Source organism: Musca vetustissima, unplaced genomic scaffold, assembly GCF_032173495.1.
Source record: "Musca vetustissima isolate MV318-11 ecotype Yass unplaced genomic scaffold, APGP_CSIRO_Mvet_v1 utg12221, whole genome shotgun sequence".
In the NCBI taxonomy this organism is placed as follows: Eukaryota; Metazoa; Arthropoda; class Insecta; order Diptera; family Muscidae; genus Musca; species Musca vetustissima.
Genome location: NW_026883087.1, coordinates 148,558 through 220,646, shown reverse-complemented (window position 1 = coordinate 220,646; position 72,089 = coordinate 148,558).

Sequence of the window (72,089 nt, the reverse complement as noted above, 5' to 3'; positions counted from 1 at the left end):
TTCCATGGGCTATCAGAGGCGTGGATTTTTAAAGAATAATTTTTCCAAGGCCTATCAGAGGCGTGGATTTTTAAAGAATAATTTTTCCAAGGCCTATCAGAGGCGTGGATTTTTAAAGAATAATTTTTCCAAGGCCTATCAGAGGCGTGGATTTTTAAAGAATAATTTTTCCAAGGCCTATCAGAGGCGTGGATTTTTAAAGAATAATTTTTCCAAGGCCTATCAGAGGCGTGGATTTTTAAAGAATAATTTTTCCAAGGCCTATCAGAGGCGTGGATTTTTAAAGAATATTTTTTCCAAGGCCTATCAGAGGCGTGGATTTTTAAAGAATAATTTTTCCAAGGCCTATCAGAGGCGTGGATTTTTAAAGAATAATTTTTCCAATGCCTATCAGAGGCGTGGATTTTTAAAGAATAATTTTTCCAAGGCCTATCAGAGGCGTGGATTTTTAAAGAATAATTTTTCCAAGGCCTATCAGAGGCGTGGATTTTTAAAGAATAATTTTTCCAAGGCCTATCAGAGGCGTGGATTTTTAAAGAATAATTTTTCCATGGCCTATCAGAGGCGTGGATTTTTAAAGAATATTTTTTTTCCAAGGCCCAAATAAGGCGTGGTTGTTTAAAGAATATATTTTTCCAAGGCCCAAATAAGGCGTGGTTGTTTAAAGAATATTTTTTTCCAAGGCCCAAATAAGGCGTGGATTTTTAAAGAATACTTTTCTAAGGCCTATCAGAGGCTTGGATTTTTAAGGAATAAATTTTCCAAGGCCCAAAATAGGCGTGGATTTTTAAGGAATAAATTTCCAAGACCCAAAATAGGCGTGGTTGTTTAAAGAATATTTTTTCCAAGGCCCAAAATAGGCGTGGTTGTTTAAAGAATATTTTTTCCAAGGCCCAAAATAGGCGTGGTTGTTTAAAGAATATTTTTTCCAAGGCCCAAAATAGGCGTGGTTGTTTAAAGAATATTTTTTCCAAGGCCCAAAATAGGCGTGGTTGTTTAAAGAATATTTTTTCCAAGGCCCAAAATAGGCGTGGTTGTTTAAAGAATATTTTTTCCAAGGATAAGGAACAAATTTCCAAGGCCCAAAAAATCCCTTTACAATTTTCCAAATTTCCATCATTCCCCTTCGATTTCCCCTATTGGTCTCATTTTTCATTTTAATTGAAATTGTCCAAGCTTTAATTAAAACTGTCAGCATCATCATCGGCATTATCATCAGCAACAGCACCACCAGCATCCATATTGTGTCCCCACAGTCCGGGTGAGCATTTGGGGGGCTAAGTCTTTTCGCCTATGCGATATCACGAAATTAAATAATGAAATTTAATTTCTAAACATTTTTTTATTTGAATTTTGTCGACCACTTCGTACCCTGTGTGTGTGTAGATTTTATTTAAATCAAATTTGTGTGGAGGGGGCTATTGAAACTATTCCAATTAAAAGCTTCGGCTTCTGTGTGTGATGAGTGGACAATGGACTATGAGAAGAGACTTCCATGGGTGCATAGTTTGAGAGGAAGGGAGGGTCGGAGTTTTTTTTCGAAAATAATAAAATTATAGCAGGATATCTCCACAAACCAAAAGCCCGTAAACAATTTTTAAGGTCTGTGAGGTTCTAATTAGTATTCCCCATATTTAATCTCAGGATATCCCTGGCCTTTTCGTATATTTTTGGCTAATGAAGGAACCTAAAACAATTTAAGATATTTCTTTAGCAAAAATCTTAAATAAAAGGGGATTGGGAACCCCCATCATTGCCCCTCTCTCACCATAAAAAGACAACTTCAAGCCGCATCATAAGGACAAACACCGTAAACGGTGGCCAACAAGTTTCTGTAGACATATTGTCTGGCATCTAACAGTTATGATAGGGATTACCAATGTTATCAGCAGTGGTAACAGGCAGGCACATGCATGCAAGCATACGAAATTAAATACACAGAGAGAAATTTCATAAAGAAAATTGGTAAAAAAATCTAAAAAAAAACGTTTCAAAAATTCTAATGCACACACTAATTAATTGGGCGCCACTTTCAAAAATGGTATAAAAAATGAATTTTCACTTTTCAATAAATTTTTCCCAGTGTACCCCCATGATTCGGCCCATTTCATCTGACACACATTCATGCCAATATGCATTATTTGTTCAACTTCCACAGCAACAACAACAACATCATCAGGAACTACAAACATCCCGAACATATGCACATTTGTCATGTATTCCGAAACATACGTTTTATAAAAAACCTAATGCTTTGTCGTCGTCAGTTTTTTTTCTCCAACCGAGCTAAAACCGCATGTAGTGCAAGGTGGCCAGCCATGCAGTCTGTCTGTCTATCTGACTGCCCGGCTGGCCTAAATAGCATTGCGTGACTGCACAGCTTCAGTTAGGAATGTAACATTTGCAGGCAGACAGGCAGCAATGAATTGATATTAACAGCAGGTCTTAAGTGGGTCTGATTGCATTAATGTGGCTAATATCCGGTATTTTTTTGTATTTGACTTTGTTACAAAAATATTAACACCTTGATATTAACAAAAGGGATAAATGAGACACTGCAAAAAATTTCACACTAAAAGAAGATTTTCTGAAGGACTTCTAGGCCAACAGGTGAGGATTTTGAAAGAAGATTTCCTAGAGGCGTCTTCTAGGCCAATAGATGGGAATTTTTAAAGAATATTTCTCCAAGGACTTCAAGGCCAACAGGTGTGGATTTTTAAAGAAGATTTTCTCAAGGATATCTAGGCCAAGAGGCGTGGATTTTTAAAGAAGATTTTCTCAAGGATATCTAGGCCAAGAGGCGTGGATTTTTAAAGAAGATTTTCTCAAGGATATCTAGGCCAAGAGGCGTGGATTTTTAAAGAAGATTTTCTCAAGGATATCTAGGCCAATAGGCGTGGATTTTTAAAGAAGATTTTCTCAAGGATATCTAGGCCAATAGGCGTGGATTTTTAAAGAAGATTTTCTCAAGGACCAACACAACAACAGGCGTGGATTTTTAAAGAAGATTTTCTCAAGGACCAACACAACAACAGGCGTGGATTTTTAAAGAAGATTTTCTCAAGGACCAACACAACAACAGGCGTGGATTTTTAAAGAAGATTTTCTCAAGGACCAACATAACAACAGGCGTGGATTTTTAAAGAAGATTTTCTCAAGGACCAACACAACAACAGGCGTGGATTTTTAAAGAAGATTTTCTCAAGGACCAACACAACAACAGGCGTGGATTTTTAAAGAAGATTTTCTCAAGGACCAACACAACAACAGGCGTGGATTTTTAAAGAAGATTTTCTCAAGGACCAACACAACAACAGGCGTGGATTTTTAAAGAAGATTTTCTCAAGGACCAACACAACAACAGGCGTGGATTTTTAAAGAAGATTTTCTCAAGGACCAACACAACAACAGGCGTGGATTTTTAAAGAAGATTTTCTCAAGGACCAACATAACAACAGGCGTGGATTTTTAAAGAAGATTTTCTCAAGGACCAACACAACAACAGGCGTGGATTTTTAAAGAATATTTTCTGAAGGACCAACACAACAACAGGCGTGGATTTTTAAAGAATATTTTCTGAAGGACCAACACAACAACAGGCGTGGATTTTTAAAGAATATTTTCTGAAGGACCAACACAACAACAGGCGTGGATTTTTTGAATCCTTCTGGAAATCTTCTTTAAAAATCCACGCCACTTGGCCCTAAAAGTCCTTCTTGAAATCTTCTTTAAAAATCCACGCCAGTTGGCCCTAAAAGTCCTTCTTGAAATCTTCTTTAAAAATCCACGCCAGTTGGCCCTAAAAGTCCTTCTTGAAATCTTCTTTAAAAATCCACGCCTTTTGGTCTTTGAATCTTTCTGGAAATCTTCTTTAAAAGTCCACGCCTATTGGCCTAAAAGTCCTTGTGGAAATCTTCTTTAAAAATCCACGCCTGTTGGTCCTAGAAGTCCTTGTGGAAATCTTCTTTAAAAATCCACGCCTATTGGCCTAAAAGTCCTTGTGGAAATCTTCTTTAAAAATCCACGCCTATTGGGCTAAAAGTCCTTGTGGAAATCTTCTTTAAAAGTCCACGCCTATTGGCCTAAAAGTCCTTGTGGAAATCTTCTTTAAAAATCCACGCCTATTGGCCTAAAAGTCCTTGTGGAAATCTTCTTTAAAAATCCACGGCTATTGGCCTAGAAGTCCTTGTGAAAATCTTCTTTAAAAATCCACGCCTATTGGCCTAGAAGTCCTTGTGAAAATCTTCTTTAAAAATCCACGCCTATTGGCCTAGAAGTCCTTGTGAAAATCTTCTTTAAAAATCCACGCCTATTGGCCTAGAAGTCCTTGTGAAAATCTTCTTTAAAAATCCACGCCTATTGGCCTAGAAGTCCTTGTGAAAATCTTCTTTAAAAATCCACGCCTATTGGCCTAGAAGTCCTTGTGAAAATCTTCTTTAAAAATCCACGCCTATTGGCCTAGAAGTCCTTGTGAAAATCTTCTTTAAAAATCCACGCCTATTGGCCTAGAAGTCCTTGTGAAAATCTTCTTTAAAAATCCACGCCTATTGGCCTAGAAGTCCTTGTGAAAATCTTCTTTAAAAATCCACGCCTATTGGCCTAGAAGTCCTTGTAGAAATATTTTCCTTTAGAAAATATTCTCTAATCCTTCGGGACCAGTTTTGTATTCAAATTACCCCCCTGCTACTTACCTTTATTTGTATCTCCCCTCTCAAGGAGCCTTGCTGTGATGAGTTAACGTTTGAAATGCCGCTTTCATTAGCCATGCCATTGTATCTCCTCCCGTTCTCTCTTCCTCACCCTTCTTGTGGTCACTTTAGTTGCTAATCGTGGTACCAGTCTTTGTGTGGCTGCGCTTCAACATAGTTTTGTGGACTTTAATTAATGGTGACAAGTGGCAAAGTGCACCGAAAAAAAACTGCAAAGAAAAAAGAGGAAATGGAGGAATAAAAAATTAGCCAAAAACGAGAAAAATGGAAATAGAAATGCCATTTAGGAAAATTTGAGGTTTGATACATCACTTTAAGGGGAGAGTGTGTTAGAGGGAGGTGAGATAGGAGGAAGGGGGAATGAAATGAGGCAATAAGGTGTGAATGGCAAATAAAATGTTAACACTAGATAAAATGCGGCATTGATGTAATGCCATATCATCATTTAATGCCATGACACAATTTCCCGGCAATTTTTTCTCTGCTTCTTCTCCCTTCGTGAATTTTTTTCGACTCCCCTTGTGAATTTTTTTTGTGTTGTTCCAGAACACAGAGTGTTAAGTCATAGAAACTTTTTTTCGGTAATGAGGCAAACGTGCGGCATACTTGATAGTTTTATGGGGGTCCACAAAAGGGAGAAAGAGGGACCGATGAAGGCAAAGGAGCTTTCTGACATTTGTTGATGTCCTGAACAGGACTATTTTTCTAGTTTTCCTCTCTGCTTCGCTTCGAGGTTTTTGTTTTTTTTGTACTTGCCGTTCCAGCTCCTTATCTCTACCACAATAACATCGTTGATCTGCCATTTACCATAATGTGTTGTTGTAGTGTGGTGTAGCTCTCGTTGGCCAATTGTTTTGTAGCCACGTAATTTTTGCCATCATTATCCTGCAAAGCTATTGTGATGTCTTCCATTTACTGGCTATTTTCATGGTAGGCCATGCTATGCGTAATGCGTCGATAATGGCAGTAATGCCGTTGCTTCTCTGATGGAGCAGCCATTGTTACCGGTGATAAGAGTTCCACAATTGTTGCACGTGGTATTTTTTGGTGTGCTAATGAAAGCCATTTGGCAATTGTTTGAGGACACAACAGAACAAAAAATGCAGTTTCATGAGACAATATTTAGTTTTTTGGTCATGGCAAAAATTATGGTTAATGAATAATCGTAAAAAGGATATCAAGGAGGACAATTTTGCTACATATTGAGAAGAAAGAGATTTGAAAGATTTGCACAAAAAAAAAAAAAAAAAAATAGTAAAGGGAATGGAACTCGGCAGCCAAACTGAACAGAATTCTGTCCTGAGAAGGTTCTAAACATTATTAAAAGTTTCCCATTTTTTACCTTCTGGTAACTAATTACCTACATGACCTTCTAAAAAAAATTAAAATTATTTTATATAATCGAAATTTGGTTACTTCACATATAAGGTTCTCTTTGTCATATATAAGGTTCTTTCAGATCCATAAGAAATCTACATTAGTAAAACCCTAAACAAATTATGGCTGGTTCTTCAAAAAATATTTAAAGAATCCCTATTGTTGTCGTTTGTAAAGATCCTTAAATAATTCTCATTGCCAGATCTTGAAAAAAACCCTACGAATATTCTAAAAACACTAAACGGTAATAGATGTCCAGAAGGGCATTCAAGAGGCCCTAAAGGAGTACACATCGTCAAAAATTTAAAGACCCTCTTTAAAGAGTCTGTGGTGGTCCTTTTGTTTCTTCTAAAGAATTCCCTTAATGAATTCTCAGTTGTGGCCACTCCAAAGTAAAATTTTTCTTTTCAGGGTGCTCACAAAATTATCATTGCTGTCTTTTCAAAAAAAAAAAAAAAAAAAAAAAAATTAAAACAAATCACGTTGTTGGCTCTTCTAAGGATCTTTAAAGAATCCTCATAGTTAGATATTCTAAATATCCTTACAAATATTCTAATAAAAATGTATGGCAATAAAAGGCCAGAAGGGTTTTCAGGTGGCCCTTAAAGAAGTCAAGGTAATTGTCCTTTTAAAATCCTTAAAAGAATACCCATTCAAAATTCATCGAGAATTCTTAAAAAATTACGATTTATCTTCCCTTTACTTCTAAAGATCCATTATTGGCCCTTCCAAAAATCCTAGAAAAAAACCTCCACTGTTAACGATTAAAAGGACAAAAAATTTGGGCCTCTTAGAGATTCTTAAAGGAACCACGGTTTGGTGTTTATAAAGACTATTAAAACATTTTTCTTGTCTTCTGAGAAATATTTTTTTAAAAATCTTCCTCTGTTGGCCTAGAAGTCCTTCAGAAAATATTCATTAAAAATCCACGCTTCCTGGCTAATAAGTCCTATTGGAAATCTTCTTTAAAAATCTAAGCCGTTGGGTCTAGGCGTCATTCTGGAAATAATCTTTAGAAAATAATTAAAATCATTCAGATCATTCATTAAAAATACACGACCTTTGGGAAATATTCTTTAAAACTCCACTCCTTTAGGTCTTTGAAGTCTTCTGGAAATATTCTTTAAAATTCCATGCCTTTTTGCCTAGAAATATTCATTAAAATTCCATGCCTTTTTGCCTAGAGATATTCTTTAAAATTCCACGCCTGTTTGCCTAGAAATATTCTTTAAAAATCACGTCTTTTGGCTTACAGGTCATTCTAGAAATATTCTTTAAAAATCCACGCCTGTTGGCCTAGAAGTCCTTTAGAAAATATTCTTTAAAAATCCACGCCTGTTGGCCTAGAAGTCCTTTATAAAATATTTTTTAAAAATCCGCGCCTGCTGGCCTAGAGGTCCTAGAGAAAATCTTCTTTAATAATACACGCCTAGAGAAAATCTTTAAAAATCCACGCCTAGAGAAAAACTTTAAAAATCCACGCCTAGAGAAAATCTTCTTTAAAAATCCACGCCTAGAGAAAATCTTCTTTAAAAATCCACGCCTAGAGAAAATCTTCTTTAAAAATCCACGCCTAGAAAAAATCTTCTTTAAAAATCCACGCCTGTTGGCCTAGAGGTCCTAGAGAAAATCTTCTTTAAAAATCCACGCCTAGAGAACATTGTTTTTAAAAATCCACTCCTTTTGGCCTAGAGGTCCTAGAGAAAATCTTCTTTAAAAATCCACGCCTAGAGAACATTGTTTTTAAAAATCCACGCCTTTTGGCCTAGAGGTCCTAGAGAAAATCTTCTTTAAAAATCCACGCCTAGAGAACATTGTTTTTAAAAATCCACGCCTTTTGGCCTAGAGGTCCTAGAGAAAATCTTCTTTAAAAATCCACGCCTAGAGAACATTGTTTTTAAAAATCCACGCCTTTTGGCCTAGAGGTCCTAGAGAAAATCTTCTTTAAAAATCCACGCCTAGAGAACATTGTTTTTAAAAATCCACTCCTTTTGGCCTAGAGGTCCTAGAGAAAATCTTCTTTAAAAATCCACGCCTAGAGAACATTGTTTTTAAAAATCCACGCCTATATATAGGCCATGATATTTTTTAAATCTGCGCCTATATATAGGTCATGAAAAATTGTTTTTAAAAATCCACGCCTCGGAAGGTCCTTGAAAAAATTTGTTTTTAAAAATCCACGCCTCGGAAGGTCCTTGAAAAAATTTGTTTTTAAAAATCCACGCCTAGAGAAGATTGTTTTTAAAAATCCACGCCTAGAGAACATTGTTTTTGAAAATCCACGCCTAGAGAAGATTGTTTTTAAAAATCCACGCCTTTTGGCCTAGAGGTCCTAGAGAAAATCTTTTTTAAAAATCCACGCCTTTTGGCCTAGAGGTCCTAGAGAAAATCTTTTTTAAAAATCCACGCCTTTTGGCCTAGAGGTCCTAGAGAAAATCTTTTTTAAAAATCCACGCCTTTTGGCCTAGAGGTCCTAGAGAAAATCTTTTTTTAAAAATCCACGCCTGTTGGCCTAGAGGTCCTAGAGAAAATCTTTTTTAAAAATCCACGCCTGTTGGCCTAGAGGTCCTAGAGAAAATCTTTTTTAAAAATCCACGCCTGATGGCCTAGAGGTCCTAGAGAAAATCTTTTTTAAAAATCCACGCCTGTTGGCCTAAAAGTCCTTTAGAAAATATTTTTTTAAAAATCCACGCCTGTTTGCCTTTAGACCTTCAGGAAATATTCTTTAAAAATGCACGACTTTAGTCCTTCAGGATATATTCTTTAAAAATCCACGCCAAATTGCGTAGAAGTTATAGAGGAAATCTTTATTAAGAATCCACGCCTGTCGGCGTAGAAGTCCAAAACTCTACGCGTACTATAGGCCTTGAAAAATAAAATGTTAAAAATCCTCGCCTAATATAGCCCTTGACATGTTTTTTAAATCCATGCTCCAAAAAGTATTCTCTTAAAATCCACGGCTATTTTAGGACTTCAACAAATTATTTTTTAAAAATCCATGCCTATTGTAGACCTCAAAAATGTAGTATTTAACAATCCATACCTATTATAGACCCTAAAACTATGATTTTTATACCCTACACAACTATGTTGTCAGGGTATTATAGCTTTGTGCAGCCCCAAAAGTTTTGTAACGCCGCGAAATATTGGTCCTAGACCCACCTTTAAGTATACCGATCGTCATATCTCGACAAGCTGAGTCGATCTAGACATGTGTGTCCGTCCGTCCGTCCGTCTGTCCATTATAATTTGTAAACACGATACAGGCCACAGTTATGGACCAATCTTCACGAAATTTTGCATGTATGATGGGTTGTGGCCAATGAAGACCCCTATTGTTTTTGGGAAAGATCGGTTAATATTTAGGGGATGAAATGGACCAAATACTAAATTTTTGTCCGTTTTTCTGGTCGCTCCAGAGGCCGCAATAGTGGCCCGAACATCGTGAAATTTTCCATGGATCAGACCAAAGAATAAGCATGCCTGTTTTCATAAAGATCGGCCAATATTTAGCGGGTCAAATGGACCCTGACTTTTGTGTGAAAAATGACAAAATTTGTATTCTATAGCATATATACATATTTACCCCTGAAGGACATAGACCCGAAAAGTTTATATTAGACCCGAAAAGTTTATATTATATCCAAGAGGAGTGGTTGACCTTTAAATTAATACCAATTATATTGTTGTATGTGCTCGGATGTGGGAGTTACACCTAAATATTTACAGGTATCTCCGTATTCGTATATTATTTAATAACCCATTATCACTCTACAGAGGGGTTTCAGTTATGGTCAAGGACGACGCCTATAATTTTCGTTGATGACCAGATAATAATTTTGGAATGAAGTGGACCGAAAACTTAATTTTTTGTGTTATTTTCGAGTCGATCTATAAATGGAAGCCGAACATCACAACACATTCCACGGTGAAGGGAATTTGGACAATAGCAGTACTGAATACTCGTAATATTCGAAAAATATGTCAGTGTAAGGACCAAAGCTGTACTGAACAATAGCTGGACAATATCTGTACTGAATACTAGTAATATTCGGGAAATATGTAAGAGGGTGCAAATATCACGAAATATTGCCCAGGCTCGGAATATACATCCGCAGAAAATTTGAGTTCCGTGGTAGTTGTGTAGGGTATTGTATGGTCGGCCCCGTCCGACTATACTGCTCCGCTAACTGGTTTTTAAAAATGCCTGACTTAAGATCTGCAATTGTTTAACTATGCCTATTGTAGTCTTATTTTTTTTAATCCACGCCTATTTGAGGGCTTCAAAAAACATTTCTTAAAAATCCCAGACTATTGTAGACCTCAAAAAAAGTTTTTTTTTTTTTAAATCCACGGCTATTCCGCGCCTAATGTATGCCTATAAAAAAATATTTTTTTTTTAAATCAACACCTATTGTAGCCAGGCCTACTGTAGTCCCTGAAAAAATATTCTTTAAAAATCCACGCCTATTGCATACCTCTATAAAATTATTCGGGCCTATATGTACTTGGAAAAAATAGAGGTTGACTGCAAATTCTTGAGAGTGAGATCCCAACCATTTGTGCCATGTCATGTCATGTACCTTATTCGTTCATTGTAGAATAATTGCCCTGTAATCGTTCGGTTTAATTTTTCCTCCAACGATTTTAATTGTCCCCCCCATCACAATTGACATGTGGAAAACCTATTCATAATTCCTAAACACAATAGGCAAAAAAAAAAAAAAAAAAAAAAAACATATTGCGTGCATTTAAATGCCAGTGCGAAGATCCAATTAAAAATAGAAACGAACAAAAGCTCATCAAAGCCCTGGAACTTTGTCAACAACTTACAGACACAACACAGAGAGAGACCTATTATTAAAATGCCATTCATTTGCATATTCAGGCAGGGATCCGATGCAATGCAATGCGATGCGATGCGGTGCACTCTTTTGTTAGACAATTAATTAATTTGACATAAATAGTTGCTGTAAATGGCTGACATGCCATGGCAGTTACTTCGTCCGTCCATCAGTCAGCCAGTCATTCATTCATTGGATGCAATATCATGCATCGGATATATGGTCGGCTAACAATCCGCAGCTCACCAGCCAATTGCAATTGAGCTTTTTGTAAAAATTATAAAAAAAAACTATTGTCTGCCACAATTACAAAGTAAAAACCAATTAAAAAATTATTTTCTCTCTACAATAATTATAGGCAATCTTGGAGAGGAGGAGGATAGAGGAGCAGAGGAGGCCTAGGAGAAAAAAATAATGGCGAAGCAATTTTTTCCCCATTTTAAATATTGAAACCAATTAAATGGGTAGTTACCGTAATGCCAAGTAGTTTTGTTGCCTGAACAAAAGGAAAAAAAAAATGTAACGTTTGAATGTTGACATCCAAAACCGCAGACTAAAGACCCTTAATTAAAATTTGCATGTCAACTTAAATAGAAGTTTACCGGAGCTCACCATTATCCATCTATTGTTCACAAAAAAAAAAAAAAAAAATGACAAAAACTTTGTTTTCTCAGAAACTCTGGCCATTTTGGATGGTCGTCATACCTCAGTTGCCAGCAATGCCCAACGACAGTCACTCACCCAAACAGTCATTCAGATAGTCCCTGTGACATTTTTCTTGTTATGCCATGGTTTCTTGATTATGTTGCTGAGGCTAATTTGAGGATAGAAAAGTTTTCTGAAGTGCAACACACTATGAATTAACACACAAACAACACCACTTAACGAGGCTTACAGGGAAAACTAGATAAAATGCAAAATGAACTAAGTCGATTTTTACACACACACACACGCACACACACAAAATTGAAGAATAGTTCGAATAGTCAAGGCTTAGGAGAAGTTGGTGAAGCACTTGATCCGGCACCTATATTGGCTCAACATGATCCATGCCTTTATTTGTATTCTATCTCGCTTTCTCTCACTCTTCATTACGAAAACTTCAGAACCTAATTTCCATTTTTAAATTATTTTTCCAAACTACAAAACCCACGAGCTTTCCGAGCTACGTCAGAAAAAAAAAAAACAGTTGACACAGAATTTAAATTGGTTGGAAAATGCATCACCAAAAAACAAGCTGCTGGCCATGAATGACAGTTTTAACCCAGTTTTGTTAACAACATTTAGTGGCTCTCTTTTGGGTATAGACAACAACAGCAACAATTAACATTTTAACATGGCTACATAATGAATGAAATTAGTTTTTATTTGCATAATAAAATTACAGACAAAAAAGTGTAGCATACTTCTCGGCCATAAAATTAAATAATGTACAGTGCATACTTTTGGGTAACACATCAAGAAAATGGGATATAAACTCGAATTTATAAGGAATATTTTCTGAAGAACCTTGAGGCCAATAGGCGTGGATTTTAAAAGAATATTTCCTAAAGGACTTCTAGGCTAAGAGGCGTGGATTTTTAAAGAATATTTTCAGAAGGACCTGTAGGCCACAAGGAGTGGATTTTTAAAGAATATTTTCTGAAGGCCAACAGGCGTGGAATTTTAAAGAATATTTTCTGAAGGCCAACAGGCGTGGATTTTTAAAGAATATTTTCTGAAGGACCTGTAGGCCAACAGGCGTGGATTTTTAAAGAATATTTTCTGAAGGCCAACAGGTGTGGATTTTAAAAGAATATTTCCTAAAGGACTTCTAAGCCACAAGGCGTGGATTTTTAAAGAATATTTTTTGAAGGCAAACAGGCGTGGATTTTTAAAGAATATTTTCTAAAGGACTTCAAGGCAAAAAGGCGTCGATTTTTTAAGGATATTTCCTATAGGACTTCGAGCAAAAAGGCTTAGATTTTTAAAGGATATTTCCTATAGGACTTCGAGGCAAAAAGGCGTAGATTTTTGAAGAATATTTCCAGAAGGTTTCAAAGACCAAAAGGCGTGGATTATTAAGGAATATTTTCTGAAGGGCCTGTAGGCCAAAAGGCGTGGATTTTTAAATAATATTTTCTGAAGGATTCAAAGACCAAAAGGCGTGGATTTTTAAATAATATTTTCTGAAGGATTCAAAGACCAAAAGGCGTGGATTTTTAAATAATATTTTCTGAAGGATTCAAAGACCAAAAGGCGTGGATTTTTAAATAATATTTTCTGAAGGATTCAAAGACCAAAAGGCGTGGATTTTTAAATAATATTTTCTGAAGGATTCAAAGACCAAAAGGCGTGGATTTTTAAATAATATTTTCTGAAGGATTCAAAGACCAAAAGGCGTGGATTTTTAAATAATATTTTCTGAAGGATTCAAAGACCAAAAGGCGTGGATTTTTAAATAATATTTTCACTCCAACAGGCGTGGATTTTTAAAAAATATTTTCACTCCAACAGGCTTGGATTTTTAAACAATATTTCCCCTCCAAAGACTTGTAGGGCAACAGGCGTGGATTTTTAAAGAATAATTTCTGAAGGACCTGTAGGCCAACAGGCGTGGATTTTTTAAGAATAATTTCTGAAGGACCTGTAGGCCAACAGGCGTGGATTTTTTAAGAATAATTTCTGAAGGACCTGTAGGCCAACAGGCGTGGATTTTTTAAGAATAATTTCTGAAGGACCTGTAGGCCAACAGGCGGGGATTTTTTAAGAATAATTTCTGAAGGACCTGTAGGCCAACAGGCGGGGATTTTTTAAGAATAATTTCTGAAGGACCTGTAGGCCAACAGGATTTTTAAAGAATAATTTTTTAAGAATAATATTTTAAGAATAATTTCTGAAGGACCTGTAGGCCAACAGGCGTGGATTTTTTAAGAATAATTTCTGAAGGACCTGTAGGCCAACAGGCGTGGATTTTTAAAGAATAATTTCTGAAGGACCTGTAGGCCAAAAGGCGTGGATTTTTAAAGAATATTTTCTGAAGGATGCAAAGACCAAAAGGAGTGGCTTTTTAAAAAATATATCCACGCCTATTTTAGGGCTTCTAGAAATTAGTCTTTAAAAATCCACGCCTATTTTAGGGCTTCTAAAAATTAGTCTTTAAAAATCCACGCCTATTTTAGGGCTTCCAAAATTTATTCTTAAAATTCCACGCCTATTTTTGGGCTTCCAAAATTTATTCTTAAAAATCCAAGCCTATTTTAGGTCTTCAAAGAATAATTTTTTAAGGATCCCTTTTTATAGAGGCCCTTATTGATTTTACTTAGTAGATCTCATTGTTGTGGAAACTTATATTTCCCTTCGAATATATTCCTATCGTTTACGAATTCCAATGTAATAACATGTTATCGATTTTTTTCATTGGAAATCTTATTATCGAATATATAGAAAAAACCTCAATTTTTCCCTTAGGCCCCCAAAGTTAAATGATTTTCCATATCCATAACTGCAATTAGTTTTTTTCTTTCGCTCTTCATCTGCAAAGCGTATTATCTGTTCCATTTTGGTGGTGATGGTGGTTGGGGGGGTGGCTAAGCACAAAAAGGAACAGATAATTTACCAAAAAGGCCAGGCCAGGATTAAAAATTACCCCTGAAAACAATAGCGCGATATGCCACACAATGCTATGCGAAGCTGCCCTGGCATTGCTTTGGCTTTAATTAATGTTTTGCAAAATTCACGATAGGGCAACGATACCTGGCAATCTGCAATCATGGCAAACAAATTAACCAAAAAAATAATAACAACAGCAAATGCAGCAACAACAACAACATGGATCAGCAACAACAACAATAATAACCTTCATCAAAGAGTCCAAGTGTTAGGGTATTTGAAATCAAATACTTCGATGTGGCTATGGCTGTGACTGGCTGGATGGCCGGACTACGACGTGTTGGCCGCCAACTAAAACGTCAGAGCTCTTCATCTACATATGGCCTGGGCCAAGGCAGGCTGCCTGGCTGAGTGGACTCGGCTGGTTGGCATACAGGCATAAAGCCTTCTTAATGCAAGCAGGGCCAAACAAAAAATAATAATAATTGGTTGTAGCAATATTTTCTGGTTATTACTACAACCAATTCCTCTTTTTTTGCTATTGTTGTTGTTGTTGCCTGAAAAGCCATTGTTTGGAAACTTCGTTGTTGTTGTTATTATTGTTGTCCATGTTTGTTGTTTGAAGAGAAATGTCTATAAGTCACAGCTATTTTATTGCACCCATGAAATTGTTGGCAAAGCTAAAAGAATGCAGAAGAATTCATTGTAGGTAGGCTCTCTGTGTCTTTTTTATTTTACACGATTGGTCCCCTTTTCCCCCCTCGTTCACCCACCTCTGTGCCGAACAATGCTGGCCTTTTGAGCTGGCACAGACGCTGTGGCACTCAACACACTAGCCGGGAATATAAAAAAAACTTACAACATAATCTTGATATCCTCACCAACGAAAAAAAAACAGAAATGAAAACAAAGTCAAAACGATCCGCTCCCGCACCATATAGTGGTTATCACAATGAAAATTCAGCAGAGCAGAGTTACCATATCGGATGTTGTGATTATTTGGAAATAAATTTCAATGGGAAATTCAAGAAAAATTCCAAAGTCGGACGGAATGAGGACTATTCCGACTTAATGAAAAATTGCCCAAATTCATTTTGGACTCATTTCGTGTCGATCTAACATAGAGTCTTGGTGCATCATATACATAGTTTGGGTTAGGTCGAAACGAGGAGTGGTCCGTAGCAGGATATTCACTTAAGTCAGTCAAGGCTCTGGAAAGGAAAATGTCAAAACAGACAGCTTGAGATTTGCCTCCCTCCACTTCTATTTTCAAATTCCATCCCGTTCGGATCATAAATACGACCTGTACTTGACCTGTTTACAATAATACCTGGAAGGACAGAAAGACGGACATGCTTAAATTGGCATTGAAAGTTGGATATGTCAGTTTATATTATCCGCATATTTTTCGGTATTTTGAGGATATGAACCGCATTTTCCGATTGACGTGACGTTTCAAGTTCTTGGAGGATGAATATTTAAACATATGTTCATGTTTTGACCAACGAAGTGGCCGTAATTTGTTATGCCGGATTCCTAGTGAGCATAAATAAATTGTTCTCGGCATTTTTTAAGGAGGTCCTTGTCTTGTACGTCTTGACCTTATCCCCATATAGGTTCCCGCATCCCTTGCTCTTGGCGGTTAAAAAAAAAATATTGGGGGAAAATTTCCGACTTTAGGAATTTTGAATGAGCACTCTATGGTAGAAAGTATAAGAAGGGTAGCCGAATATCTATAACGACTTTTATGAATATTTCGTTAGATATCGATAGTAAATCGATGATTTTGTTAAAAACAAATCTTGTTATCGATAACGATTTTTATAGAAAAATGTTGCATTGATAAAATAAAACTTTTGTAGCAAATCCTGACATCGATAAGTTTTTCTATACAAAAACTATTTATCGATAACAAAAATAATGGAAAAAATTGTTATCGATTTATTTTTATTAAAATATCTATTAATCGTTTCTTTTTTTGTAATATCTTGTTATCGATAACGATTTTAATAGTAAAGCTTGTTATCGATAACGATTTTTATAGAAAATGTTGTTGTCGATAACGATTTTAAAAGAAATACTTGTTATCAATAACGTTTTGTAATAGGAAATCTTGTTATCGATAACGATTTTATTGGAAACCCCGTTATCAATAACGTATTTAGTAGAAATTCTTGATATCCATAACGATTTTAATCGATAAGAATTTTAATTGAAAATCTTTTTGTCTTTTTGTTGTTATCGATAACGATTTTAAAATAAATTCTTGTTATCAATAACGTCATTAATAGAAGTTGTTGTTATCGATAACGATTTAAATGGAAAATCGTGTTGTCGATAACGATTTTTATCGAAAATCTTGTTATCAATAACGATTTTTATCGAAAATCTTGTTATCGATAACGCTTTAAATAGAAAAGCTTGTTATAGATAATGATTTTAATATAAAAGCCTGTTATCGATAACGCTTTTAATCGAAAATCTTGTTATCAATAACGTAATTAATTGCTGTTGTTTTTATCGATAACGATTTTTATCGAAAATCTTGTCATCAATAACGATTTTTATCGAAAATCTTTTTATCAATAACGATTTTTATCGAAAATCTTTTTATCAATCGATAACGATTTCAATAGAAAAGCTTGTTATAGATTATGATTTTAATATAAAAGCCTGTTATCGATAACGCTTTTAATCGAAAATCTTGTTATCAATAACGTCATTAATAGAAGTTGTTTTTATCGATAACGATTTAAATCGTGTTATCGATAACGATTTTTATCGAAAATCTTGTTATCAATAACGATTTTTATCGAAAACCTTTTTATCAATCGATAACGATTTCAATAGAAAAGCTTGTTATAGATAACGATTTTGATATAAAAGTCTGTTATCGAAAACGTTTTTAATCGAAAATCGATTTTAATACAAAAATTCATAGAAATTGTTGTTATAAGTAATTGAAGTTATAGTAGATTCAATTATCGGTGAGTTTAATATAGAAAATCTATTAATCGATAACGACGTTTTTTTAAATCTTTTTATCGATGTGAAAAAAATATTTATCCATAACTATTTTAATCGAAAATCTTGTTATCGATAACGGTTTTTTAGTAGGAAATCTTGTTATCGATAACGGCTTTTTAGTAGGAAATCTTGTTATCGATAACGATTTTAATTGAAAAGCTTGTTACAGATAACGATTTGAATAGAAAATGTTGTTATCGATAACGATTTGAATAGAGAAGCTTGCTGTCGATAACGATTTTTAATAGAAAATGTTGTTATCGATAACGATTTCAATAGATAATATTGTTATCGATAACGATTTTAAGAGGAAAGCTTGTTACGATAACGATTTTATTTGCAAATATCATAGAAATTCATGTTATCGATAATTTAAAGTAGATCTCGTTATCGATAAGGTAATTATATAAAATCCGTTAATTAATATAGATTTTTTAGAAAATCTAGTTATCTATAATTTCTGTTGTGTAAATGATATTTATCGATATTTTTGCTTACTTTTAATTAATCGATAAAGATTTTTTTACAAAATCTTGTTATCTTGTTATAGAAAATGTTATCGATAATTTTATTATATAACATAAATTTATTCATAACGATTTAATCGTTTTAAATCTCGTTATCGATAACGGTTTTAAGAGGAAATCTTGTTATCGATAACGATTTTAATTGAAAAACTTGTTACATATAACGATTTTACTAGAAAAGCTTGCTATCGATAACGATTTTAATAGAAAATGTTGTTATCGATAACGATTACAATAGAATATATTGTTATCGATAACGATTTTAATAGGAAAGCTGTTATGATAACGATTTTATTCGAAAATGCCATAGAAATTCGTGTCATCGTTAAGTTAAGTAGATCTTGTTATCGATGAGATAATTATATAAAATCCATTAATTAATATCGTTTTTTTTTTAGAAAGTCTAGTTATCGATCATTTCTTTTGTGTAAAAAATATTTATTGATATCGATTTTTATTGATATTTTTGCTTACTTTTATATAATCAATAAAGATAGGGGTTTTCTGCACAAAATCTTTAAATCGATAAAATTTGTTATAGAAAAACGCTCAAATCCATTTATCGATAAGAAATTTGTAGAGTTATCGATTAATTTTTTTTGTACAAGATCTCCTTAATTTTGATGCATAAATTTTTGTTATCGATAAAATATATATTTGTATGGTAAAGCTTTCCTATGGAAATTATTGTAATCGATTTTTTGGTCGATTCCTACCAAAATTGTTGATATTTTTCGTATTGATGTTTTTTGGTTAATGGCTAGAAGGTGGTTGACGCAAATTCTGTTGTTGTTGTTGTTGCTGTTATTATTCCCGCTGCCAAAATGCCAATGAAAGCAGACTAGATGAGCAGAATTCCGCGTTATTTCCATTAAAATAAGAGTAATGCGGAGGAGCTTGAAATAATAATAAGCAACTAGAACAATTTTCCAAACTGACTTTGCGGTTGAGGTAGACACATTTAAATGCTCCGCCACCACCAACACCACCACCATCACCATTGGCAACCGCAAAATTATTTACAATTCGCCAAGCACTCAACAGAAAAAAAATGCTGCAAATGGAAAGCCAGCCAGCGATCCAGTCGAGAACATCAGACCCAGATTACAGCAACACTTAAATATAACAACAGCAACAACTACAACAAGAAAACAAAAGAACGCTTGCAGTTGTCGTCGTTCGAAGTCTTCAGCTTCGATTTCTTCTTCTTCATCCTTCTCTTCAAACCTTGTTTCGCTTGGTGTTGGAGTGTGTGGATGGATGGCTGGCTGGCTTGCTAGCTGGATGAATGCCGAAGTCGTGGGCGGATACAATACAAAAGACTCCAAATGAAGGAGAGTGGCCGGCAAATTGCAGCTCCAGCAAAACAAACCACCGACTGGACTCTTGGCTTTTGGCTCTCCGTGTGCTGGGCCATCAGTTGGCCACAATATTTTTGTGTGTTTTCGAATCTTGGCTTTCATTAAGGGGCCAGAGCAGAGCAGGATATTTGCTGGAGGGGAGCTATGTGGCAGATTATCAGAAACAATTGTGAGGCAGGCAACGTCGTTCAGTCGAATGTTCGAAATCGCTGTCTTAAGACATGGTAATGAAGGCGAAGTGAAAAAATATGAATATTAATGATATGCATGTATAATTATCTTTTTTGGATTGTTGCTGTTGTTGCAGTTGTTGTTGTTGTTATTGTTATTATTATTCCTTTGAGTGTGGTGTGGGGGTTTTTGTTTGGATTTTTAGTGCTGGAGTCCTAGCCATCGCCAAAGAGTGATCTTTTGTTAACCGGGGTCGTAAATATGTGTTCCATAACAAAAGCTTTTGGGCTGAATGCCAGCCAGCCGGACAGACAGACAGACAAACCAACTGACAAAAAAAAACATTTTTGAACACAAATGTAGAATTACTGATGCTCAGATTGTCGTCGTCGTCGCGATGTTCGGTTCGAAGTCGATGGTTTTTTGTAATAAATGTTGTGGGTGCCAAAGACAACGAATTCAAATTTGCAATAACTCTGTTCTTGGTTCTTCAGGGTCATTAAACCGCTGTGTTCGAAGTCCACATTGTTGGCTTAATTTTCTTGTTGTTGTTGGTTTTTGGAATTTCTTTCTGACAATCTGTGGCATGTGTTGCTGATGTTGTTGCCATAACTGCCAAAACAGAAACATCACAATTTAATGTGTTGGGATAGGTTTTTATTCGGATTTTGAAAGGTGAGAGATATGGTTCAGGTAAAAAAATGGAATTTGAGAATGAAAAGGAAAGCATTTCGAAAAGGAAAGTATTTCTGGAGGACTTCTAGACCACCAGGCGTGGATTTTTAAAGAATATTTCCTGGTAGACTTCTAGGTCAGCAGGCGTGGATTTCCTGAATGGCTTCTAGGCCAACAGGCGTGGATTTTTAAAACATATTTTCTGAAGGACCTGTAGGCAAAAAGGCGTGGGTTTTTAAAAAATATTTTCTGAAGGACCTGTAGGCAAAAAGGCGTGGGTTTATAAAGAATATTTCCTCAAGGACTTCTAGGGCAATAGTCGTGGACTTTTCAAGAATATTACCTGGAGGACATCTAGGCCAATTTTTAAGGATTTTTTAAGAATTTCCTAAAGGAGTTCTAGGATTTTTAAGGAATATTTTCTCAAGGACTTCTAGGCCAATAGTCGTGGATTTTTAAAGAATATTTCCTAAAGGACTTCAAGGCCAATAGGCGTGGAATTTTAAGGAATATTGTTCATAAAAGACATCTAGGCCAATAGGCATGGATTTTTAAAGAACATTTCGAAAAGGACTTCTAGGCCAATAGGCGTGGATTTTTAAAGCAGATTTCGAAAAGGACTTCTAGGCAAATAGGCGTGGATTTTTCAAGAAGATTCCGAAAAGGACTTCTAGGCAAATAGGCGTGGATTTCTCAAGAAGATTCCGAAAAGGACTTCTAGGACAATAGGCGTGGATTTTTAAAGAAGATTTCCACAAGGACTTCTAGGCCAATAGGCGTGGTTTTTTAAAGAAGATTCCGAAAATGACTTCTAGGCCAATAGGCGTGGATTTTTAAAGAAGATTTCCACAAGGACTTCTAGGCCAATAGGCGTGGATTTTTAAAGAAGATTCCGAAAATGACTTCTAGGCCAATAGGCGTGGATTTTTAAAGACGATTTCGAAAAGGACTTCTAGGCCAATAGGCGTGGATTTTTAAAGAAGATTTCCACAAGGTCTTCTAGGCCAATAGGCGTGGCTTGGATTTTTGAAGATTATTTCCTCATGGACTTCTAGGCAAAAAGGCGTAGATTTTTAAATAATATTTCCTGAAAGAACGTCAGACAATAGGCGTGGATTTTTAAGGAATATTTCCTGGAAGAACTTCAGGACAATAGGCGTGGATTTTTAAGGAATATTTCCTAAAAGAATTTCAGGACAACAGGCGTGGTTTTTTAAAGAATATTTCCTGAAAGAACTTCAGGACAACAGGCGTGGTTTTTTAAAGAATATTTCCTGAAAGAACTTCAGGACAACAGGCGTGGATTTTTAAAGAATATTTCCTGAAGAACTAGTAAGCCAAAAAGTATAGGTCTTTAAAGAATATATCCAGCAGAACCACTAGAAGATCTCCTGCAGGACTTTTAAGCCAAGCTAGGTGAATTTTTCGATAAATTTTCCTGAACGACTTTTAGGCCAAAAGGCGTGAATGTTTAAAGAAAGTGGATTTATGAGGAATATTTCCTGAAGGATTTTTAGGCCTCGAAGTAGCTGTTATTTGGCATTCTGGGTTCTTACTGGATAAAAGAAATTTCAATATTGGTTCATGTTTTGAAATAGCTCCAATAAAAAGGCCCCGACCCATTTTTGATTCACTAAAGGCTCCTGCCGAATTTTTCTACCGCAATGGGCTATGATTTGATCCGGGTTCTTGGAGGCTGAAAACACACAATATTTACAATATAGGTCCATGTTTTCACCTTATCCCCATATTAACATCCCGCCCCCCAATTTCAGACTAGTGAAGAGTTTAGTTTTTTTTAAATCCGATATTTTTGATATTGGCTATAATTTGATACTCTGAGTTCTTGAAAGGTAAAACACATCTTTGTAAACAAATTTCCATATGGGTCTATTATTCGACATATTCTCCCTATAATGGTCTCGTTCATTTTAAAATAATTTGATGGATCTAAATTAGTTTTCAAAACAAAATAACTGTAATTTTTATTCAGGTTGGAGGGTCGCAAAGAAATATATGTACGCGTTTCGTTGTAAACTGTCCATATAAGGGTCCCCCCGATTTCGATATTTTGAAGATTCCAGCCTCCTCTAATTTCATATTCTGAGTTCTTTATCAATTTTTGTTATTGACAAGGAAATTTAGTTATCGCCAAGCCTTTGCCGAGAAATTTTTCTGAATCAACGCTTACCGATAGGTCTCTTTTGGGAATGTTCCTCTAACATCGATTTATTGATTTTATTGTCGTTTACATTATAACTTATCGGTCCATGAGGAAAATAAAACAAAATTAACCAGGTTACCGCTATGGTCTTAATTCGGAGGAATTAAAAGTTTCTTCATGAGCTATTCACTTAATTCTGACCCTCTTAGGCATACTTCACTGCGGAATATGTATGACAACTAAGTTGATGTTATTGCTGTTGTTGTTGTAGCTGTTGAGAAGAAGTGCAGCAGTCAACATTCAAAAAAACCAAGCTAAGTACCACGCCAACAAAAATGAGAATGCGTTGGCAAAGCTGAAGCAGGCCGAAAGGGGAGGTAAATTTAAACAAGCCGACAACATTCGTACTTAAGACGAAAACAGATTTACTTACAAATTAAAGTAGGTTAAGATGCAGCAACAACCACCAAGACAACAACAACTACTTGTCTTAAATGTAAGAAAGAAAGTCTGTGGTCGGATGGCCAAAAACACAAACATTAACCACGGAGAATGCCAAGAGTAATTATAAGCCGAAAAGTTTGTGTGTGTGTGAGTGCGGAGGTTTTGTGGCAAAAAAGTTACACTGAATTCATTAACATTGAAGAGAAGAAAGGGGAAGTCTCTTCCAACTGTTTTTCGGTTTGAATAAAACCTTGCAACAAAAAAGGTAAAAGTTCAGTTGTCCAAAACCGAATGCAATGTAACAAGGCAAAGAAGAGGGGAAGGTTCGGCAACGCGAATTTATGTCAAGTCTTTATTTTTACCTTTGCAGAGATGGGAAAGAGGTGACATAAAGTATGAAGAATAAATCTCGTAAGGTCAACAGGCGTGGATTTTTAAAAAGATTTACTCAAGGACTTCTAGGCCAACCTGCGTGGATTTTTAAAGAATATTTTCTGCGGGACATGTTGGCCAAATGACGTAGATTTTTAAAGAATATTTTTTGAAGGACCTGTAGGCCACAAGGCGTGGATTTTTAAAGAATATTTTCTCAAGGACTTCTAGGCTAACAGGAGTGGATTTTTAATGAATATTTTCGAAAGGACCTGTAGGCCAAAAGGCGTGGATTTTTAAAGAATATTTTCTAAAGGACCTGTAGGCCAAAATGCGTGGATTTTTAAGGAATATTTCCTAAAGGACCTGTAGGCCAAAAGGCGTGGATTTTTAAAGAATATTTTCTGAAGGACCTGCATAGCAAAAGGCGTGGATTTTTAAAGAAGATTTCTTAAAGGACCTGCATAGCAAAAGGCGTGGATTTTTAAAGAAGATTTTCTAAAGGACCTGCATAGCAAAAGGCGTGGTTTTTTAAAGAATATTTTCTGAAGGACCTGCATAGCAAAAGGCGTGGATTTTTAAAGAAGATTTCCTCAAGGACTTCTAGGCGAAAAAGCGTGGATTTTTAAAGAATATTTTCTGAAGGACATTTTGGCCAACAGGCGTGGATTTTTAAAGAATATTTTCTGAAGGACATTTTGGCCAAAAGGCGTGGATTTTTAATGAATATTTTCTGAATGACGTGTAGGCCAACAGGCGTGGATTTTTAAAGAAGATTTCCTCAAGGACTTCTAGGCAAAAAGGCGTGGATTTCTAAAGAATATTTCCTCAAGGACTTCTAGGAAAAAATGTGTGAATTTTAAACAATATTTCCTCATGGACTTCTAGGCCAAAAGGCGTGGATTTTTAAACAATATTTCCTCGAAGACTTTTAGCCCAAAGGCGTGGATTTTTAAAGAATATTTTCTAAAGGACCTGTAGTCCAAAAGGCGTGGATTTTTTAAGAATATTTTCTGAAGGACCTGCATAGCAAAAGGCGTGGATTTTTAAAGAATATTTTCTAAAGGACCTGTAGTCCAAAAGGCGTGGATTTTTTAAGAATATTTTCTGAAGGACCTGCATAGCAAAAGGCGTGGATTTTTAAAGAATATTTCCAGAAGGACCTGTAGGCCACAAGGCGTGGATTTTTAAAGAATATTTCCAGAAGGACCTGTAGGCCACAAGGCGTGGATTTTTAAAGAATATTTCCAGAAGGACCTGTAGGCCACAAGGCGTGGATTTTTAAAGAATATTTCCAGAAGGACCTGTAGGCCACAAGGCGTGGATTTTTAAAGAATATTTCCAGAAGGACCTGTAGGCCACAAGGCGTGGATTTTTAAAGAATATTTCCAGAAGGACCTGTAGGCCACAAGGCGTGGATTTTTAAAGAATATTTCCAGAAGGACCTGTAGGCCACAAGGCGTGGATTTTTAAAGAATATTTCCAGAAGGACCTGTAGGCCACAAGGCGTGGATTTTTAAAGAATATTTCCAGAAGGACCTGTAGGCCACAAGGCGTGGATTTTTAAAGAATATTTCCAGAAGGACCTGTAGGCCACAAGGCGTGGATTTTTAAAGAATATTTCCAGAAGGACCTGTAGGCCACAAGGCGTGGATTTTTAAAGAATATTTCCAGAAGGACCTGTAGGCCACAAGGCGTGGATTTTTAAAGAATATTTCCAGAAGGACCTGTAGGCCACAAGGCGTGGATTTTTAAAGAATATTTCCAGAAGGACCTGTAGGCCACAAGGCGTGGATTTTTAAAGAATATTTCCAGAAGGACCTGTAGGCCACAAGGCGTGGATTTTTAAAGAATATTTCCAGAAGGACCTGTAGGCCACAAGGCGTGGATTTTTAAAGAATATTTCCAGAAGGACCTGTAGGCCACAAGGCGTGGATTTTTAAAGAATATTTCCAGAAGGACCTGTAGGCCACAAGGCGTGGATTTTTAAAGAATATTTCCAGAAGGACCTGTAGGCCACAAGGCGTGGATTTTTAAAGAATATTTCCAGAAGGACCTGTAGGCCACAAGGCGTGGATTTTTAAAGAATATTTCCAGAAGGACCTGTAGGCCACAAGGCGTGGATTTTTAAAGAATATTTCCAGAAGGACCTGTAGGCCACAAGGCGTGGATTTTTAAAGAATATTTTCTGAAGGACCTGCATAGCAAAAGGCGTGGATTTTTAAAGAATATTTTCTGAAGGACCTGCATAGCAAAAGGCGTGGATTTTTAAAGAATATTTTCTGAAGGACCTGCATAGCAAAAGGCGTGGATTTTTAAAGAATATTTTCTGAAGGACCTGCATAGCAAAAGGCGTGGATTTTTAAAGAATATTTTCTGAAGGACCTGCATAGCAAAAGGCGTGGATTTTTAAAGAATATTTTCTGAAGGACCTGCATAGCAAAAGGCGTGGATTTTTAAGGAATATTTTCTGAAGGACCTGCATAGCAAAAGGCTTGGATTTTTAAAGAATATTTTCTAAAGGACCTGTAGACCAAAAGGCGTGGATTTTTAAAGAATGTTTTCTAAAGGACCTGTTGGCCAAAAGCCGTGGATTTTTAAAGAATATTTTCTAAAGGACATGTAGACCAAAAGGCGTGGATTTTTAAAGAATGTTTTCTAAAGGACCTGTAGACCAAAAGGCGTGGATTTTTAAAGAATGTTTTCTAAAGGACCTGTAGACCAAAAGGCGTGGATTTTTAAAGATTTCCTAAAGGTTGTGTAGGTTAAAAGGCGTGGATTTTTAAAGAATGTTTTCTAAAGGACCTGTAGACCAAAAGGCGTGGATTTTTAAAGATTTCCTAAAGGTTGTGTAGGTTAAAAGGCGTGGATTTTTAAAGAATATTTTCTGAAGGACCTGTAGGCCAAAAGGCGTGAAGTTTTAAAGAATATTTTCTGAAGGACCTGCATAGCAAAAGGCGTGGATTTTTAAAGAATATTTTCTGAAGGACCTGTAGGCCAAAAGGCGTGAAGTTTTAAAGAATATTTTCTGAAGGACCTGCATAGCAAAAGGCGTGGATTTTTAAAGAATAATTTCTGAAGGACCTGTAGACCAACAGGCGTGGATTGTTAAAGAATAATTTCTGAAGGACCTGTAGACCAACAGGCGTGGATTGTTAAAGAATATTTCCTCAATGACTTCGTGGCGTGGATTTTTAAAGAATATTTCCTCAAGGACTTCTAGGCAAAAAGGCGTGGATTTTTAAAGAATATTTCCTAAAGGACCTGTAGGCCACAGGCGTGGATTTTTAAAGAATATTTCCTAAAGGATCTGTAGACAAACAGGCGTGGATTTTTAAAGAATATTTCCTAAAGGATCTGTAGACAAACAGGCGTGGATTTTTGACGAATATTTTCTAAAGGACCTGTAGGCCAAAAGGCGTGGATTTTTAAAGAACATTTCCTCCAGGACTTCTAGGTCAATAGGCGTGGATTTTTTAAGAATATTTCCTCAAGGACTTCTAGGCAAAAAGGTGTGGATTTTTTAAGAATATTTCCTCAAGGACTTCTAGGCAAATAGGTGTGGATTTTTAAATAATATTTCCTCAAGGACTTCTAGACGTGGATGGTAATAATTTGTCCCACTGTTCGTATTCCGCAGATGATAATAATAATAACAACAATAACAGGCCGTTTTAGAAGTGAAGTGAAATAAATTCTCAAAATGTTTCAGTTTTTTTTCTGCGGCATTATTTTTATATGATCTACTTGTTATTGTTGCATTGCTGTTGTTGTTGTGTTTAAAGAGTTTTTATTGAGTTTTGAGATGTGTTATTGTTTTTCCCCCACTTTGCACAAAACTTAACTTTGTTGCCACTTTTTTGTGTGTGTGTTGGGGGAAATAAATGTTCCTGATGAAGATCAAAAACCTTAAACAAGCTGAAATTTTGTGAAACCGAAAGAAACGGTAACGGCGTTAAATCGTAACGACAATCCGCACAGCTTGCTTAAGAGCTATCTTCGACTCGTTTTTTGTTTTGTTGGGGGAGCAGAAAGTATCCTTTTTGTGTGCGAACGCATTTATTTGCGATGGTGTGTGTGTCTGTTGGCAGCGGTATCATCGATATTGCCGATATAAGTGCGCGTATAAGTGAACGTGGTTTTTGCTTCCGGCCAAAGACCAAAGAGATTTGTATCTCTTGCTGTGCTGCGATTTTGTTGGTGTTGTTGTTGTTGTGAAGAAACAAAAAGCGAACCAAAAAAGTAACTTCGTAATATCTTTTTGAGTTATAAGTATTTATGCACATTCATCCATCCATCCAACGAGGAAGACAAGATTCGGCTTTACCGTTGAACCCACCAGCCAGCCAGTCATCCATTCATATGTATTTATGCACGTAGTTTTCTACAGACGTGTTTATTTCTTCGGGTTCTCTCTTTTTCGCTCGTTTTTGTTTGCTCCTCATTTCAAATATTTTTTGTAGTAAATTTTTTTTGCGGGCGAATTGTTTGAATTGCGGCATAATTATACAACACCCTACATGATAATTGGCAGATTTTTTTTGTGCAGGAACACAAAAAAAAAATGAAAGACAATTAAAAAAATTGTGGTTAAAGGGTTAGGCGAATAAGGGGATACCCTAACCTAAGAACATTTTCTTTAAAAATCCACGCCTTTTGGTCATTGGACCCTTCTGGAAATAATTAAAAAAAAACCCTTAAGGAACTCTTTTTTAAAAATCCACGCCTTTTGCTATGCAGGTCCTTTAAGAAATCTTCTTTAACAATCCACGCCTTTTGGTCTTTGAACCCTTCAGAAACTCTTTTTTAAAAATCCACGCCTTTTGGTCTTTGAACCCTTCAGAAACTCTTTTTTAAAAATCCACGCCTTTTGGTCTTTGAACCCTTCAGAAACTCTTTTTTAAAAATCCACGCCTTTTGGTCTTTGAACCCTTCAGGAACTCTTTTTTAAAAATCCACGCCTTTTGGTCTTTGAACCCTTCAGGAACTCTTTTTTAAAAATCCACGCCTTTTTGCTATGCAGGTCCTTTAGGAAATTTTCTTTAAAAATTCTCGCCTTTTGGCCTAGGAGTCATTCAGGAAATATTCTTCAAAACGCTACGCCTTTTGGCCTAGGAGTCATTCAGGAAAAATTCTTTAAAAAATCCCGCCTTGTGGTCTACAGGTCCTTCTGGAAAAATTCTTTAAAAAATCCCGCCTTGTGGTCTACAGGTCCTTCTGGAAATATTCTTTAAAAATCCACGCCTTTTGCTATGCAGGTCCTTTAGAAAATATTCTTTAAAAATCCATGCCTTGTGGCCTACAGGTCCTTTTGGAAATATTCTTTAAAAATCCACGCCTTGTGGCCTACAGGTCCTTCTTGAAATATTCTTTAAAAATCCACGCCTTGTGGCCTACAGGTCCTTCTGGAAATCTTCTTTAAAAATCCACGCCTTGTGGCCTACAGGTCCTTCAGGAAATCTTCTTTAAAAATCCACGCCTTGTGGCCTACAGGTCCTTTAGGAAATATTCTTTAAAAATCCACGCCTTGTGGCCTACAGGTCCTTTAGGAAATATTCTTTAAAAATCCACGCCTTGTGGCCTACAGGTCCTTGAGAAAATATTCTTAAAAATTCCACGACTTTTGGCCTAGAAGTCCTTCAGGAAATATTATTTAAAAATTCAAATCCGGACCACCCTTTGCAAAATATAATTTTTTTAGTAGTGCCATTACTTACCCATTTCACGGATTATTCAATTCATTGCCAGCATCTGTAAATAAATGAAAAAAATCGTTTTTAAATCCTTTTCCAAAACTCATAATACCGACCTACCTCCTCCCAGCAGGACTGGTAAGAGAAAAGCAAATCGAAACAAAAAATGGTGATTAATACTTTGCTCTAAAGATTATGTTCGACAAAAAAAAAAAAAAAAAAAAAAAAAAAAAAAACTAATTCTCAAAATATTTGCAGCTTTTCAACACTTTTACACCAGGCCACACCTTTAGTTGGCTTTGGTGTACAAATGAAAAAAGTCAAACACTGCAGTGACGTAGCAAGCCCGCAGCAATGGGGAGCACTTAGTATTTTTTTACAGAAAAATATGCTGACGTCCTTATAAAGTACAGAATTTAGAATATTCCGAGAAAATATTTTTTTTCTTGAGGAGTTTGTCCCCTTCCTTCCATCTGATAGTGGTCTACCCACGCCCCTGTTTCCGCATCCATAGAAATCATTAATTGTTACCATTTTTAAATGTGCCGCGGAGTGCCAAAGAATAATTTCAATTTTTTTCCTTTGGTTAAGGAATTTTTTGATTGTTTTTAAAAAGACAATGGGAGGGGTGAAGGGGGGAATACTGGAGGGTGTACAAAACCAAAATGTTGCCTTTGAAATGTCAAATTCATTAATTCGTTATTGGTGTTCCATGAAAAGAAGACGAAGACAATGTAGAGGTGCGAATAAATATAATAATGTCACAGATAAGACAGTCATTAATTGGAAATCGAAGGACAAGACCACATGGGAGTGAGGAGATAATTCGAAGTAGAAAATAAGGTTGAACAAGAATTATTCATAAAAAATCCACGCCTTTTGGCCTAGAGATCCTTGAGAAAATATTCTTTAAAAAATCCACGCCTTTTGGCCTAGAGATCCTTGAGAAAATATTCTTTAAAAATCCACGCCTTTTGGCCTAGAGATCCTTGAGAAAATATTCTTTAAAAATCCACGCCTTTTGTCCTACAGATCCTTGAGAAAATATTCTTTAAAAATCCACGCCAGTTGGCCTACAGATCCTTGAGAAAATATTCTTTAAAAATCCACGCCTTTTGGCCTACGGATCCTTGAGAAAATATTCTTTAAAAATCCACGCCTTTTGGCCTACAGATCCTTGAGAAAATATTCTTTAAAAATCCACGCCTTTTGGCCTACAGATCCTTGAGAAAATATTCTTTAAAAATCCACGCCTTTTGGCCTAGAGATCCTTGAGAAAATATTTTTTAAAAATCCACGCCTTTTGGCCTAGAGATCCTTGAGAAAATATTCTTTAAAAATCCACGCCTTTTGGCCTAGAGATCCTTGAGAAAATATTCTTTAAAAATCCACGCCTTTTGGCCTACATATCCTTGAGCAAATATTCTTTAAAAATCCACGCCTTTTGGCCTACAGATCCTTGAGAAAATATTCTTTAAAAATCCACGCCTTTTTTCCTACATATCCTTGAGAAAATATTCTTTAAAAATCCACGCCTTTTGGCCTACATATCCTTGAGAAAATATTCTCTAAAAATCCACGCCTTTTGGCCTAGAGATCCTTGAGAAAATATTCTTAAAAAATCCACGCCTTTTGGCCTACAGATCCTTGAGAAAATATTCTTTAAAAATCCACGCCTTTTGGCCTACAGATCCTTGAGAAAATATTCTTTAAAAATCCACGCCTTTTGGCCTACAGATCCTTGAGAAAATATTCTTTAAAAATCCACGCCTTTTGGCCTTGAGATCCTTGCGGAAATATTCTTTAAAAATCCACGCCTTTTGGCCTAGAGATCCTTGAGAAAATATTCTTTAAAAAATCCACGCCTTTTGTCCTACAGATCCTTGAGAAAATATTCTTTAAAAATCCACGCCTTTTGTCCTACAGATCCTTGAGAAAATATTCTTTAAAAATCCACGCCTTTTGTCCTACAGATCCTTATTCGTTAAAAATCCACGCCTTTTGGCCTGTCGATCATTGAGAAAATATTCTTTAAAAATCCACGCCTTTTGGCCTACAGATCCTTGAGAAAATATTCGTTAAAAATCCACGCATTTTGGCCTAGAGATCCTTGAGAAAATATTCTTTAAAAATCCACGCCTATTGAAGACCCCCAAAATGATTCTTTAAAAATCCACGCCTATTGAAGGCCCCCAATAATGATTCTATTGAAGACCCAAAAATGATTCTTTAAAAATCCACGTCTCTTTTAGGTCCTCAAAAATTTGTTATTTAAAAATTTATTCTTTAAAAATCTATTGTGAGGATTTTTCGTGGTTACATTCCCTGTGATAAATCCATAATACCCCAGCTCCTATCTTTGTGATTATCGGAATATGTACATGTTCGAAAGAGTAGAAAAAGAATCTGAAGAGTAATAAAAAAATCCGAACTGCTTATAAATTTGATGTATTGATCCGCATTGAAATTGCATAGCAAAGCAGACAACAACAGCCAGGCAGCTACGAAAAAAATTCATTTGTAATTTCGTTTCATTTGAGGGTGCCGTACCTTAATTGGTTAGCGCGTCGGAGCATTATTAAACAACGATGATGATGAAGAAGAAGAAGGCCAGGACAGCAGTGGCTCAACCACAAGCCAGGAGGGATAGTAGGAGCTCGGCAAGACGTTGGAAAAAAATCGTCCAGCCATGGCAGGAATATCAAATCTCAACGATGAATTGAATTGCAGAAAAAAATTACACCTGAATTTGTGTGTGTGTGAGTGTATGTGTGTGTGTAATTTTTTTGTTTGTATGGCTTAGGCCAATTCGTTGCAGCGTAATTATAACGAATCGCCTGATTTTAGTTATATATAAAAATGTTTTTTTTGAGGTTATTTTGTGGTCATGTAGTTGCTAGGTTGTTGTGCCGTCAGGCTAACCCGGCCTGACCGACCACGAAGCAAAGCAATAATTGCTGTTGTTGGTGGTGGTGGTGCTGTATAGTAATTACAGCAGATGGCGCAAACAGCAACTGCAGCAGAGTTTAATAATGCCACAAAAGCAATTACAAGTGTTTGGCCACATATGGGAGCGGGACGAGAAAAAAAGGGGACAGAGGCAGAGCGAGAGTAAATGAATGCCTATCCCAATGCAAGGAGGAGCTAAGTGCTGTGGCTGTATGTCTGTTCATTTTTTTTGGGAAACTAGGGTTAGAGGAGTTCATTTATTGCCAAACCACAAATCATGCCATGCCATGCAAAGCTGCTAAGACGAAACTGACGAAATGCGAAGCCCATAGAGCCAATTAAAATTAAATTACAATGTCCACCACTCCAGGAAGACTCTGGAAAAAGAAGACGACGAATCAAATAATAAGTTTAACCACGTTAAATTAGTATAAAATACATAATGATATCTTAAACGCTGCACTGCACCGATGAACTCCAGTGGACCGCGCACCGTTGAATAGTTTAAAAATGAACTGGAGCTCATCAGAGCCGGAGAAAATCCAATTGCCATAAGTATCAGCCGAACATGCTACTAATAATAATAATAATGATGACAATAAGCCTAAGCGACAAATACAATGACAATGAGGATGAGGGGAGGATGTCAACGTCAATGATTGTGACCCAACGAACGACACATTCAAATGAATGTGAAATTTAAATGAATAGCAGCTACTCCATATTCATGGCATAGAAGCTAGGAGGTGAGCCATGGCGAAACATTGCTATGTTGAGCAGGGCCATGGGATTTAGAGGCTCCCAAGATGATGGATTTTTAAAGGCACTAAAAGAGGCGTGGATTTTTAAAGAATAATTTTTGGGGGTCTCAAATAGGCGTGGATTTTTAAAGAATAATTTTTGGGGGTCTCAAATAGGCGTAGATTTTTAAAAAATAATTTTTGGGGGTCTCAAATAGGCGTGGATTTTTAAAAAAATAATTGTTGGGGGTCTCAAATAGGCGTAGATTTTTAAAAAATAATTTTTGGGGGTTTCAAATAGGCTTGGATTTTTAAAAACTAATTGTTGGGGGTTTCAAATAGGCGTGGATTTTTAAAAACTAATTTTTTGAGGGTTTCAAATAGGCGTGGATTTTTAAAAACTAATTTTTGGGGGTCTCAAATAGGCGTGGATTTTTAAAAAATAATTTTTGGGGGTCTCAAATAGGCGTAGATTTTTAAAAAATAATTTTTGGGGGTCTCAAATAGGCGTAGATTTTTAAAAAATAATTTTTGGGGGTCTCAAATAGGCGTGGATTTTTAAAGAATAATTTTTGGGAGTCTCAAATAGGCGTGGATTTTTAAAGAATAATTTTTGGGGGTCTCAAATAGGCGTGGATTTTTAAAGAATAATTTTTGGGGGTCTCAAATAGGCGTGGGTTTTTAAAGAATAATTTTTGGGGGTCTCAAATAGGCGTGGATTTTTAAAGAATAATTTTTGGGGGTCTCAAATAGGCTTGGATTTTTAAAGGACTTCTAGGCCATCAGGCGTGGATTTTTAAAGGACTTCTAGGCCATCAGGCTTGGATTTTTAAAGGACTTCTAGGACACCAGGCGTGGATTTTTAAAGGACTTCTAGGCCATCAGGCTTGGATTTTTAAAGGACTTCTAGGACACCAGGCGTGGATTTTTAAAGGACTTCTAGGCCATCAGGCGTGGATTTTTAAAGGACTTCTAGGCCATAAGGCGTGGATTTTAAAGAATGTTTTCTGAAGGACTTGTAAGCCTACTGGCGCGGATTTTTAAAGAATGTTTTCTCAAGGACCTGAAGGCCTACAGGCGTGGATTTTTAAAGATTGTTTTCTGAAGGACCTGAAGGCCTACTGGCGTGGATTTTTAAAGAATATTTCCTTCAGGTCGTGGATTTTTAAAGATTATTTCCTGCAAGGCGTGGATTTTTAAAGAAGATTTCCTGCAGGGTGTGGATTTTTAAAGAATTTTTCCTGCTGGACCTGCATAGCGAAAGGCGTGGATTTTTAAAGAATTTTTCCTGCTGGACCTGCATAGCGAAAGGCGTGGATTTTTAAAGAATATTTCCTGCAGGACCTACATAGCAAAAGGCGTGGATTTTTAAAGAATATTTCCTGCAGGACCTACATAGCAAAAGGCGTGGATTTTTAAAGAATATTTCCTGCTGGACCTGCATAGCGAAAGGCGTAGATTTTTAAAGAATTTTTCCTGCTGGACCTAAATAGCGAAAGCGTGGATTTTTAAAGAATGTTTTCTGAGGACCTGTAGGTCTTCAGGCGTGGATTTTTAAAGAATATTTTGAGGAGGACCTGCATTGCAAAAGGCGTGGATTTTTAAAGAATATTTTGAGGAGGACCTGCATTGCAAAAGGCGTGGATTTTTAAAGAATATTTTGAGGAGGACCTGCATTGCAAAAGGCGTGGATTTTTAAAGAATATTTCCAGAAGGATCTGTAGGCCAAAAGGCGTGGATTTTTAAAAAATGTTTTCAGAAGGACCTGTAGGCCTACAGGCGTGGATTTTTAAAGAATGTTTTCTGAAGGACCTGTAGGCCTACAGGCGTGGATTTTTAAAGAATGTTTTCTCAAGAACTTCTAGGCCAATAGGCGTGGTTTTTGAAAGAATGTTTTCTGAAGGACCTGTAGGCCTACAGGCGTGGATTTTTAAAGAATGTTTTCTCAAGAACTTCTAGGCCAATAGGCGTGGATTTTTAGAGAATATTTTCAGAAGGACCTGTAGGCCAAAAGGCGTGGATTTTTAGAGAATATTTTCAGAAGGACCTGTAGGCCAAAAGGCGTGGATTTTTAGAGAATATTTTCAGAAGGACCTGTAGGCCAAAAGTCGTGGATTTTTAAAGAATATTTTGAGGAGGACCTGCATTGCAAAGGCGTGGTTTTTAAAGAATATTTCCTCAGGGACATCTAGGCCATCAGTAGTGGATTTTTAAAGAATATTCCTCAGGGATTTCTAGGCCATCAGGAGTGGATTTTTAAAGAAGTTTTTCTCAAGGACTTGTAGGCCTAGAGACCTGGATTTTTAAAGAAGATTTTCTCAAGGGCTTATAAGCCGAGAGACCTGGATTTTTAATAAATATTTCCTGCAGGAACTGCATAGGAAATGTCGTGGATTTCCAGAAGTACCAGTAGAGCAAAGGCGCGCATTTTTAAGGAATATTTCCAGAAGATCATGTAGAGCAAAAGGCGTGGATTTTTAAACAAAATAATATCGATTAAAATCCATATTCCTCCTCAGGGCCCCACCAGCCTCAATTACCCACCTCTGCCGTAGGCATTTATTTGCAAAAATAACTACGAGCATTCAGAAAAAATCCATCCATCGATCTATACATATGTATGAACATTTAAATGAGAATATTCAAAAAAAAAAAAAGAATTGTTTTCTAAAGAAAGACACAACAACAACAAAACGACAAGAACAATTACAATGGCACAAGCAAAAAAAGGTGAAGGAAGATTTCGAAAACCAAACGCAGATGGGTGCTGCGGTAGCGGCGAACAAAGACAACAGTTGAAAGAAATTGATGTATGTTTGTAGACCCTTTTCACAAAAAACAAAAAAACTGTTCAATAGAGCCGGTGATGATGATAATAAGAAGAAGAAGAATAACCTCAAAAGACAAAAAGCAATAACAACAACAAAAAATATGGAATAAAACAAATGACATTCAAAGTTAAGAAAAAATCGAACTTGTCACACATATTTCGATGTTCACACACACACACTCACACCAGAGGATAATACGCAGCACCCATTTAGAAATTGGCTAAAGCAAAAATTTCTAACCACAAAAATGTATTAAACAGGCCATATGTTGTTCGCCAGCAAGGAGGCTCAATGGTGACGATGATGATGAGGAGGACATTATCGACACAAACACAAAGGCAGAGATCACACACACAGAAGGATGAAGATGATGACAATAAAAACAAATGAAATGCTTTTTTTTTGGGTGCACAAGAGAAAAAAACTATCGGAGAAGATCTATAGGAAGCAGTCGTTCGGTCGGTCACCAACCAACAAACGGCTGCCGTATGCCAGCCAGCAACAATAATAACACCGAAACATCCGAAAAAAAAACTGTGAATTCAAAGATCGAAATGCGTAACTCACGCCAAGCCAGGCTATCAATAACAACAAAAGAACCGTAAACAAAAGCCTAAATTGTTGGTCATACCTTCGGAGTAGAGCATTGAGTTCCTGCCATGCATGCGAATCAGATGTGGTCGTGGTGGTGGTGGTGGAATGTCGGCAGGTAAATTGTTGTTAGACAATGATATTATTTTGCCACTGACTTTGATGATGCTGCAAAGGCACCCATGGTGGGGACACCAAATGGGTCCGGAATAATTATAAGAAAGACGGGACAAGAAAAGTCGGAATTTTTTTGGGGGAAGAAATTAAAACTTTCAGGACAGTAGGTAATAGAAGAATGTGTTATAATCGTATAATATAATTTTTTAATAGAAATATCAAAAAAAAAAAAATATATATATTTACGATATTGGAATATCGTAAAAAATATTTACGATATTCCAATATCGTAAATAATTTTCATATGTCACTTTACATTTCTGCATTTTTTATTTATTTTTAATTCCATATCCAATTTTGTTAACATTTCTCAGCTTATCGTAACTATTTTCTGTACCATATTGAAAGATCGTAAGTTTTTTTCACAATGTAGACACATTTCTTCATTATATTGAAGTATGGGTAACACTTACTACCCTTGAATAAGATATCGTAAATATTTATTAATGTGTTTATGCCTAATATTGTAACGATATTGGCAAAATTTCGTGAATATCGTAAATTAATTTTTTTTGTAACAGTAAGTAATTGAAGAACTTGTTTTTATTTGACGATGTTTTTGACAGAAATATTATAAAAAAAATATTTACGATATTGAAATATCGTAAAAAATATTTACGATACTAGGATATCGTATGTAATTTTTTTACAAAATTTTACTGATTTATGAATTTTTATAAATTTTCAACTCTTTATCCAAATTTTGTTACCATTTCTCAAATAATCGTAACTACTTCCTCTACCATTTTGTAAGATCGTAAATTTGTTCACAACCTATGCATAGTTTTACATTATATAAGAGTATGGAAAACAATTATTACCATTGAATGATGTATCGTAAATGTTTACTAATGTGTTTGTGGCTAATATTATAACGATATTGGCAAAATTTCGTGAATATCGTAAATTAACTTTTTTAAGAGTAGGTAATTGAAGAAAGTGCTACAATTGTACGTTTTGTTTTTTTTTTGCTAAAAAAAATGAAAAAAGCTATTTACGATATTGAAATACCGTAAAAAATATTTACGATATTAAGATATCGTATGTTTTTTTCTTGCGACAATTAACTAATTTATGAATTTTTATACATTTTAACCTCCATCTCCACCACTAATGATTAAATTTACGATATTGAAATACCGTAAAAATATTTACGATATTAAGATATCGTATGTATTTTTCTTACGACATTTAACTAATTTATGAATTTTAATACAATTTTAACTCAATCTTCAATTTGTTTTAACCTTTCCCAGCTTATCGTAATAATTTTCTTTAGCATTTTGTAAGATCGTAAATTGTTTTCACAACCTAGACATATTTTGTCATGAAATAGAAGTATGGGTAACACTTACTACCCTTGAATAAGATATCGTAAATATTTATTAACGTGTTTATGGCAAATATTATTACGATATTGACCAAAATTTCGTAAATATCGTAAATAAATAATGTATTCTGTGTATTCCAGTTAGCCAAATCTTATAGATATGGAACTACTTAAGCCAAATAAAATGAAAATCTTATAAACGAGTTATAAAATTTTAATATCGTAAATTTTTCAGTTACGACATTATGATGTCGTAAATATTTTTATTCATGTATATAACAGTTGTCACTTACATCATCATCAAATATAGTTAACAATTTCATGATAACGTAAGTACATTTGGCCTTTTACAATATCGTACATATTATTTGAGAATATCGTAATTATGTTCTAATCTACAAAGTGGAAATATCGTAAAAATTTGAATGTATTTTTTCATTGTATTTAACAATTAAAGAAATATATGAATGCCGTAAATAAGGAGTTGAGATATCGTAATTTTTGAAATATCGTAAAATTGATTTTTTTGAAAATATTTTACCTAATGCAAGGAAATTGAATTAAAATAAACAATTGAAAAAAATTTATCAGATATCGTAAATTTAATAGTAAGGAGTTGAGATATCGTAATTTTTGAAATATCGTAAAATTAATTTTTTCGAAAATGTAAATACAAAAAAAAAGTGCAAAGAAATTGACATGAAATAAACAATTGAAAAGATTTTTATCAGATATCGTAAATTTAATAACGTTAATTGGCATATCGTAAACATTTTGAAAATGTTTTTTCAATGTATTAAATAAAAATATTCAAGAAAGTCGTAAAAAATTAGTTGAGATTTCGTATTTTTTAAATATTGTAATTTTTTTCTAAATATTTTTACTAAAATAATATCGTAAATATCTTTTCCAATTGCCGTAAATAAAGTAGTTGAGATATCGTAAATAGGAAGTGGGAATATTGCAATTTTCAAAGTATCGTAAAATTGTTTAGCGTAAATATTTTAACTAATGTATATCGTAAAGTAATTGATTAACGTTGACAGAATGTTAAAAATTGAAACAAAATTAATCAGATATCGTAAATTTAATAACGTTAATATAAACACTACAGTAAATAAATACCGTAAAATTTTTTTGTCATTTTATTAAATAAAAATATTCAAGAAAATCTTAAAAAAAATATTTTAAATCTCGTATTTTTTTAAATATCGTAAATTTTTTCATGTTTTTTTTACTAAATGATATCGTAAATATACTTTCCAATTGCCGTAAATAAAGTAGTTGAGATGTCGTAAATAAGCAATTGTGATATTTTTATTTTCGAAATATCGTAATTTTTGAAATATCGTAAAATTTTATTTTACAAATATACTAACGAATGCTTACCGTAAATAAATTAAGTAATTTTAAATGATAGATAAAAATTGCAAAAATAATTTATCAGATATCGTAAATTTAAAATTTTAATATGCCATCTACAGTAAATTAATAGATATCGAAAAAATTTCATATTTTTTAAATATCGTATTTTTTGGTAATTTTTTTTTAACATAAGGATATCGTCAATAGCCTTTCTAATTGCCGTAAATAGAGTAGTTGAGATATCGTAAATACGTAGTTTAGATTATGTAATTTTTGAAATATCGTAATTTTTGGAATATCGTAAAATTGATTTTTTTCGTAAAATATATATTATTACTAATGAATATCGTTAGGAAATCGACTAATTTTTATAGATTGGAGAACAGTTTTTTTCTTTTATCAAATATCGTAAATTTTATAAGGTTAATATGAACTCAACAGTAAATTGATGTCGATGAAATATTAAAAAAAAATTGTTTTGTATTTGATAAAAATATGGAAGAAAGTTGTAAAAATAATAATTGAGATCTAAATATCGTAAAATTTTTAAAAGTTTTAATTTTTTTGAAATATCGTATATTTTTCAATATCGTTATATTTGGAAATATGGTATTTTTTAAAACATCGAATACTTTTTAATATCGTAAAATTTGCCTTGTATTTGATAAAAAATATTCGAAAATAAAAATTTGTTTTAAAATATCGTATATTTTCAATATCGTTTTTTGAAATATCGTAAAATTTTGTAATATCGTAATTTTTTGAAATATCGTAAATTTTTCTAATATCGTAAATTTTTCTAATATCGTAAAAATAATTTTTTTTAAATATTCAGATTTCATAAATCTGTCATGGAATCCACCGAAATGTGCAAAATTTATGTACGATATTGCAATATCGTAAAAAGTTACACAGGTTTTCATTATCACAACATTAAAATAAGGTTCTTTGTTTTAATCAAATATCAAAAATATTCCTCCCAATATTCCTTCCTTGGTGCCAATCACCCCTCAAGCCTGTCCCCTCTTTTGCCACGCACTGCAATTAACGTCAGAAAAAAATCCAGCCGAACAAAATTCTATGCCATTTGAAAACTATCCAACACATTCGGTCGATCGCCCCATTCGCTCGCTATCTTTCACCTCTAATCATTATTGCTCATGTTAGCAACATGTTAAATAGGGGAGACGACGACCTTTTCTTGTTGTTGTTGCTGTCTACATGGGTGTACGTGTGTCTGTGTGTGTGTCTTTTTTAAATGTTTTAAACAAATTTGCAGAAAATTGTCGAGATCGTTATAAATTTTGCTTTCAAAGGCGGCTTTTTTCTTTAGCCTGCCATGCCAAATGGCAATTCTCGTATTTAATTGTTTCCAAAGCATGGATCGTTTGTCGGTCGTCCGGTCCAGTTCTCAATCGATTGAATGTGTTTAACAAGGCGAACTGATTAAATGAGGCTTTTGTTTGTAGAACAACAAATTAACAAAAGAGTTCTTCAAAACAAAAAGAAGAAGAAGAAGAATCTCCCTGTTTCCTTTTCCTTGCAGCAATTAAAACAAATGCGGGTTAAAACAATGGTTGTTGAAGTTAGAGCTTGGGAGATCAAGTTTTAATTATCAGGCCTCCGACATCAAATGTGAATGTGATCCACCACCAACACCATTGGCAAATAAATCCCAAGGCGTATCAATTAAAAAATTCTTTGGGAGATTTTTAATTTTCGTTTGAATTTAAATCTAAGGCGGAATTGGATGTAGAGGAAGGGGAATAAAAGAGGAATCATTTTCAAAGCTTCAAAAATATGGGACCATAATGTCTATAGCCTGAGGAGTTTTAATTAATTAGAGGATTGGAAAATGATATTATTGAAATAAATATTTTGCTTCTTCGAAGTGAATCTCCACAGTCTGCTATAGGATGAAGCGGGTTTCCATAAACCAGCCGAAGTCGGTCTTTATTGGGGCAGCTGAAGTGGGTCTCTATAGAGAAGCAGAAGCGGTCTTTAATAGAACAGTTGAAATGGACCTCCATAGAGCAGTTGAATTGGTTTATATTTTCTATAGACCAGCTGAAGCCGATCTCTATAGACCAGCAGAAGCTACCGTCCGAAGGCCATCTTTATAGAAGACATGCAGACCAGAAAGTCAATGTTGGGAAGGATTAAGATTCGTAATAGACCAGCCTTTGGAGTCTATATGGACAATATGCAGATCACGGACTCCTTTTGACAGGCTGAAGTTAGGTGAATCTGTATAGGCCAAGTGAATGTAAGGGAGTCTTTATGGATCAACTGTAGTCCACGGAGTCTTTAAAGACCAGCTAAAGGTCAGGAAGTCTTAATAGACAAACTAAAAACCAAGGAGTCCCCTTATAGCCTTTAAAGATAACCAACAATTTTCATAGACCAGTTAGAGTCCAAGGAGTATGTATAGATCGAAAGAAGGCAGGTGAGCCGATATAGGCCAGCTGAAGGCCTGACTGCTTTTATAGACCTGTTAAAGTACTGGAAAGTCATTATAGACCAGCTGAGGTCTTGGAATCTTCACGACGAGCTGAAATTGAAGGAGTCTTTATCCAAAGGGTCAGAGGGTTTTAAATTTAAAACAGCTGAAGAGGTTTCCCCCAAGTACACTTCTTTGATCATCTGAAAGTCAAGAAGTGTATAGACCAGTCCAGCTGAATGTCAGGTAGTATGTCCAGGAATTTTTATAGACCAGCTACATTCCAAGGAGGGTGCCTTAATTTATTAGATTAAGTCTTTAGGCAGATGAGCGATATTGGAGCTGAAGGCCTTCTAACCTTTCTTTTAAAAATCCACGACTTTTGTTAAAGTACTGGAAAGTCATTGTAGACCAGCTGAGGTCTTTGTGCCCTTCTAAAGGTCAGAGAGTATTTATAGATAAGCTGAAAGCCAAAGAGTCCATACAGTGGTGAGCTTTTATAGGGTAATAGCTTAAGGTCAGAGTCAGGTTATAATTTTTATTGAACAAGTAAATTTAAAACTGAAACCAAGGATTCTTTATAGACAATCAAAGGCCAGGGTGTCTATATTGGACGGCTGAAACCAGATGAGCCAGTATAGACAAATTGGAGGTTTCTAGAGGTAGAGGTTTCAAACCCCAAGTACACTTCTTTGATCATCTGAAAGTCAAGAAGTGTATAGACCAGTCCAGCTGAAGGTCAGGTAGTCTGTATAGTCCAACTGAAGGCCAGGAAATCGTTATAGACCAGGTGGTGGATATTTCATACACCAGGGTGCCTTAATTTATTAGCTTAAGTCTTTACTGACCAGATGACGATCTTGGAGTTTGGGAGTCTGTATTTTTTAAAAATCCACGGCCTTCTAAAAAATTCCTTTCTACAAACCTTCTGTATTTCTTTAAAAATCCACGACTTTTGGTATTCTAACACTTCTGGAAATATCGTTTAGAAATCTACGCCTGTTGGTCTTTGAGCCCTTCTAAAGGTCAGATATATTTATAGATGAGCTGAAAGCCAAAGAGTCCATACAGATCTGGTGAGCCTTTATAGGCCACCAAGAATTTTTAGTAGACCAGCTCAGTCCAAGCAGGAGAGCCGATATAGGGCAGCTGAAGGACTGGCAGCATTTATATACTTTGCTAATGTACTGGGAATCATTATAGACCAGCCGAGCCTTAGAATCTTTATAGAAGGTCAGCGAGACTTTATTGAAGAAATGAATTGAAAGCTGAAGCAAGAATTGTTTATAGATAAGCTGAAAACCAAGGAGTCCCTACATATGAGTCTTTAGAGGTCACCAAGAATTTTTCTACAACAGCTGCAGTCCAGGAAATCTTCTTTAAAAATCCGCGCCAGTTGACCTTCAGGTTCTTTAGAAAATATTCTTTAAACTTCCACGCCTTTTAGTCTTTGAACAATCAGGACATCTTCTTTAAATATCCACGCCTTTTGGTCTTTGAACCCTCAGGAAATCTTCTTTAAAAATCCACTCCAGTTGACCTTCAGGTTCTTTAGAAAATATTCTTTAAACATCCACGCCTTTTAGTCTTTGAACAATCAGGACATCTTCTTTAAATATCCACGCCTTTTGGTCTTTGAACCCTCAGGAAATCTTCTTTAAAAATCCACTCCAGTTGACCTTCAGGTTCTTTAGAAAATATTCTTTAAACATCCACGCTTTTTAAAAATCCACGCCTGTAGGCCTAGAAGTCCTTCAGAAAATATTCTTTAAAAATCCACGCCTGTAGGCCTAGAGGTCCTTCAGAAAATATTCTTTAAAAATCCACGCCTGTAGGCCTAGAGATCCTTCAGAAAATATTCTTTAAAACTACACGCATGTAGGGCTAGAAGTCTTTCTGAAAATATTCTTTAAAAATCCACGCCTGTAGGCCCAGAAGTCCTTCAGAAAATATTCTTTAAAAATCCACGCCTGTAGGCCTAGAGGTCCTTCAGAAAATATTGTTTGAAAATCCACGCCGGTAGGCCTAGAGGTCCTTCATAAAATATTCCTTAAAAATCCACGCCTGTTGGCCTAGAGGTCCTTAATAAAATATTCTTTAAAAATCCACGCCTGTTGGCCTAGAGATCCTTCATAAAATATTCTTTAAAAATCCACGCCTGTTGGCCTGGAGGTCCTTCATAAAATATTCGTTGTAAATCCATGCCTTTTGGCCTGCCGATCGTTCAGAAAATTTTCTTTAAAAATCCCCGCCTTTTGGCCTGCCGATCGTTCAGAAAAATTTCTTTAAAAATCCATGCCTGTTGGCCTAGACGTCCTTGAGAAAATCTTCTTTAAAAATCCACGCCTGTTGGCCTAGAAGTCCTTGAGAAAATCTTCTTTAAAAATCCTCGCCTGTTGGCCTAGAAGTCCTTGAGAAAATCTTCTTTAAAAATCCACGCCTATTTGCCAAAGAAGTCCTTCAGAAAATATTCTTTAAAAATCCCCACCTATTTAAGGCCTTCGAATAAATATTCTTAAAAAATTCAAGGGCCCAATGTTGGCCCTTTTGTGATTTCATTGCAGAATCCTTGTTTGTTTTACCTGCTCTAAAAGTGTTGTTAATGGGCGTTGCCTTTAAACAACAAATCTCCTGCTACTTAGCAGGATATTTTGGTACCTCCCACTTTATTTGCGGTGCTACTCCTTTTGCTTTTCGTTTTCTTCCTCCTCATCTTCTTCTTTGTTTGTTTTTTTTTGTTTCTTAAGCCTATAATGTCATTTGGAAAACTGGCTGGTAGTTAAGCGGAAATTTGAAATTACAACAACAGCAGCTACAACAACAACCATTACCCCATTCTAAGCATATTCATTATATTCGTAACCTATTCAAGTCACTGCTGATGCTGTTGTTGTTGCTCTGTCCATAATAAGCAATGGTCTCTAGACAGTTTGGAGACTCATTGAGCCATAGAGGAGCAATAGCATCTTTTGTTTAGCTGCTGCTGCTTCTTCCTCTTCTTCTGCCAATTATTCCGAAGAGCTTAATAAGTTCGCTTCGATGTTTGTCTTAGCATTGGTCGATGGATGGTGTCTTTGTCTTTGGCCTGGTATGCAATGCGATGGATGCGTTCGGTTCGCTTCGATTCGCCAAATGAAAGTTTTCATTGAAAATGTCGACAAAGTTGAGCGTATTTTTAATGGATGGAAGAATCCGATTTTTGTTGTTGTTTTCATTTTTCTTTAGCGACAACGATTTCTTCTTCTTCGACTTCGTCGTCTTTGTCCAATTATAATCATGTACGCGCATTGATGTATGCTTTGTATGAATATGGCAGAAAAATTGGGGGGAAGGGTGGAGGATAGAGCAGACTAAGAAACATATGAATATTTCTTCCCCATATCCGAAGAAGAGGTGAGAGCCCAAGCAGGGAGGGGGTCTATTTTATGTAGTAGATGCGTTAAAATTCTCTCATTGTCTACCATTATTGTTCTTGGCTTTTGTATCTTAGTTAGGAGAAGGAGGCTTTACCTTGGAACTTATTTTTTATTTTTTTTTTGCAGAATAATCTTCTTTTACAGAAAACAATGAGACTCACACACACAGCGACACATATATCCAGACGAGACATTTACACGCCGACGCTCCTCAGTGTCATTGAAACTAAAATTCTAAATGTGGTGCTATAGAGAGGTGGCTGACTGGCTGGTTGTGCATTTGGGTCTGCAGTAGGCTTAGGATGGCTGACTGGCTGGTTGGCTGGCTAAATGGATGGTACTGAGCAGTGGTGGTGGTTGTGATTGTGTTGCTGGATGACTGTTTGGCATAAAAAATGATTCTGAATAAATTATATTAAAATCGGATACAAATACATAAATGTTGGAAGCTACAGCAACAACAACATAACTAAAATCCACATATCAGCTCAAAACAATGAAGAGCTGTTTTTTGTTGTTTTTGCAAAAACAAAAAAAAAAATGAAAAGAAATATGTGTTGTTTCTTTTGTTGTCTCACAACACAATAAACACAATAGGTGCTTAAAATGTGGCTAATTTAGCGATTTTTTCCAAGGCCTACATGAGGCGTGAATTTGTAAACAATATTTTTAAAGGATGAGAACATGGAATTTTAAGGGGACCCCCCCATTCTCGGTGTCAAAAATTTTTTTGATTTAATTCGAATCTACTCTAATTCTAGAATGTTCCTACAAAATTTCAAGTGAAAATCTCAAGAACTCTTGAAGATATAGCCGATTTATTGTGCAGCATCAAGTGACGGCTAAAGGGCTTCTCAAACTTTAAACGCGTTTTTCTCAAAACGAATGGCGGGCACGATAACTCAAAAACTAATAATCCAATCGGTTTCAAATTTTGACACGTTTCTCTGGGAGTGTGTAGCTCTCGTATGAACTAGGATAAAGCCAATCGGTGAAGATCTTCCTTATTTTTTAACTTAATTTGTGGTAAAAAATAGGCGATTTTTCATAAAAAAATTTTCAAAGTTCCGCCATTTTGTTAATTGTTGTGCGAAGTCAATAATCCTAGTTCATACGAGAGCCAGACATGTCCTCTTTCTAACACAGTTGGAATTTTCGGATTCCGATGTTCCAGTGATGAGTTATCATGCCCGCCATCGAAAATATGGACTTTTCTTTGAACCCAAAAAACAACAACAAAACAACAACAACAAATTTTGGTAAATTATTTTTCTTCCTTTTTAAATCTTCAAATATATATGTGCCAAGTTACAAACCTTAACAAGCATTGGTATTCATTTACCAGCCCATTTAAAATCTTAAAAATAAAAAATCGAGAATGGGGGGGGGGGTTTCCCTTAAAGAATTTTTGTAGAAGGATTTCTACGCCAACAGGCGTGGATTTTTAAAGAAGATTTCCTCAAGGTCCTCTAGGCCAACAGGCGTGGATTTTTAAAGAATATTTCCAAAAGGACATCTAGGCCAATAGGCGTGGATTTTTAAAGAATATTTCCAAAAGGACATCTATGCCAATAGGCGTGGATTTTTAAAGAATATTTCCAAAAGGACATCTAGGCCAATAGGCGTGGATTTTTAAAGAATATTTCCAAAAGGACATCTAGGCCAATAGGCGTGGATTTTTAAAGAATATTTCCAAAAGGACATCTATGCCAATAGGCGAGGATTTTTAAAGAATATTGAGTTGGGAGGAATATGTTTTGAAGGTCTTGCAGATCAAAGGCTGAGGATATTTAATGAATATTTTCTGACGGATTCGCAGACCAAAGGGTGTGGATTTTTAAAGAATATTGAGTTGGGAGGAATATGTTTTGAAGGTCTTGCAGATCAAAGGCTGAGGATATTTAATGAATATTTTCTGACGGATTCGCAGACCAAAGGGTGTGGATTTTTAAAGAAGATTTCCTGAGGCACTTCTAGGAAATCTGTCGTGTATTTTCAAAGAAGATTTCCTGAAGGATCGGCAGGTCAAAAGACGTGGATTTGTGAGGAAGATTTCCTGAAGGATTCGAGGACCAAAGGCGTTGATGGTTATCTCACTTGCAAGATGTTTAATGCACCTTTGCATATGTCAATGCAGACGACGGTCAGGAAGTCATGGTCTCTGCATACTACCTTGCCTCCCTAGCTATATAATATTTTAATGATTTTAGAAGTTCAGTTCTTCAGCTGGGCTATAGTGGCTCACCTAACATGATCCTGTCAATATAGACTCCCTGGCCTTCGTCTGGTCAATACAAACACCCTGGTCTTCACTCGGTCAAAAATAAACTTCCTGGCCTTTAGCTAATCTATATGGTATCTCTAAATTTCAGCTGTCCTATGAAAGCCCACCCGCCTTCAGACGGTAAATAAAAATTCCCTGTTCTTCAGCCGTCAAAACTGACTTTCTGATCTTTAGCTGGGCTATTAAGACCAGACTTATTGGTCTAATCAATAAAACCTCCATTTCCTGCGGCTTGTCAATACATCCTTCCTTTTTTAAGCTGCTGTAATAGGTCTTCGTGACTTTTAGCTGGTCTGTAGAGACTCCTTGACCTTCGGCTGATCAATAAAGACTACCTGGCCTATGAAACTTCAATCAGTTTGGCTATAATGTTTTCCTGACCTCATGTTAGTCTATACAGGCTTAACTGCCTTCAGTCAGTCAATACAGGTTCCCTGGTCTTGGATGGTCCTTAAAAAGAATCCTAACCATTCGATTATTTTGTTCGATATAGACTCTCTGACCTTCAGCTTGTCTATAATGACTCCCCGTACTTTAGCAGGTCGATAAATGCAAGCAGGCCTTCATGCTCGCCTTTATAGGCTCCCCCTTCTCCTTGGATTGCAGCTGGTCTTCTCGGAGTTAATCAGATCCAAAAAGAATCCTTACCCTTCAGCTATCGATTATTTTGTTCGATAAAGACTCTCTGACCTTCAGGTTGTCTATAATGGATCCCCGTACTTTAGCAGGTCGATAAATGCAAGCAGACCTTCAGCTGGTCTTCTCGGAGTTAATCAGATCTATAAATACTTGCTGGACTGTAAAGATTCCATGTCCTAAAAGGACTCGCTTGCCTGTAAAAACTACGTGTCCTAAACGAAATTCCTGTCATATAAAGATATACAGATTCCCTGGAATTTACCTCCGTGGTCTTTATTTGGTTCCCCGACCTTAATCTGGTCTACAGAGACTTTTCGGCCTTCATCTTGGGAATAAAGAATCCCTGATATTTAGCTGGTCTGAAGAGACTCCCTTGCCTTGGCGTATAAAGCCTTCACCAGCTGGCCTATAACAATTCCCCGACCTCCAATTGGTATATACAGGCTCAACTGCTTTCTGTATTGATTGTTTATAAGGAAAACTTCTACATTGAGCAATAGAATAGAAAGCTGAAGGTTCAATTCTATTGTAATATAGATTTACTGACTTTTAGCTTGTTTATAAAGACTCCTGGGTCTCGGTTAGTCTATAACAGATTTCAGCTGGCCTATACAAGCTCACCTGTATCATCCGATCAATATATATTCCTTAGATTGCTGGCGGTCTATACAAGTTTTTGGTGGCCAATACAAGCTCACCTGGTCTGAAGGGACTTCTTGGTTTTTAGCTGCTCTTAAAAAACGACATGAACTTAAGATGGTCCTTAAATACTCCACGGAATACATCGGACCTACAAAGACTCCTTTGCTGGAGTATATAGGTTCAATCAGCCAGTCAAAAGGTCTCCCTGACCTGCATATCGACAATATGGATATCCTTTTCGGACGATCTATATAGACTATATAGGCTTCATCTTGACTATAGAGAATCGCTTCAGCAGGTCTTTAGATATCCGTATCATTTTCAACATTTATATCACATTTCCATTATTGTTACCGTTATTTTCGCCAGAGTTACGCCCATTATTCCACTTTCACATTGTTTTCACTTCAAAAAATAAAATATCGTCGATCTGAAAGAAAAGAAATTGGGAAGAGCATTAAAAATCTATGTTTTCTCTCATTAAAAAATACCGGGGAAAATGCAGAAGCGAATAATGAAAAACAAACTCACAATGGACGCCTTGTTTAGTCTACAATTAGAAGCGCCTAGAAACCCCTTGAAAGATCTCCCGTCAATAGAAGACATTTAAGGGTCATTTATTTATAGAGAATTTCTTGAAGGTTCTTCTATGTTTAAAGGATATAATTTTGTACTTGGGTGATGCCTCGAAGGATCTTTTGTCTATAGATGACCTCTTGTAGGGTATTCTGTCTATAGAAGAACCTCTGCTGTCCGTACAAGATGCCGTGAAAGGTCTTCTGTCTATACAAAACGTCGTGAAGCGTCACCTGTTTGTAGAAAAACCGTTTAGGAGTATTCGGTTTGTGAAAACCCTTTCGAAGGATCTTATGTCTATTGAAGGGCATTTGAAGAGCCTTCGGTCTATTGAAAAAAAAAAACTTTTGAGGGGTCCTGTATCTATTGATGGTTTCATAAAGGGTAATATGTATATAGAATACCCTTTGAAGGGACCTTCTCTAAGTCTTGAGAATTTGTTATTCATAATATACCCCTCAAGTAGCCTCTTAGCTATAGGAGACCCCTTCAAAGGTATTCGATCTATTGCATAATTGTTGAATGTAATTCTATCAATGGAAGACCCTTTGAAGGATTCGTTAAAGTGTATTCTATTTGTGAAAATCCCGTCGAAGGTCTTATGTAGATTTGAGACCTCTTGACAGGTCATTGTTAAAGCAACTCCTCCTGAAGAACTCTTGGACGGTCTCTAACTATAGAATACATTTTATAAGGGAAAAACGCCGAGAAGGGGTCGCCTGTCTACAGTAGATCCTTTTAGGTGTATTCTGTTTGTGAAAAGCCTCTCGAAGGGTCTTATATCTATTTAGGGCCTCTTCAAATGTCTTCTGTTTATAGAAGCACACTTTCATATAGATGACCTCTTGAAAGGCTATTGTTAAAGAAACTCACCCTGAAGAGAAAAACGGTCTTCTAACTATAGAAGAAATTTCATAAAGGAAAAGAAATTTTTAGTCTTTAGAGTTCTGCAAGTCTATAGAAGACCCTTTTGAGCGCTCTTATGTCTATGCAAGACGCTGTGAAGGGTCGTCTGTCTATAGAAGATACATTGAATTGCGTTCGGTATGTGGATGACGGCTTGAAGGTATTATCTCCACTAAAGATCTCTTTGAGGGTCTTCTGTTTAGAAGAGTCCCCTTTTATGAGTTTTGTATTTATAGATGGCTTTGTAAAGGGTCATATGAAGGACTTGAAGGACTTTTGTTATAAGAACGGCCTTTGAAGGGGTTTCTAAGTACTTTTGAAAGATATTGGGTCTCTTAAAGGCTACATCATGACAATTTTGTCTATGGTTTTCTAACTATAGAATAACTCTTATGAAGGGAATAAATCTGTCTATAGTCGCCTCTCGAAGAGTCTTCTGCCTATAGAAGGACCCCTGAAAGGTCACCCGTCGATAGGAAAGCCACTGAAGTGTATTCTGTTTGTGAAAAACCTATCGAAGTTCAAATGTTTATTGAAGGCCCTTTGAAGGATCTTCTGTTTGTAGAATCCCTCTTTGAAGGGCCCTGTATTTATAAATGGCTTCACAGAGGGTCATACATATATAGATCTCTTGAAGGGCCCTTGTTATAAGAACGAACATTGACGGGGTTTTCTAAGTCCCTTTGAAAGTTATCCGGTCTATTAAAGGCCTCATCAAGACAATTTTGTCTATGGTCTTCTAACTACAGAAAACCTAGTCCTTCGTCTTCTGTCTATAGAAGAACCCTTGAAGGGTCTTCTGTCCATAGAAGAGCTCTTGAAGGGGTTTCTGTCTATAGAAGAAATATTGAGGGGTCTACTGTCTATAGAAGAACAGTTGAAGGGTATTAGGTCCATTGAAAGTCTCTTGAAAGGGCCTTTTGTTTAAAGAAGGCTTCATTGAAAGTTATATTTACATAAGGCTTCATAAAGGTTCATATGTATATAGAACATCTCCGAAAGGGTCCTTGGTAAAAAAATGCCCCTGGAAGAGTATTATGTTCATTCAAATCTCTTGAAGGAGCCTTTTGTTTATAGAAGCCTCCTTTGAAAGATTCTGTGTATATATGGCTTCATAAACGTTCATATGTGTATAGAAGACCTCTTAAAGGACCCTTGTTAAAAGAATGCCCCATGGAAGCCTTGAATGTGTTTTTGACGATAATAATGTTCTTTTGGATGTTGAGGACACTAAGGGTCCCAGAAGAACATTTTGTCTATAAAAGATCCCTTGAAAGGATTTTGGTATATCGAAAAATTCTTCAAGGATCTCCTGTCTACGGAGGAACCCTGAAAGGGCCTTCTAAATATTGAAAACCTTTAATAGGGCATTGTAGCTATTGAAGGCACATTAAGGGGTCTTTAAGCTATAAAATATCCTTTAAGGGATATTTTAGGTGAGGAAGACCTCAAAGAAGCCTCATTTAGCTGCAGAAGACTTTTTTAAGAGACTTCTGCCTACATAAGACCTTCTGAAGAAACCTCTACAGAGTTCTGGAATTTATTTTTTATTCTCTTATATTGACACCACTAAATTTTCATAACCAACCATCCATCCCGAAAAAAACCACCAACAACATCTGCGGATAAAGACGCGGTCATATTTTTGTGTGTGACCGTGTGTTTTTTTTAAAACATTGTCCACTGGATTTCAAGTAAATACACAACAATACCGGCTATTAATATCATTACGAAGGAAATCAATTCTAGTTTCATGAATTGCGTTCTGTGTAGGCCATGGCTCTCCCCTGGTTATGGATTTTTGGGCAAAAAAATACTGAAAAAATTAACAGAAAGAAACAAAACCCCTGCTAAATGAAGGTGAAGAATAAAAAAGTCAGATTTCTTCAAAGGAAATCTTAACAGTTTTTTTTAAATAATAACCAAAAATACGAAGAAGAAGACGTGAGAGGAAGAAGGATGGGAAGAAGAGGGAGCCGCTCAAAAGGATGCAAGCTGTTTCATTTGTTTTAGGTTTTTTCTTCAGAGCTGGGGGACCAAAAAATCGACTTGCTTTACATTCAATATGATAAATTGGTTCAAAACGTAAGAATGTTTTTTTTTGTTTTCATTTTGGGGCGAATCTTTTGTTTTCTTAACAACAAAAATTTTTTTGAATGTAAAGCGAAAAGTTCGCCAAAGTCCCTTGAAGAAAAAAAAACGGAATTTGAAACAAACGACCGGTTGACGAATATTTTAAAGTCAGTCAGTCAGTTGTTTTTATGAATAAATATCACTAAATAAGGAGGAGGAGGGGAACAGGAGATAGCAGGGAGACTGTTCAGTTAAAGATGTTTTCTTGAATTGCCAATTTTGTATTGAGCTCAATATGATCGGGCAAACGGATCAGCAGCAGCCAAAAGAAGGAGGTTCACACACATCATCATTGCCACCACCACCAGCAACAACCAACCATCATCAGTCTCAGCAACAGTAGTCTGTCTGTCAGTCAGTCATCGATCCATCCATCCAACCATTTATTTGTCGTTTCACTTTTCATTTGTTGCAACAACCTGTGGCCCCCTTCCCCTCTCCCCAATGGATGTTTTCATTTATTTTACCCCCTCTTTGGTATTGATTTTATAATTAATTCAGCTGAAGGGGGGTGGGGGAGCAGTTTGTCGGGGGTATGGCCTTTCATTTTGTATCTTAAGACAAATAAATTAAAATGCGAGCATAATAATTCAGTCTTAAAATCCGCAAAGCAAAAGCCAAAAAGCAAACAAGAACAATACCTTCACTGACTTGACATTAAATTCCTATAACAACAATAACAGTAACAACAACGGCAACTACTACAACAACAGCAAAGACAAAAATATACACGAATTGAATATGTCTGGATTTTGATGTTATCAAGGATTTTCTGCGAAATCTAGACAATGGTTTTGAATTGTAATTAAGTCCAATGCAAAAACACCGAGAGATCCTCCTGAACGCACCAACTGAAGTGGCAGCAATAAGAACAAGCACAACAACAACAGCAAAGGAGTTTTAAAACAGAGCAACATTTTTTTTTTTAAAAAGTTGTCATTGTCGGCAAAATGTCAGAAGAGTTTTTGTTGTTTATTGTTGTTTTTTTTTGTTAAGTCACAAAATTATGCGGGATTTTTAGAGCTGCGATTTTGTAGGAATTGTAGCTAATTATGGATATTGAGATGAAATATGGATTTATGCGTGAATTAAATTGATGTTCGATGGATAGGGGAATTTTAAGGAGATCTGTTGGTTCTTCATGAAATATTCTTTAGCAATCCACGCCTTTTGATCTAAAAGTCCTTGAAAAAATATTCTTTAAAAATCCATGTCTGTTGGCCTCCAAGTCCTACACAAAATATTCTTTAAAAATCCACACCTATTGGCCTAGAAGGCCTTGAGGAAATATTCTTTAAAAATTCACGCCTGTTGGCCTAGAAGTCCTTGAGGAACAATTCCCGCCTTTTGATCTAAAAGTCTTTGAGGAACAATTCCCGCCTTTTGATCTAAAAGTCCTTGAAAAAATATTCATTAAATATCCACGCCTGAAAATCCACGCCTTTTGACCTACTGGCCCTTCAGGAAATATTCTTTGACAATAAAAGGCCTTTTGACCTACTGGCCCTTCAGGAAATATTCTTTGAAAATCCACGCCTTTTGGCCTAGAAGTCCCTTTAGGATATATTCTTTAAAAATCCACGCCTTTTGACCTACTGGTCCTTGAGGAAATATTCTTTAAAAATCCACGACTGTTTGCCTAGAAGTCCTTCACCAAATATTTCATCTGTCGACCTAGAAGTCCTTGAGAAAATATTCTTTAAAAATCCACGCCTCTTAGCCTAGAAGTCCTTGAGAAAATATTCTTTAAAAATCCACGCCTCTTAGCCTAGAAGTCCTTGAGAAAATATTCTTTAAAAATCCACGCCTCTTAGCCTAGAAGTCCTTGAGAAAATATTCTTTAAAAATCCACTCCTCTTAGCCTAGAAGTCCTTGAGAAAATATTCTTTAAAAATCCATGCCTGTTGGCCTAGAAGTCCTTCAGGGAATATTCTTTAAAACTCCATTCTTTAAAAATCCACGCCTGTTGAACCAGAAGTCCTTTAGGAAATATTCTTTAAAAATCCATGCCTTTTGATCAAGAAGTCCTTGAGGAACAATTCTTTAAAAATCCACGCCTGTTGGCCTAGAAGTCCTTGAGAAAATATTCTTTAAAAATCCACGCCTGTTGGCCTAGAAGTCCTTGAGAAAATATTCTTTAAAAATCCACGCCTGTTGGCCTAGAAGTCCTTGAGAAAATATTCTTTAAAAATCCACGCCTCTTAGCCTAGAAGTCCTTGAGAAAATATTCTTTAAAAATCCACGCCTCTTAGCCTAGAAGTCCTTGAGAAAATATTCTTTAAAAATCCACGCCTGTTGGCCTAGAAGTCCTTGAGAAAATATTCTTTAAAAATCCACGCCTGTTGGCCTAGAAGTCCTTGAGAAAATATTCTTTAAAAATCCACGCCTGTTGGCCTAGAAGTCCTTGAGAAAATATTCTTTAAAAATCCACGCCTGTTGGCCTAGAAGTCCTTGAGAAAATATTCTTTAAAAATCCACGCCTGTTGGCCTAGAAGTCCTTGAGAAAATATTCTTTAAAAATCCACGCCTGTTGGCCTAGAAGTCCTTGAGAAAATATTCTTTAAAAATCCACGCCTGTTGGCCTAGAAGTCCTTGAGAAAATATTCTTTAAAAATCCACGCCTCTTAGCCTAGAAGTCCTTGAGGAACAATTTTTTAAATATCCACGCCTGTTGATCTAAAAGTCCTTGAGGAACAACTCTTTAAAAATCCACGCCTCTTGGTCTAGAAGTCCTTGAGAAAATATTCTTTAAAAATCCATGCCTGTTGGCCTAGAAGTCCTTCAGGGAATATTCTTTAAAACTCCATTCTTTAAAAATCCATGCCTGTTGGCCTAGAAGTCCTTCAGGGAATATTCTTTAAAACTCCATTCTTTAAAAATCCACGCCTGTTGAACCAGAACTCCTTTAGGAAATAATCTTTAAAAATCCACGCTTTTTGATCAAGAAGTCCTTGAGGAACAATTCTTTAAAAATCCACGCCTGTTGACCTAGAAGTCCTTCACCAAATATTCTTAAAAATTCAGGCCTGTTGGCCTAGAAGTCCTTCAGGAAATACTCGTTAAAAATCCACACATGTTGATCTAAAAGTCCTTTAGAAAATATTTTTTAAATACCCATGCCTTTTGGACTACAGGTCCTCAGAAAATATTCATTAAAATCTACGCCTGTTGTTGTCTTGGTCCTTTTTGAAATATTCTTTAAAAATCCACGCCTGTTAACCCAGAAGTCCTTTTGGAAATATTATATAAAAATCCACGCATTTTGATCAAGAAGTCCTTGAGGAACAATTCTTTAAAAATCCACGCCTGTTGACCTAGAAGTCCTTCACCAAATATTCTTTAAAATTTCCGCCTGTTTGCTTAGAAGTCCTTCAGGAAATATTCTTTAAAAATGTATGCCTGTTTGCCTAGAAGTCCACGCCAGTTGGCCTAGAAGTCCTTCAGGAAATATTCTTTAAAGATCACGTCTGTTGGCCTAGAAATCCAGGAAATATTCTTTAAAAAATATTATCACTAAAAAAATATTTCTTTTTTGTGTTTGTCGATCAGAAAATATATTTTTTGAAAAATCCGCCCGTTCCTGCTTAATTATGCCCCTCATGTACATTCTATAATTATACCCTACACAACTATGTTGTCAGGGTATTATAGCTTTGTGCAGCCCCAAAAGTCATATCTCGACTAGCTGAGTCGATCTAGACATGTGTGTCCGTCCGTCCGTCTGTCCATTGTAATTTGTTAACACGATACACGGCCACAGTTATGGACCAATCTTCACGAAATTTTGCATGTAGGATGGGTTCTGGCCAATGAAGACCCCTATTGTTTTTGGGAAAGATCGGTTAGTATTTAGTGGATGAAATGGACCAAATACTAAATTTTTGTCGGTTTTTCTGGTCGCTCCAGAGTCCGCAATAATGGCCCGAACATCGTGAAATTTTGCATGGAGAAGGAGTTCGGGCCAAAGAATAAGCATGCCTGTTTTGATAAAGATCGGTCAATGTTTAGCGTGTCAAATGGACCCTGACTTTTGTGTGAAAAATGACAAATTTTGTATCCTATAGCGTATTTATTTACCCCTGAAGGACATAGACCCGAGAAGTTGATATTATATCCAAGAGGTGTGGTTGACCTTTAAATCAATTCCAATTATGTTGTTGTATGTGCCCGGATGTGGGAGTTACACCTAAATATTTACAGGTATCTCCGTATTCGTATATTATTTAGTAACCCATTATCACTCTAGAGAGCGGAACTATAGCGCTTATCGCTTTGAAGTGTTCCATGAGGTTCCAGTTATGGTCAAGGATAACGCCTATAATTTTCGGTGATGATCAGATAATAATTTTGGAATGAAGTGGACCGAAAACTTAATTGTTTGTGATATTTTCGAGTCGATCTATAGACAACAAATGAAAGCCGAACATCACACCACAACTCACTGTGAAGGGAATCTGGACAGTAGCTGTACTGAATACTCGTAATATTCGGAAAATATGTCAGTGTGAGGAAGAGGTACTGTTTACCTCTAATCGGGCAAGAGGGTAAAAATATCACGATATATTGCTCAGGCTCGGAATAAACATCTGCAGAAAATTTGAGTTCCGTGTTAGTTGTGTAGGGTATCGTATGGTCGGCCCCGTCCGACTATACTGCTCCGCTCACTGATTTTTTACATCTATTCTCTAACCTACTTCATATCGCACTAACATGTTTTCCAACAACATGCCTTCATTAAAAACATCTAATTACTTACATAGAAGCTTACATTGTAATCAACGCAGTAAGCATTGTATTTATTTTCACATAAATAATTCATTTAAATACATTAATGTCGCCACAAATTCCTTGATGGCTTCATTAACGATAAGTTCACTTTCTCACAATTTCTTCTTCGAACTTTCTTCAAGTTTTCTTTCTCTACATTCGCCATTGTGGCTCTATGACCGTTTTTTTGAAATAATTTCAGTCTCCTCTAGGTCTGCAGCACAAATGTCCATTGGTTGTCATTACACTTATGACAATTAAACACACAGAAAAAAAAATAATAAAAATAAAGTACAACAAGTGCTGGTCATTGTGGTTATTTACCACCACTACCTCCTGGCCCAGCTCCCTACCTCGATTCCTCCTACCCTCGACAAACCACGGTCAACGAGATGTAGATGAATTGCCCGGCATAATCAAATCAAATGAATGAAATGCGTTTTTAAAAGATTTGCCCGCATCATAACCATAAATTCAATTGTACGTTTGTGTGTGTGAGTGCGAGTGCGAGTGTGGGGTGTAGGGGGTCCCGGTGTAATGAAATTCAGAGAAAACAGAAGTCCAAATGAGTGGAGGACAGACATCGAATGGATGTTCGGTTCGTTCGGTCGTTCATTCGCATAATTTTTGCTAAATTATCACAAACAGCGTGTGACGTTGTTGTCGCTCGGTTGGTTGGTCCAAGTCAGATTTTAATTAATTTAAACCCGCATAAATAGCCAATGAATGAATGAAATGGGAATTGTTTTTGTTCAGCTGCCACTGCCACGGCTGCCGTTTCTTCTTCGCCTCGTTTCATTTCTAAAGACGCTGACAATGAGAGACGACAAAATGTGAGAAAATCGGCGAAAAAGAGGGGAGGCTCTAATTTGTATGGCCAATTGAAACTGTGATTATTGCAGCGACAGCAGCTGTTGCTGAAGGGGATGTATCCGGTAATTATTGCTTAAAAGTAAATTGAATGACCATTTAATAATTTGCTGAGATTGAAGCAACCAAATAAGGAAATTAAAATAAAAACAGAAAAAATAAATTAAAATCTCAACGAGCAGAGTGTGAGAATATATTTAAAAGAAATACGAGATTTTTTTAATGAGGGTATTTGGAGGATTATGCTATAAAAATTATGCGAGGCCAAAGACTAAGATAGTTGTGGATTTTTAAAGAATATTTTCTGAAGAACCTCAAGGCCAATGGGCGTAGATTTTTAATGAATATTTTCTGAAGAACCAGAAGGCCAATTGGCCTAAATTTTTTATGAATATTTTCTGAAGAACCTGAAGGCCAATAGGGCTGAATTTTTTATAAATATTTTCTGAAGTACCTGAAGGCCAATAGGCGTGGATTTTTAAGGAATATTTTCTGAAGGACCAAAAAACCAACAGGCGTGGATTTTTAAAGAAGATTTTTTGAAGGACATGTAAGCCAACAAGCGTGGATTTTTAAAGAAGATTTTCTGAAGGACATGTAAGCCAACAGGCGTGGATTTTTAAAGAAGATTTTCTGAAGAACATGTAGGCCAACAGGCGTGGATTTTTAAAGAAGATTTTCTCAAGGACATGTAGACCAACAGGCGTGGATTTTTAAAGAAGATTTTCTGAAGGACATGTAGGCCAACAGGCGTGGATTTTTAAAGAAGATTTTCTGAAGGACATGTAGGCCAACAGGCGTGGATTTTTAAAGAAGATTTTCTGAAGGACATGTAGGCCAACAGGCGTGGATTTTTAAAGAAGATTTTCTGAAGGACCAACAAACCAACAGGCGTGGATTTATAAAGAAGATTTTCAGAAGAACCTGTAGGCCACAAGGCGTGGATTTTTAAAGAATATTTTCTCAAGAACCTGAAGGCCAATAGGCGTGGATTTTTACAGAATATTTTCTCAAGAACCTGAAGGCCAATAGGCGTGGATTTTTACAGAATATTTTCTCAAGAACCTGAAGGCCAATAGGAGTGGATTTTTAAGGAATATTTTCTGAAGAACCTGAAGGCCAATAGGCGTGGATTTTTAATGAATATTTTCTGAAGAATCTGAAGGCTACCAGCTGTGGATTTTTAAAGAATATTTTCTCAAGAACCTGAAGGCCAATAGGCGTGGATTCTTAAAGAATATTTTCTCAAGAACCTGAAGGCCAATAGGCCAATAGGCGTGGATTTTTAAAGAATATTTTCTCAAGAACCTGAAGGCCAATAGGCGTAAAGAATATTTTCTGAAGAACCTGAAGGCCAATAGGCGTGGATTTTTAATGAATATTTTCTAAAGAACCTGAAGGCCAATAAGCGTGGATTTTTAATGAATATTTTCTGAAGAACCTGAAGGCCAATAGGCGTGGATTTTTAATGAATATTTTCTGAAGAATCTGAAGGCCAAAAGGCGTAGATTTTTAAGGAATATTTTCTAAAGAACCTGAAGGCCAAAAGGCGTAGATTTTTAAGGAATATTTTCTAAAGAACCTGAAGGCCAAAAGGCGTAGATTTTTAAGGAATATTTTCTAAAGAACCTGAAGGCCAATAGGCGTGGATTTTTAAAGAATATTTTCGAAAGAACCTGAAGGCCAATAGGCGTGGATTTTTAAAGAATATTTTCTCAAGAACCTGAAGGTCATTTAATATTACAGTTTTGTCCACAATTTTGTATTTAAAAGTGCCAGCTTTGTTACTCTTCAGGCCCTGGCATTCCCAGTCGTTAACTTCCCCAAACTCCCAGTAGTTTCCTGGGCAACACTTGTTCAATTAATATCTCCCTGTGGCCACTAATCACGCCAATTTTAATTAAAGTTCCTTAATTACAAAAAGTTTACCACAAAATTGTTTAATTTGTTTACCACGTTCAATATCTGACACGTAAAAAATAATTTCTTCCTGGAATTAAGAATGGAAAAATCGTTCACAAAATTGCCACTTAAAAAATGGGAGAAAACAACAGCATTAAATTGGAGGCAAAGATAAACAGAATGGGGATTACAAGGTAAGCAATAGAAAGAGAGGGAGAGAAAGAGAGAGAGGGGTACACATGCATTTTTTTAGTTGTCTAATGTCAACAAAATATGGCTAATTACTCAAGGTAAACACACAGGATGACTGGGTTGTTACCAACAGGAGAGAATAGTGGTGCAGATATTGATATTTTTCCGCTTTAAGGACTAAGTACAAAGGACGAAAGACGAAAGACTTCCATAGAAAGGCAAAAATGGTTAGGTAGAATTATGGTGCAATGTTGTTATATTTTTCATTAAAGACTAAAAGGAAGGAAGGTGCTGCCGAAAGAACTTTCATGTAGGACGAAGGTATTTTCTAGGAGGATAGTGTTGTAATATTGTTGTCTAAGACTATACCGCGTAATTTCCCCCGAATATAATAGTGTTACAATGTTGTCCTTTTTTCATTTGAGGACTAAAGCTCTTGTCAAAGGACTTTTAGAGGATGACATAGTTATTCCCTTCCTGCAAAAATAGATTAACGCTACAATGTTTTCATTAATGACTAAGGACGAAGGTGTCGCCCAAGGACTTCCAGCTGAATAGCTTTTGTTGTGTTGTGTGTCTCCCTCGCAGGGTAGAATAAAACGTTTGGTGTTGTTTACATTACTGGCTAGCTGTCTGTCCTGCCTTCGGGCTCCATTAATAAAAATTGCAGTAATTAAAATTAAATCATTAAAATTGGTAGCCTTTGGAGAATTTGCAAGTGTCGGCAAAGGAGAGACACTAGACCACCACTTGTGTTTGAGGTTTAGCCTCCCAACAGGATAGATGATTGCTCATTTAAGTGTTGAGAAGGTGGTGTTGTTGTTTTTGGTTTTTTGGACAACCTGCTGTGAAGGATTGCAACTTTTAAATGTGACCCAGAGTGGGTGGTGAAGGGATAAGTCAACAGGAGAGGATTTTAAAGAATATTTCCGGAAGGACTTTTAGGCCAACATGTGTGGATTTTTAAAGAATATTTTCTCAAGGACTTCTAGGCCAACAGGCGTGAACTTTTAAAGAAAATTTTCTGAAGGACCTGTAGGCCAACAGGCGTGGATTTTTAAGGAATATTTTCTCAAGGACTTCTAGTCCAACAGGCATGGATTTTTAAGGAATTATTTCTCAAGGACTTTTAATCCAACAGTAGTGGATTTTTAAAGAATATTTCCTCAAGGCGTTTTGGCCAACAGGCGTGGATTTTTAAAAAAATATTTTCTCAAGGACTTCTAGGCCAACAGGCGTGGATTTTTAAAGAAGATTTTCTTAAGGATCTCTAGCCCAAAAGGCGTGGATTTTTAAAGAATATTTTCTCAAGGATCTCTCGGCCAAAAGGCGTGGATTTTTAAAGAATATTTTCTCAAGGATTTCTCGGCCAAAAGGCGATATCTAGGCCAAAAAGCGTGGATTTTTAAAGAAGGTTTTCTCAAGGATATCTAGGCCAAAGGGCGTGGATTTTTAAAGAAGGTTTTCTCAAGGATATCTAGGCCAAAAGGCGTGGATTTTTAAAGAAGATTTTCTCAAGGATATCTAGGCCAAAAGGCGTGGATTTTTAAAGAATATTTCCTCAAGGACCTCTAGGCCAAAAGGCGTGGATTTTTAAAGAAGATTTTCTCAAGGATATCTAGGCCAAAAGGCGTGGATTTTTAAAGAAGATTTTCTCAAGGATATCTAGGCCAAAAGGCGTGGATTTTTAAAGAAGATTTTCTCAAGGATATCTAGGCCAAAAGGCGTGGGTTTTTAAAGAAGATTTTCTCAAGGATATCTAGGCCAAAAGGCGTGGATTTTTAAAGAAGATTTTCTCAAGGATATCTAGGCCAAAAGGCGTGGATTTTTAAAGAAGATTTTCTCAAGGATATCTAGGCCAAAGTGCGAGAATTTGTAAATAACATTTGTTGAAGGACTTTGGTATTGGACCCATATCGTTCGATATGAGTTTTTCCTATTCCAACTCCTTTTAAATTTATTTTTAGGCCCTAAATACAACTCTATGTCCTTCAACAAGGACATGTCCCCTGTCAGATAGGTACGATACATCTCGAAATTATTGTCTGCAATTTCAACATATTGATTATCTTCATCTAACCTTCTTTATACCTAAAGTGCCACAACGTTACAATGATTTTTTTCCTTTTTTCGGATTTCCGTGTCTCCCCATTTAGCCCCACCCCAACCCCAATGTTAACAACAAAAATCAGATTAACCACTTAATTTGTTAACAACAAACATTTGTTGCAAAAAATGTAGCTCCCCAGCTAAAAGCAACGACAAAAAAGAACAACAACCTGTCCTAAAAACCGCATTGCATGCCTTCAAGCCCTTCACACATGAACTCTGAGCTAACAAACAGACTGACCGACCAACTAACCAGGCGACTGGCCAGCACATATTTTCTACATTTCGACTCTTTGATCCCTCGGTTAATCAAACAACTTCATATGACATGGAAACTTTTCACCAACAACAACAGCAGAAACTGAAGCAAAAAAAAAAAAAAAAAACTGAGCCATATTCCTATCCTGCAGGCACTCTTTGCCAGTTAACCGCATGTTTCAAGTTGTTGTTTTCGTTGTTGTTGTTGCTACTGCTGTTGTATGAATGAGTTGTTGTACAACACATTTGGTTGTTGTAGTAACACTTTGCTGCTGCTGTTTTTTCGCAATTCGTGTCAATGATGTTAGAATCAAATTGACTTAACTTGGCCATTTCGCCACTGGTCATTGGTCATCACTGGCTGATGTGGAGAATTTCACTGGAATGTTGTTCCAGAAAAACAAAAATGTAGAAGGTGTCAGCATGTCATATTTTTTGGACTAGAAAAAACTAAATGTGGGGGGTTTTGGAAAAAGACAGTTAAAGGGACCCGAAGGACCAGCAGATAAACAGATGTGGATTTTTAAAGAATATTCCCCAGAGGACTTCTAGGGCAGCAGATATGGATTTTTAATGACTATTTTCTCAAGGATTTCTAGGCCAACATGAGTAGATTTTTTTAAGAATATATCCTGAAGGATTGCTAGGTCAATAGGCGTGGATTTAAAAAAAATATTTCCTCAATGATTTCTAGGCCAACAGTCGGATTTTTAAAGAAGATTTTCTCAAAAAATATATTTCAGGGACTTCTAGGCCAACAGGGGTGGATTTTAAAAGAATATTTCTTCAAGGACCAGCGCAGTAAAAGACGTGAACTTTTAAAGAATATTTCCTCAAGGATCTGTACAGCAAAAGGCGTGGATTTTTAAAGAATATTTCCTCAAGGACCTCCATAGAAAAAGGTGTGTGCTCAGCAAAAGGCGTGGATTTTTAAAGAATATTTCCTCAAGGACCTCCATAGAAAAAGGTGTGTGCTCAGCAAAAGGCGTGGATTTTTAAAGAAAATTTCCTCCAAGATCAAAAGATCAAGAGGCGTGGAATTTTAATGAATATTCCCTCAAGGACCTGCAGAGCAAAAGGCGTGGATTTTTAAAGAATATTTCCTCAAGGATTCGAAGACATAAAGGCGTGGATTTTTAAAGAATATTTCCTCAAGGATTCGAAGACATGTGTGCTCAAAGGCGTGGATTTTTAAAGAATATTTCCTCAAGGATTCCATAGAAGGTGTGTGCTCAAGGATTCAAAAGGCGTGGATTTTTAAAGAATATTTCCTCAAGGATTCGAAAAAGGTGTGTGCTCAAAAAGGCGTGGATTTTTAAAGAATATTTCCTCAAGGATAAGACATAAAGGCGTGGATTTTTAAAGAATATTTCCTCAAGGATTCGAAGACATAAAGGCGTGGATTTTTAAAGAATATTTCCTCAAGGATTCGAAGACATAAAGGCGTGGATTTTTAAAGAATATTTCCTCAAGGATTCGAAGACATAAAGGCGTGGATTTTTAAAGAATATTTCCTCAAGGATTCGAAGACATAAAGGCGTGGATTTTTAAAGAATATTTCCTCAAGGATTCGAAGACATAAAGGCGTGGATTTTTTAAGTTATTTCCTGCAAGGATTCGAAGACACACTACCCTGAAAATCTTTCGATTTGCACGAAATTTGGCATAGCGTACTGAATTGAGCCACGAAAGATGTGTGTCAAGTTTCGTGAAAATCGGTACAGATTTATATATAGCTCCCATATATAGTTTCGCCCGATTTACGGACTTTAGACCCTGAAAATCTTTCGATTTGCACGAAATTTGGCATAGCGTACTGAATTGAGCCACGAAAGATGTGTGCCAAGTTTCGTGAAAATCGGTTCAGATTTAGATATAGCTCCCATATATAGTTTCGGCCGATTTTTGGTAAATGGCGTACCAAAGTCCCTATATATCTTTCGATTTGCACGAAATTTGGCATAGCGCACTGAATTAAGTCTAGAATGATGTGTGCAAAGTTTCGTGAAAATCGGTTCAGATTTAGATATAGCTCCCGTATATATCTTCCTCCGATTTAAGGTAAATGGTGTACCAAAGTCCTTATATATCTTTCGATTTGCATGAAATTTGGCATAACGTACTGAATTGAGGCTAGAATGATGTCTGCCCAGTTTCGCGAAAATCGGTCCAGATTTAGATATAGCTCCCATATATAGTTTCGTCCGATTTCATGGTAATGGTGCCCCAAAGTCCCTATATATCTTTCGATTTGCAGGAAATTTGGCATAACGTACTGAATTGAGACTAGAATGATGTCTGCCCAGTTTCGAGAAAATCGGCCCAGATTCAGATATAGTTTCGTCCGATTTCATGTAAATGGTGCACCAAAGTCCCTATATATCCTTCGATATATTTGGATAGAGCTTCCATATATATTTTCGCCCGATTTTAAGTAAATTGGACATCAAACTCTTCATGCTAGTCAGGTTGACATCAAATTTTGCACAACGTACAAAATTGAGCATAGAATTACGTAGTTGCGTTTTCTAGAAGTACAGACATAGCCCAACAGATAACCTATTTATATTTGATTGAAGTCGATTTATATAACTTATGGATATATAGGTAGATTCACATTTAGATAAATATCACATATTTTATTTCATCCAATTTCATGTTAATAGTCCTGTTTAATATATCCATAGTGGTGAAGGGTATCATCTAGTCGGCCCCGTCCGACTTTACTACTTTCCTTACTGGTTTAATGTTAAGTTCCTGCAGGCGTGGATTTTTTAATGTTAAGTTCCTGCAGGCGTGGATTTTTTAATGTTAAGTTCCTGCAGGACCTTTACCTTTTATTTCCTCAAGGACCAGCAGATCAACGGCCGTGGATATTTAACGAATATTTCCTCAAGGACCAGCAGATAAACGAATATTTCCTGAGGGAATATTTCTAGAAGGACCTGCTCAGCAATAGGCATGGATTTTTAAAGAAATTTTCCTGAAGGGCATACACAACGAAAGCCTTTTACTAAAATTGTTGCTGAAACCTATGCTTTGTATAGAAAAACCTTGCTGAATAATATTCTTTATGCTAAAATTAGCTGAATTTAATTTTTTATAACCTAACCTCAGACGTGATGCAATATTTTCCATTCAAACAAATTAATAATTATCTATATCAGAATTATAATGCTGTCACACCTTATTAAGACCTCACTTCTTCCCCCTTATCTCTCCACCATTTACAAACTGAATCCCATAAAAATGTCCACAACAGCAGTCAGCGGAACAACAACAACAACAACCAGTAAGGAAAGAAGTAAAGTCGGACGGGGCCGACTATATGATACCCTTCACCACTATGGGTATATTAAACAGGACTATTAACAAATAAAATATATGATGTTTATCTAAATGTGAAGCTACCTAGATCTATCCATAAACATGTCATTCGTTTGTTACAATGGGACAAAGGTATGTATATCGACTTCAAACAAATATAAATAGGTCATCCGTTTGGCTATGTTTGTACTTCTAGAAAACGCAACTACGTAATTCTATGCTCAGTTTTGTACATTGTGCAAAATTTGATGTCAATCTGACTACATGAGGAGTTTGATGCCCAATTTACATGAAATAGGGCGAAAATATATATGGAAGCTCTATCCACATATTAAGCGATTTCAAGCAAACTTGTCACAGGTTAGGTTATACTAATTTTAGAACGTTTTGTTCCTATCAGCCTATTGGTTCCTTGGTTCGTCAATTACTTAAAATCAATCTATAATAAAAGGGAGCTATATCTAAATCTGGACCAATTTTCTCGAAACTTGGGAGACATCACTCTAGGCTCAATTCAGTACGTTATGCCAAACTTCGTGCAAATCGAAGGATATATAGGAACTTTGGTGCACCATTTACATGAAATCGGACGAAACTTTATATGGGACCTATATCTAAATCTTGACCGATTGTCACGAAACTTTACAGACATCATTCTAGGCTCAATTCAGTACGTTATGCCAAATTTCGTGCAAATCGAAAGATATATAGGGACTTTGGGGCACCATTTACATGAAATCGGACGAAACTATATATGGGAGCTATATCTAAATCTGGACCGATTTTCTCGAAACTTGGCAGACATCACTCTAGGCTTAAGTCAATACGTTATGCCAAATTTCGTGCAAATCGAAAGATATATAGGGACTTTGGGGCACCATTTGTATGAAATCGGACGAAACTATATATGGGAGCTATATCTAAATCTGGACCGATTTTCACGAAACTTGGCAGACATCACTCTAGGCTTAATTCAGTACGTTATGCCAAATTTCGTACAAATCAAAAGATATATAGGGACTTAGGGGCACCATTTACATGAAATCGGACGAAACTATATATGGGAGCTATATCTAAATCTGGACCGATTTTCACGAAAATTGGCAGACATCATTATAGGCCTAAATGATTAGCCTGTACCAAATTTCGTGCAGATCGAAAGATATATAGGGACCGTTTACATTAAATAGGTTAAATATATATATGGGAGCTATATCTAAATCTGAACCGATTTTTCCCAATTTCAATAGGGTTCGTCCTTGGGCCGAATAAGTGACCTATGCCAAATTTCATCCAATTCGGATCATAAATGCGACATGTACTTTGTTTACAATTTAACATGGACAGACAGACAGACGGACGGACAGACGGACGGACGGACGGACATGCATAAATCGACTTAGAAAGTGATTCTATGCATATTCTCAAAAGGAACCATGGGTCTATCTCAATTATTTTTGCCTGTTACAAACATATGCACAAAGACATAATACCCTGTACCACAGCGTGGTGAAGGGTATAAAAATTGGCATTAAGACCAAAATGAGGCCAAATGTTTGGCAGACAATTAAATTGTTGGCGAATACGACGAATAAAAAAGGACAACAACGGGATGTGTTCCAGCCAAAACAACAAAAACAACAACATGCCAGATAACACACCGACAACAACTACAACAAAAACATTATCCTGACATCCTGAGTTAAAAGAAATAAGTAACAACATTGTGAAACGCTTGTAATTGTAACTTATCATTGGAAAAAATCGATCCCCTTTTTGTGTAAGTGTGTATGTGTGTGTGTGCCAAAAACAGGACATTATTTACACAACACCGAAGGACATCAGTAAAAACATTTACACAACAGACTTTTGCAATTTCTGATAAATTCTCACGCACGAAATTTAAGTTCTGCTACATTAACACCTGAGAAATTTAATGGCCACCGACAGCCTCGCTCCAACTTACCGAATGGCAAAGTGTGGCATAGTGAATGTGAGTGGGGTTTGGGCGGAGAGTATGGGGTTGGAAATTAATTAACTTTTAAAGCGGAATCGGAACATTAATACACAAAGATAAGCCATTTCACCAACTCAGCCGAGTAGTTCTTTAAGATTTTAAGAATTCATAGATGGTCATCGTTTCGGTTGAGTGACTCCGTGTCGAGTTCCGTAGATTTTACGAAGACAAATAGTAGGCATACAGAAGTGAATGGAGGATTTTAAAAATAAGAAAAATACCAAAGGCTATGGTGAAAACAGAAAACAACTTAAATATTACCATTCAGCTAATTTTTTTTTTGGTAGACCACCAGATTCAGCAATAATGATTTTTAAAAATGAAACACAATTCAGCATTTTATGAAATAAATTAATTTGGAACAATGTAACAGTTTTCTATCGGAAAATTATATTAATCATAGTTTTTTATAATAGCAACCCTTATTCAGCTAAGTTTTTCAATGGAAAACACGATCCAGCTAAACGTTTCTATGGAAAATCTTAAATCAGTGAAAATTTTCAATGGCAGAACACTATTCAGCTATGTTTTTCTATAGTATAATGGAGATTTTTGCATAAAATCAGTCAATTCAGCAAATGAAAGAAAACGAATTTTTCTATATAAAACTCAATTTATCGAAGTTTTTCAATGAGAAAATCGTTTTCCGCTGATATTTGCTCTAATGAAGGAAGAGCGAAGTTTTTTTTTTTTTTTTTAACGAGAAAACTCAATTCAGCAAAGTCTTTCAGTCGTAAAAACCAAGTCAGCAACTTTTTGCCTATAGTTAATATCAATTTATCTAAGTTTTTCTATGGAAAACTCAATTCAGCTAGGTTTAGTTATAGAAAAACTCAATTCAGCAAGCGAAATCATTCATTGAATGATTTCGCTATAAAACATTAATTCAGCTACGTAAAATCCTATAGAGTGAAGTATTTTACTGGAAAAACTCAATTCAGCAACGTTGTTGTGTGGTAAAACTCAATTCAGCAACGTTTTTCTATGGAAATTTTCAATTCAATAAGTATGGTCTATAAAAGAACACAATTCAGCTAAGGTTATTTGTAGAAAAACTCAATTCTATAGATTTTGGAAAAAAACATTAAATCAGCTAAGTAAAATTCTATAGAGTGAAGTTTTTTTTTATTGAAAAGTAGCTAAACTAAATTCGTCTAAGATTTTCTATGAAAAACTCAATTCAGCGAGTTTGGTCTATAGAATAACATAATTCAGAAACGTTTATTTATAGAAAAACTCAATTCAGCTAGACTTTTCTTTAGAAAACTCCTGTCTGAAACGATTTCAGCTACGTAAAACCTTATAGAGTGAAATATTTTAATGAAAAAACACAATTCAGCAAAGTTGTTGTGTGGTAAACTACGTTTTTCTATAGAATAACTTAATTAATCTAAGTTTTTCTGTGGAAAAACTAATTTCTGCATGAGTTTTCTATAAAAGACAATTAGTTCAGCTATGTTTATTTTTAGAAAACTCAATTCAGCAACGTTTTTCTATATCAAAAGTCAATTCTGCTTTGCTTTTCTTCAGAAAACTCCCTTCAATGACATATACATTAATTCAGCTACTTAATATCCTATAAAGTGAAAGTATTTTAATAAAAAATTCAATTCAGCAAAGTTTTTCTGTGGTAAAACCCAATAAACTCAAACTCAACTCATCTAAGAATACAATTCAGCTAGGGTTATTCATAGAAAAACCCAATTCAGCAAGATCTTTCTTCAGAAAACTCCCTTCAGCGAATAATTTCGATATAAAACTTTACGTAAAACCCAATAGTGACGTTTTTTAATGGAAATACTCAATTTAGCAATGTTGATTTGTGATAAAACACAATTCAGCAACGTTTTTCTATAGCAAAACTCATTTCATCTAAGTTTTCCTATGGAAAAACTAAATTCTGCATGGTTTTTCTATAGAAAACAATTAGTTCAGCTATGTTTATTTATAGAAAACTCAATTCAGCAAACATTTTTTTATAGCTAAACTCAATTCAGCAAGACTATTATTCAGAAAATTCCATTCAGTGCATGATTTTGATATAATACATTAATTCAGCTACGTAAAACCCAATAGTGTGAAGTTTTTTTTTATGGAAAAACTCAATTCAGTAATGTTTATCTGTGATAAAACACAATTCAGCAAAGCAAAACTCAATTCATCTAATGGAAAAACTAAATTCGGCATGGTTTTTCAATAGAAGACATTTAGTTCAGCTCTGTTTATTTATAGAAAACTCAATTCAGCAAACATTTTTCTATAGCTAAACTCAATTCAGCAAGACTATTATTCAGAAAATTCCATTCAGTGGATGATTTTGATATAATACATTAATTCAGCTACGTAAAACCCAATAGTGTGAAGTTTTTTTTATGGAAAAAGTCAATTCAGCAAAGTTTATCTGTGATAAAACCCAATTCAGCAACGTTTTTCTATAGCAAAAATCAATTTATCTTAGTTTTTCTGTGGAATAACTCAACTCAGCTAAGTTTGCCTATAGAAGAACACAATTCAGCTAGACATTTCTTCAGAAAATTTTCTTCAGCGAAGGGTTTCTATATAAAACATTAATTATGCAATGATCTTTTCATAAAAAAACATTAATTCAGCGTTGGTTTTTATATAATAACTCAATTCAGCAAAAATTTTTCTGTAGTTCAGCTCAATTCAGCATAGGATTTCAATAAAAAAAAAAAATTAGCAAAGTTTTTCATAAAAATCTTCACTTTTATTTGAGTTATTAATAGAAAAATGTCATTCAGCAAAATTTTCTAAATTCTGTAAAAATGTTTTTCTTTGAACAATTAAATCCAGCAAAATTTTTTTGTGGAAATAATTCAATTTATTAGAAGAACAAGTGGAAATGTCGTTATGTTTGTAAGGTTCAATCTTTCTATACCCTGCACCATGAGGTGGGCATCCAAAATACCCTAAAGTCGTTGGGGACCCTTATTGGGTGCTTAGCCATTTTAAATTGTCCACCAGGAGGTCTTTTTATCCTCTGAGAATACGAAATATCAAATTACAGACACTGAGGTTGAATAATTCGTCTAAGACCTTAAGCATAGCGAATATGCCGCGGGACCAAAGAAAAGGGGATATATCAAAACATGGATCTACTCGTATATTCTATCCTTCATAATCCTGTCGAATTTGGAAAATATATAGAGGCATATGGAGGCAATGCCAAAACATGGGCAAGTATTGGATATTGCCGGCAAATATATTTTTCGCCCTCATAAAACGTGGACTGTCGAATTACAGCTACCAAGGTTTACAATATTGTCTGGTATCATTGAGGTGTATAAATCGAGGACCTAAACCTATATTGCACATTGTTCCGGTAAAATAGGTTTTTCACACTGTAAGAATCTGGGAGGCCAAAATAAAGGTCCTCCTATTTAAAATTGTGACTAAAAAATCCAAAATTCGGAAAAGGGGACGATATCGTTATACAAGGATTGTACTAAGACGTGGACCGATATATTAAATTTTCAATACCGAATTGCTTAGGGGTAGTAGCAAAACTATGTGGAAAATTTCCCACCTCTATACTAAGTATTGTGTTCCTGAATCGACAACAAAATTATTTCCCCGCTGTCTCTCTCTTCCTAAAAACCCAATCAAATCCTGCAACCTCAATCCTTAAACCTTTACAATATTGCACCTACACATTAATCTAAATTCCGATTCCCATTATTTACCAAGGATTATTTTTGTTTACAACGCAATTGTAAACCTTCGACCAAAATGTATTTTCGTCATATCCTTTCTCCTACAACTTCCAATAAATATTCATTTCCCATTCATTTGGAAAACGAAAATGCAAAAAACAACAACGAAAAAATCAGAAATCAACTCAAATCCTGGCTTAAACCTATTTTTACCTCCTTCCCTTTTATTTATTTTTCAGCCTTCACTGTTGATCCTTTCGTATAGTTTCCATAAATAACCCAGTAATGAAAATGGGCCACCAAAATATCAGAGCGTTTGTACACGGCAGCAGCAGTTGTTGTTGCAGTGCATTTGGGTTGTTGCATTTTTAATATTGGCTGCAGGTGAAATCCAAATAGATTTCGAAAATGCTTTTTATGTGTTTTCGCGCCCCTGGCAATTTATTTCAGGGTTTTAATAATTTCACTCGGAGGTGTGTGTTTTTTGGTGTAGTCATCATAAATATGGCCTCGTTACACGGTGGGGGTTATATGCACATAAAATCCAAGGATTTATTTGTAACTCCCTTTTTTGGTGCGGTTTGCGAAAGGATTCGTATTTGAATTAAATGAATGCATTTGGTTGGAACATAAAAACATTGAATATATGCTTATGGATAGGCTCGCATTACATGGTTGAAGGGTAGTAAAATGTGGAACAAGGATAGCGCAGATCAATATTAGTAATAAAATATAACAAAAAACAGTGAATGTACATCTTGTTCCTTTTTTAAAAAGGAACTAGTTCCTTTGCTCCATATAGTTCCGACTCCTACATAGTTCCTTTGAATCTCTCTCTTTCATCGTTCTTTTTGTTTTTTTTCGCTTACATAGTTCCGTGTTGATTTGTTAATAAATGCAAAAATTTAAAATTGTGCAAAAATGAAAAAAAATGAAGCTACAGAATTCAACTGCAAAGGAAAAGAAAAAAGAACGAGATCAGAAAAATGAACTATATTA